This window comes from Rosa chinensis, chromosome 5 (assembly GCF_002994745.2).
Source record: "Rosa chinensis cultivar Old Blush chromosome 5, RchiOBHm-V2, whole genome shotgun sequence".
In the NCBI taxonomy this organism is placed as follows: domain Eukaryota; kingdom Viridiplantae; phylum Streptophyta; class Magnoliopsida; order Rosales; family Rosaceae; genus Rosa; species Rosa chinensis.
In genome coordinates this window covers 70680307-70734350 of record NC_037092.1, presented here as the reverse complement: position 1 = coordinate 70734350, position 54044 = coordinate 70680307, and the positions used below count along the sequence as shown (strand labels likewise).

The 54044-nt window shown below is 37.9% G+C and overlaps 2 protein-coding genes and 1 long non-coding RNA gene across 3 annotated transcripts; 1 reads left to right on the top strand and 2 right to left on the bottom strand.

Annotated features, from left to right (window-relative positions):
- Window positions 1-13291: 13291 nt before the first annotated feature.
- Window positions 13292-16201, bottom strand: LOC112163961. Its single transcript, XM_024300215.2, has 6 exons — window positions 16007-16201; window positions 15708-15914; window positions 15541-15630; window positions 15341-15448; window positions 14990-15247; window positions 13292-13889 (listed from the first exon to the last, which is right to left on the bottom strand). The coding sequence occupies exons 1-6, from the start codon at window positions 16199-16201 to the stop codon at window positions 13623-13625; spliced, it is 1125 nt and encodes a 374-aa protein (XP_024155983.2). The 3' UTR covers window positions 13292-13622.
- A 2346-nt stretch (window positions 16202-18547) lies between these two features.
- On the bottom strand, window positions 18548-20414 carry LOC112163960. Its single transcript, XM_040505952.1, has 3 exons — window positions 20386-20414; window positions 18710-20266; window positions 18548-18578 (listed from the first exon to the last, which is right to left on the bottom strand). Exons 1-3 carry the CDS (start codon window positions 20412-20414, stop codon window positions 18548-18550), a joined length of 1617 nt encoding a protein of 538 aa, XP_040361886.1.
- Window positions 20415-50253: 29839 nt separating this feature from the next.
- LOC112202871 lies at window positions 50254-52431 on the top strand. The gene is made up of 3 exons (XR_002937595.2): window positions 50254-50631; window positions 51253-51323; window positions 52259-52431. It is a non-coding gene; the product is annotated as an uncharacterized LOC112202871 (long non-coding RNA).
- The last annotated feature ends 1613 nt before the right edge of the window (window positions 52432-54044 follow it).

The window sequence follows — 54044 nt, the reverse complement described above, 5'->3', positions numbered from 1 at the left end:
GTATGTAATCATATCTAAAACACTAGAAATAAGTTAATCCTTAAGTCAATTGTTATATAATTAATCCATTTTTATTTCTTTGTAGGAAATAAGCGGAATATCAAAAATCGGAGGAAAATAGAACGAATTGGAACAAAGTAAAATTTTTGACCAAAAGACAAAAGTCAACTACAAGTCTACATCGTCGAAAATGGATCACAGATGAGACAAGAAAGGAAATTGAAGATGATTTAATTAAACTAATTACATATTAGTTTAATTGAAAAAGGTGGCAGCTTAATAATTATATAGGCCAGAGTGGTTTGATTACAAAGGGTTTTGGCTTAATGCAAATGGAGTTGTACGTCTGTATTGGTTTAATTAAGCTAATTAAACAGCCACATTTTTCCTTTGTCTTCTTTCTATCCCCAGGTACCACCCACGTGCTCCTTATCCCTACATTCCCTGCATCCATCACCATTAATTTTGATCCCCTCTTTCCACCAACGGACGAGATGCATTCCCAATCCCTCTCTCTTCGACATAGGCCCCCATGACTCTATATATATAGAATCAATCATCCCTAGAGGGTAGAACACGAACAGCAGCTGCACTACACCAAAACAGGCGGCAGGCTTTGGGTTGCTCTCATTCTCTTCTCCCATCCTCTTCTCCTCCATTTTCCATATTTTCTTTAGTTTTATTTTAGAGATTTGAAGGATTTACTCACCCAAAACTTCAAGAATTCATCAAAGGCTTCTACCTCTACAAGATTCAAGACTTGGGGGTAATTGTGGGAGTTGTAATTCAAGACTAGTCATGCTAGCTTTTTAGCTATTTGTGATTATTCTTGTTTTCTCCTACACTTCTATACTCTTTTCCCTTTGAATTTTGTATCTTTGATGTTCATAATTATGGGTTGTGAGTAATTTCCTTGTTGGGGGTTAGGGTTGTGTCCCTAATCCAAATTTTGTGTAAAAGATGTTTAATTTAATGTAATGATGGAATTTTCATATGTTGGATGCTTATATCTATTTTTGTTAGGTTAATATGCATATCTAGGAGCCTAGTCAACTCTAGGGTGTGTATTTTGAGCATATCTAGGATGAAGTTAGAGGCTTGACCCCTGAAGGAATTGTGTCCTAAAACAATCATTTTGATGTAATTATTATTGTAATTATTATTAATCAAAAAGGGCAAGTTTATTGTTCATTGCTTATATTTGATATTTGATTGAACAAGGTCCAAGGAATATGAGTTAAAGAGAAAGTAATCTAAAGAGTTAGATGTGTGAGACCTTTACTCTTTCACACTCTTATCCTAAAAGGTTCCTAGTCATAGAATTATCACTTGGACATTGATAATCCGGAAAGACTAGCACATACTATGTATGCTCAATATGGAGGATGATATGTCTCTTGTCATTTGTGTGGAGACACTAATACAAGTATGTGGGTGCTCTTAATTTAAAGAGTACACTGAACGCGATCATTAGAGTTCTTGTATGGAGTCTTACTTACATGTCAAACTTGAACTCTAAATTGCAATAATACAAATTAGTCCTTTGACCTGAGACACCATAGTTGTCTTATGAGTGAATTGATTATTTCTTGATGATGCAATAATACTGTGTCCCTTAATGGATATAATAGATGCATTCATTGGTATAATCAATTCGGTCATGGAGACATGTGAGTGTACAATAAGGAATCTCTATCCTTAAGTAAATAAGGTGTATGTTCAAAGATGTGATTCAATAAGTCTTTGGCCAAAGCATTGAATGAGATTAAAAAGGAGTTTCTAATCATATTCTAAGAATCACATAAGAATGAAAATCACATTAGGGGATTGACATATCAATTCCATACCCCGATGATGTGATTTAGAACATAGTGTTAGAGAAGGACCGTATTGTATTGTAATTCCAATTGAATAGGTTCTTTGTCATTCTACATTAACTAGGGTAGTCATGATATGTTGCAAGACGTCACTCATGACTTGTGAAGTCCCCGAGGATTAATAAACATTTATAATCCTAATAACAAGGGAGAATCAAAAATGGAGTTTTTGATTCGTAAACAAAATAGAATGGTTTCTATAAACTTCACTGCCTTGTTAATTAGAACCTAAGAGATCGCACACCATATAAGTGGATCATTGAGATTGTATATGAAGAAGATTAAACAAGAGTTGGTTATGACCAAATAATTAATTAGATTTATTATTTGGACATAATTAGGATTTTCGGGTAAAACCGAACCTATTGGGCCTAAACGATTGTCGGGTTTTTGGTGTGGACTTGGGCTTCACTAAATGAGATTTAAATGAAAGCCCAAGGCACATTTTTAGTGCCCAATAACATGTATGGACCAGCCAACATATTGGCTTTATGAAAGCCAATATTTTTCTTTTAGTAATTGGAGTTATTTCCTATTATATAAAAGTGAAAGCATGGATATAATAATAAGTGTGTCTCCACACTATTATTTTCAGATTAGAGAGAGAGAGAGAGAAAGAGTTCTCCCTTGGTCCATTACAAAAATTAAAGGAAAGAAGAACACTTGCATAATTTCTTCTTTTCTTTCATCTTTCTTCATCTCTTGATTCACTTGGTGAAGATCCTTAGAGGCCATATCTTTTTGTGGCTTTCCTTACTACATCAAGGAGAAGATTACAAGCACAAGAAGGAGTACAAGAAGGAGTTCTTAATTCAAGGTGCTTCAAGGTGGAGGAAACACACACAAGGAGAGATCAAGGATAGGAACTTTGGTGGTTCACTTGGATCGGATTGAGATCACGCTCCAAGGGTGAGTAGAACAAAAACTACTTCTTTGTTCTTCCTTACTATGCATGCTATGTTTATATACATATCACAATAAGCCAAGATCATGGGTTAAAGGAATGGTTTTTATGTTTAGTTAGTAGTTTAATGGTTAAACTAATTCCGCACTAATTAAAAAGTTTTTGAAATTTCATCCATTCCTTCAACCCCCTCATTCCTAAGCTAGAAACCTTCAATTTTGTATTCGAGGGGTTATAAGCATGGTGATTTTCACCCGTTGCTTGATTCCGCGGGTGGGTCACTTAGTAGTCTAATTCCACGATCTCTACACCTCTTGATGTGAGTTAGTGACTCTTGAACCGACTCTAATTCATGCCAAGTGAGTTCCTACGGCCCTTGAACAGGAGTAGGAATACCATGAAAGGGAATTTCGGTCCTTGAGCCTTGAACCGCCTTGGATACAACTACCGCCAAAGTAGGAATTTGCATCTACATTAGATTAGCTTCCGACACATAGAATTTGGGTGAAGCAGCCTCCCTAACACCCGACATTCTCATTTTTATTGTTTACATTTCATTTTTATTTTTATTTCTTTACATTTCATTATATTTTGTTAATCTAAAATCCTCTCTCAAAATATTGAACTCTTCCACTCATTTGTGCATATCCACCACTAGGCTCTTAGTTTTGATTAGGCTTTGGTGAGAACCAAAGCCTAGCAATCACCAAAGCCGAGCATTACTAGGGCTTGGTGCCTTAGATTAACATTTTTATTTATTTTCTTTTTCTTTTCTTTGTTTGCTAAGTGTCTTTATTTCCGATTACCCAAGGATTGTGGGTTAGCCACTAATCTCCGTGATACGATAAACTTTGGGCATAATATTTCCCTATCTTGACAATGATATGTACGCTTGCGTAAATGTGTATCCAAGTCAATGGCGCCGTTGCCGGGAATTAGGGTTTAATAGCCTTAATCCCTTGGTGAATCTGTTATTTAGGTCACATTAGCATTTTTTTTTCTTTATTTCAAAACAAAAAAAAATGTTAGTTTAATTAATTTAGTTTTATTGTTTTGTGTGCTTAGTTTTTATTTTCTCTTTAATTTTTGGTTACTAATCTTATTTTTGGGAACTCATAGGTGCTTATTTCTTATCATATTGAGTTATGGATCAATGGAGCTATGGATGGGAAGACCCAAGGGGATATGAGCAAGAAAGTTGCTATGGTGGAAGTCATCAAGTGTGGAATTCTCATGCGATCGGTTCTATGTCTTCTTGCAATGAAACTTGTGCTTTGTGTAATTCTCTGTGGCATTCATCTTTTGAGTGCTCTTCGAGATTTGAATGCCCAAATTTTATGGAAGAGTGTGAGTACAAGATGGACATGTATCAAAAGACATTTGTACTCGACGCATATCCACAAGATGAAGCTTATGAGCCCAGGAAGGAATTCGTTGAAGGACTACTTGCTCAATTGAAAGCCTCCCAAGATCTTTTACAAGCCTCTCAAGTTAGGATTTCACAAGAGACCATGGTGTCCGAAGGATATCCTCATAAGCAAGCGTATGAGTCTAGGAAGTCTTCTCTTAAAGAATTGCTAGCTCAATTGCAAGCGTCCCAAGCTCGATTGCAAGCTTCTCAAGAAATACTTATACATACCAATGACCAACTTGAGACTAGTCTTGCACAAGAGCCACCCTTCACCATTTATGAGCATGAATCTTTTTTTGACCAAGTGGAGCCTATTTCAAGAGAAGAAGTGTATATCGAGCATCTTGAGCAAGAATCCTTTATGCAAGTTGAAAATCATGATAGTAATGTTGATGTACAAGAAATTGAGCTTGGTTATGAAAGTTTCAATGCAAGTGAGGTGAGAGACTACACTTCAGAGGAATGGGTGCAATATTGGAAATCTAAGCTTCCAAATGGAGGAGAGATATTTGAAGATGATTCTGAAGAAGAGGATGTCTTGTCTAGTGAGGAGGATGAGGAGCTTGAAGTTATACACCATAATCCCTTATTCATCGAGAATGATGCCGAGCTTCAAGTCATATACCATAATCCTTTATTCATTGAGGTCAATGTTCCCAAGGAGGAAAAGAGTCCTTCAATACTTTGTGATGGTCAAGAAATTGAAGAGCCAAGGACTTTCTCTCCTCCCACATCCATGGAGATTCATCATGTGCTTCCCAAGGTGGATTGTAGAATATTGAGCACTTATGTTATTCATGAGAAGGTGGAGATTAAGGTACTTTTACCACTCAATCCACCATTAAGTGGCCAATGTTTCTACAATGAGGTGATGGATTGGAAAAGAAATGGAATACTTGCACTCACCCTTTCTCATCACTCTCAAGAGCTTTTACTACCTATTTTTCCTACGAGCATCATTTCTACACCACTTTTGAAGGAGAAGGCAAGGTTGGCTCCTACAAGAATAATTGAGAAGAAGGGGAAGATTAAGAAGCTACACTTTTGGCCACCAATTGGAATATTCATAGTTAGCTCTTGGTCTTGCCTCTATGATATGTCAAGGTGTCCTTTAGCCCCAAACAATAGGGTGGTCGCACTTGAGAAGTATCCACCTTGACAAAAATTACAATTTATGGACCGGCAATCAAGTCCTTAAACAAAGAGCTCGCTAGGGAGGCAACCCTAGCACATCATCAGTAGTATTTATTTCCTGGCTTATTTTTGTTGTGAATAAAGCTTTTGAGTCATTTTTGGGAGGATTGGAGGTGGTCGGAGTTGGAAGTGTGAAGAAAGAATGAATTTGGTAGTGAGCAGTTTCTGTCCAGAAAGTTTAGTGACTTTGGATGACTATAGCTTTTAGTATGCATGATATTTTGAGATGAAATTTTTTGGGGCTATTATCCTATATGTCTATTATCCTATGCCAAAATTTTAGCCACTTTTAGTCATTGGAGACCCTGTTATTTAATGGTCAATGCATGAGGGTCAGAACTGAAACAGCTACTGTAGAGTGACTTTGGAAAACTACATCCTCTACATATCAAGTTATTTGGAGCTCAAATTTTTCAGAGATGTATCTTCACATGTCCTCTATATTCTGGTACAACAGTTTTTCATTTGAGTCTCTCTAGCTTCAGATATGGTATTCCAATCATCATATGGCAGGTCCCAACAGCATAATCATCATCGACATCGTTGAGGGGGTACATCGCTTTGACCCTAGGGGGAATCACTATCAAAGTAAACTAACTCTGAAATGGAGCAGACCTAGGCGGGGCTAATCTCCACCAAGAGGTGTAGTAATTGGCAGAATCAACCAGAGGCCAGGGTACCAACTAAGCGAACCCAAATTGTCGAGCAAAGTGGTTAGGGGCATAGAGCTCGTAGCTTACGCGGTCGGTGGTAAGACGAATATCCAAGCAGGAGATGGCACGACAAAAGGCCAGGAGGGCTCTTTCACTATGATCCCGTCCACTGGGCAGAAAGCCATCATCATGGGGAGGAGGGAATCGCCTAGAAATGACTATTTTTGGGTCCGACATCGCTTCCAGCAAGTACAAGTAAATAAAACACTCGGAGTAGGGTGGAGCTCGATACGTTATGTTGCGGCAAAGCCAATTCCCCAAAAGGGAATCGACTGGAGGATCCTTTGGAATATCACCGCGACGGAAGTGAGGGAAATAAATCTGCAGCTAAAAGGCGAGGATCCAGAAAGGGCCACTAATGTCTGTATCGATCGAAGGGGCACATTGCAGCTTCATATAGGGAGCGATATAATTCACCCAATACAGGTTGCCCAAGGCCAACGTAAATACCATTGTAGAGAGCAGTGGCCAGAGAATTCCAGGGCCCAGTAGGTTTGTTGGAAGAAGTGCAAAAGATAAATTTGCAAAACCAGAATTCCAGGAATGCGATACCTCTTGTGTGGTCACGCTTGGTGCAGTAATAGTCGCGCCAGGATGGGTAGGATTTGCTGCGATGCCCCCGACCAGCCATATCCATTCCCAAAGGAAATTGAATGCCATCAAACTGACCATGCACATAGAGGTCAAAGTCAATGGGCAACCCCGTGATGGTAAGAACATCCAGCAGAGTTATGCTCATCTGCCCGAACCGAAAATCAATGTATTGCTGGAGGTGTTCCAGAAGCAAAGAGCGGCGGCTATCGGTGCAGGGCTGGTATTATAGGAAAGACATAAGCACAGATCGATGGTTTGGGTGATACCCACCGCATCCCAACGGGCCAAATCTCTCTCTCAGACCTCCTGATACCAAACATTTTCCTCGGGAGTGATGGTAGGCCAGAGGCCCACTTTCCTCCTTAGCCCCTAACTGCTAAAATCAACTGGCACCTGCCGAAGAGCTGCTATGGAATGGCTAATAGGAAGCCCATAATAGGCCATAGCATCATCTAGCAAACGATCACAAGGTGTGGGACCCAGACTCACTTGATTATCACCTCCACCAAAGCCCATCAGTCAACTTATCTCCTTTCCGGTCTGACTTCTGCATCGAACACCCATGTTAGTCCGCCAGGTGAATGCAACTTTCTCAGTAATTTCATCTGCCTGATCGATAATGAATGGTTTCTTGGGTGCCATTTCTAGGTTTGTTCGGAAATGGAAGACGAAGTTTGGAGGAAAAAGAGAACTTGAAATAGTTTGCTTCTGGGTTTCTCCGGAAAAGCAAGATAAAAGAAAAGCCTCCAAGAGAATCTGGCCAAGAGAGATGCGATCTTGCTACTAGACTTGTTAGCCAAATAGTCACCCTCAAGTATAAGGGGTACAAGTAATAGTATAGGGATTTAAGAAAGGTTGTCGAACCCACGAGGATTGGATTCCTTTAACTAGCTAGGGTGTTAACCTAAGGAGAGCTACAATATGCAAATATAAAATCACAAACCTAAATTCACAAGAAATCTAGACTCATGGTGAGTATGTGCATTCTGGTGGTAGTGAGATTGTATGTTGGATAGAGTGGTGAACCAAATTAAAATAAATGCTCAAATATAAACTAAACTAGTAAAATAATGGATGAAGTTAGGGGTTGGATTGTCTACCACTAACCTCCCTTGCAAGTATAGAAATTCAAATACAAGTGATGATATTCTAATTTTCCAATTATCCTCTTTACATCCGGATAAGACTACAAAGGCTTAAACTCCTTTAATGGTATCAATTCCAATTTGATAAGTCTAGAATTAACTACCTAAGAACAAATCCTATTATCGGTTAAGTCTCAATTCATTGTTCCTAGATGCATAAAGTTTTGAGTATAGATAATCATGCAAGCAAACCAATCCTAGATGGTACGTCTAAAAGATGCACAACTTAAATCTTGCACTCAAATATCATCGCTGGTAATATAGTGATCAACCAAAGGTCATTACCAGCTGAAGATTGTTCCTAAACTGCTAACCAAACGTCACAAACTACTCTTAACCATGCTACTGAACAGTTAACGAATAAATTAATTAACTAACCTATACTCGATGGCATTTTCTGTAAATTTTACAGAACACTAAAGACACATTGAATAATATGTATACAAAATTTTAGAACAATCGGAGTTAATTTGATATATTAAATAATTCACATAAAACTGAACACAGAAAGATAATGAAGCAGAAACAGATTTTATAACTTTAAAACTATTGATAGAAACGAAGCTAAGGACTCATTCTCCACCACCAAACACACTCAATCATATCAAAGCTCAGTTATGGAGTCCTATTCTCAATTGAATTTACCCGAAGTTAACTCACAAGCTCGAATTAACCCATTACCCTTTCTTAGTTCCTCGTTAAGTGAATACAAACTCACCACTTAATCTATTTCCGATTATGCAACCTAGACACAAGCTTGCTAAGTTTAACATATCAAAATCATTAAGCAATAAAAGGGTTTGGATAAATCTAGGGTCACAAGTATGTTGGTAGTCTTGGTAAACCTAAGGTTTGAGTCACATGTAATTCAAGAAAACATTTTGCTACTCAATTGGAATCAACACACGACATATACGAATCTAGTGTTACTACTAGCATTAGAACCCTAACCTATTCATTTAGTTGCGCACCTAAACAAACAAGTAAAGATTCATCTTGTAGACACGGTGAAACAAATACTCAATTGATAATATAGAAAACCAAAAACTGAATTGTCATCAATATGAATTGAACATGTTTGGGGCTTTAAAATTGCCCCTAGCTACAAAAGTATTTAGCTAGACATAGTCATGAATTAACTGAATGCATACATCAAGAGAATCGAAAAGAAAAATAGAGATGAAAGAAGGAGGTGAGATCACGGCTAGATGATGGCAGAAGATGTTGTTCTCTCCTCTCTCTTGTGCGGCAGCACGTACGTCCCAGCAGACGTCCCTTCTTTTTTGCTTAGGTCAAGAGATTTTCACTTCTTTTCCTTTTAGGATTCAAGTAGCTTCTCCTCTAAGATTCCTAATAATTTTCACCCATAAAAATATGTCATATATCTCTAATAAACAGAAATATTCAGTTAATACTCGTCAGTGGGCTTCTAAAAGGAATTTGGGCCTCAAATCGTGGATCTCCGTGAAAGTGTCAGATTCTCAGACTGCCCGACCTTGCTGTACTAAATTGGCCATAAATTGTTGTAGAAAAATGATATTAATGAACCGTTAAAAGTTCTGGAAACTAGACATCCAAGGCTTTCCAAGCATATAAAGTTCACTGTCTATTTCATTTTGAGCTGATCTTAGTTTCATGTCGAAGTTGACTGATCTACACAGGCAGATTTACTGATTTAGCTTCCTTTCTTCTACTTTGCTCCATAACACCTACAAAAAATAAAAATAAAGTAAATGACTTAAATAGATGGAGAACTAGCTAAGAAAACATGAAGAATTTAGTATAAAATCATGTACATTTATGAGCTTATCAAATTCCCCCACACTTATCTTTTGCTAGTCCTCGTGCAAAACAAAAGAAACGAACTAGAAAAAGGACATGGACCTAATGTCTTCCAAATATCTCAGAGAACTTATAATGCCCAGAAGTATGATCAACAAAATTCAAACAGTCACATATCAGAATTCACAACTTCACCTAAGAGCTAATTTATTTTGATAACCATCATGCTCAAAGTATAATGCAAGGACAATCAAACCAATGCAACAAACGAGAACCAACTTCCTCATGGTTCAAACAAGTGCCCACTTAATTTCTCACAAAGATGCTCTCAATTCTTTTCACTCATGATTTTCTGACTCAATGCACACAATCCTAAGTATTGCTACGTGAGCGAGATGATAATATATATGACAACAAAAAGCTCACGTAGATAACATGACAAAGAAGGCTCTTTCTGAATATATTATTTTTCACTTAGATTTCACGAACGATACTAGCACAAGACCAAATGAACCCAAGCCATAGGCTCATCCACATGCACAAATCTCCACAGACTAACTGTCGTCCCCAGTGATCAAATAGGTCTTCAATTCAGGGTTGTAATGGGGCCAATGGTTAAGGTTAAATAGGTCTCATCAAAAAGGCCGCGGATCAACTGGGCCGATGGAGGCCCGCCGGCCATGAGGGCTAAAAGCCAGGCCCGGCCTGTTAAAAAGCCCGCAAAAGCCCGCCTTGGTGGGTAGTGGGCCGGCCGGCAAAAAGCCCGCAAAAACCCGGCCCTGCCCGTAAAAGCCCGCTAGGCCCTGCCCTTAAAAGCCCGTAAAATATTATATATGTGTGTGTGTGTGTTTATAAATATATATATATATATATATATATAGACACATATAGATATATATATATATATATATTTGTGTGTGTGTTTATATATATGTGTTTGTGTTATATATATATATATGTGTGTGTGTGTGTGTGTGTGTGTGTTTATATATATATGTAGATATGTGTGTGTGTTTATAAATATATATATATAGACACATATAGATATGTATATATATATTTGTGTGTGTGTGTTTATATATATGTGTTTGTGTTATATATATATATATATATATATATATATATATATCTGTGTGTGTGTGTGTTTATAAATATATATATACACACACACACATATAGATATATATTTGTGTGTGTGTTTATATATATATGTGTGTGTGTGTGTGTGTGTGTGTGTGTGTGTGTGTGTGTGTGTCAGTGTGTGTTTATAAACATATATATGGAAGGTTGTAGAATCAGTGAGAAAAAATGGCTAGTTGGGCCTTTTGTTACTATCTTCTTCTCCTTGAGCTTGCTATTCTTTTTTGCAATATGTGAAGCTTCCAAATGTATATATATATAGAAAAGATATATATGCATTACCGCATAATAAATATATATATATATAGATATGTGTGTGTGTTTATATATATATGTGTGTGTGTGTGTGTGTGGAAGTCCTTATACTTCTATATAAAATATGTGCTAATATGCATATATATATATATATATATATATATATATTCTACATATCGGTTGACCAATCCGATCGGATTCGAAAATATGGTGAAATTGGCTAAATTTTTTACCACACTCATAATTTATTGTAATAAACTCATCCAACGGTCGGTTTTTCCATTTTCTTTGAATTGATAGGGGTTTCTCTTTGGAGTGTATGATATATAAATATAGGTTTATAAGAGTAACTACGTTTGACCTAGTTGATCGAATTCGAAACTAGAACCAAATTGGCTGGATTTTCTACAACCATCATAAAACATTACAATCTCTCCATTGAGCGGTTGGTTTCTCCAAATTCATTTTCTACTTCATGGTTGCTTTAGAATGAACCTAAACAATTTAAATGCAATGTATAAGTCATACAACTTTAGAAATAAAATTGGTATAGACCAATGTGTTTGTAATTAAAATTAATTTTTTTTATCTTATGTCCACGCACATTCATTGATGGAATATATACAAACGTGATGTGAAAAAATAAGCACGTTTCGCGGTTGTCATGGCATCGGTCAACCAATAAAACATATAAGTGACTACGGTTGACCAATCCGATCGGATTTGAAAATATGGTGAAATTGGCTAAATTTTTTTACCACACTCATAATATATTATAATAAACTCATCAAACGGTCGATTTTACCATTTTCGTTGAATTGATAAGGGTTGCTCTTTGGAGTGTATGATATATAAATATAGGTTTATAAGAGTAACTACGTTTGACCTAGTTGATCGAATTCGAAACGAGAACCACATTGGCTGGATTTTCTACATTCACCATAAAACATTACAATCTCTCCATCAAGCGGTTGGTTTCTCCGAATTCATTTTTCACTTCATGGTTGCTTTAGAATGAACCTAAACAATTTAAATGCAATGTATAAGTCATATAACTTTAGGAATAAAATTGGTATAGTCCAATATGTTTGTAATTAAAATTAATTTTTTTTATCTTATGTCCACGCACATCCATTGATGGAATATATACAAACGTGATGTGAAAAAATAAGCACGTTTCGCGGTTGTCACGGCATCGGTCAACCAATAAAACACATAAGTGACTACGGTTGACCAATCCGATTGGATTCAAAAATATGGTGAAATTGGCTAAATTTTTTTACCACACTCATAATTTATTGTACTAAACTCATCAAACGGTCGGTTTTTCCATTTTCGTTGAATTGATAGGGGTTGCTCTTTGGAGTGTATGATATATAAATATAGGTTTATAAGAGTAACTACGTTTGACCTAGTTGATCGAATTCGAAACGATAACCAAATTGACTGGATTTTCTACAACCACCATAAAACATTACAATCTCTCCATCAAGCGGTTGGTTTCTCCGAATTCATTTTCCACTTCATGGTTGCTTTAGAATGAACCTAAACAATTTAAATGCAATGTATAAGTCATATAACTTTAATAATAAAATTGGTATAGTCCAATGTGTTTGTAATTAAAATTAATTTTTTTTTATCTTATGTCCACGCACATCCATCGATGGAATATATACAAACGTGATGTGAAAAAATAAGCACGTTTCGCGGTTGCCACGCCAACGGTCAACCAATAAAACATATAAGTGACTACGGTTAACCAATCTGATCGGATTCGAAAATATGGTGAAATTGGATAAATTTTTTACCACACTCATAATTTATTGTAATAAACTTATCCAACGGTCGGTTTCTCATTTTCTTTGAATTGCTCAGTACACCACAAACAATCATCTATAGCGGCCAAAAAACGCTATAGTATCCTGTCATAGCGTTATAGAAAACGCTATGACAGCCCTCGCTATGGTAGGTCTGTTGCTTTAGATAGCTTTTCTGGGAAACGCTATCTATAAGTTTGTAAGCATAGCGTTTACAAAATGCTATTGATTAGTTTTTCATAGCATTTCCGAATTGCTATAAAAGTATTTTCCATAGCGTTTTTAAAATGCTATTAGTTTATTATTCATAGCATTTCCAAATTGCTATAAAAGTATTTTCCATAGCGTTTTTAAAATGCTATTAGTTTTCCATAACATTTATAGCGTTTTGTCAATTGTCTCTGTACACTTATTATAGCATTTCAATGATATCATCTAAACGTTTGTGTCGAACTGAAATTTGACAGCCATAAACAAAATAATTCATTTAATAGTTCAAAATGATACATAATTAATTTGTAGCATACAAGAAATTCAAAAACTAGTCCAACCAACAAGTTGTGTCTAGGTCCATTATGGACTACTTACTAAAATTTAACAAACTGCAAAAACATAATAACTAATTTATTACATTGCTATTGAATTGAGGGAGGTCATCATCTTCACCAATATTGAACTGCTACAAAACAGAAGACAAAAATCATGATTAGAGAAGTTGAAAAGTGTGCTAATCGATCACAAGTAGCAGCATGATTAATTAGATATGGCATGACCAAAACTGACCAGATTTTCAAAGCATAACAACTTTGTCAGATGGCCAAGCTATTGTAGTACCAATAGCATCTTCAATACAATGTAGCTCAGATGTTGGCCGCCAAAGAGATACAGTAGGGACCCTTGGGATATCAACCCAAACTCTCGTAGCATTAGGACCTAAAGGAACAAAATGAACAAGCTCGCCTGGATCACTTGAAGACCAATGTCCTTCTGCAACTATTTTTCCCGAACCACTAAAATCTAACAAGTTGCACTTTTTCTTGGAGTTTTTGTTCACACTCTAGCAACAAGACAAATATAATGATAATCAGATTATAAAAGGAACTAATACACTCACATATCAAAATAATGGTAGTACAATTAGCAAAAGAGTTAAAATTTACCGAAGGAGATGATAGGTTTCCAACTTCCTCAATGTTTGGACTATTTTCCAAAACAACTTTGTTAGCTGGCCATGCTACTTTAGTGCCAATAACATCTTCAATATATGTCATGTTAGGCGTAGGTCTCCATAAAAATGATTCAGGACATGTTGGGATATCAACCCAAACTATCATGGCATTAGGTCCGAGAGGAATATCATTAACAAGCATCTTTGGATCATTAGAGAACCAACGACCTTCAGCAACTATTTCCTCTTTTCCACTCCAATTGAACAACTTGCACTTGATAGAATTCATGTTTTTACTCTAACAATCAATGAAAACAAGAGCAAATGACTACGTAGATATGCAATATAAGAAATAGGAACAATGAAAATAAATGAACAAGCTGTAAGAGGAAAAGTATTTTACCGAAGGCATAGATATATTATCTTCATTCTCAGATTGCTGACTGATTTGCAAGACCACTTTATCAGCTGGCCACGCTATTGTCTTACCTTGAGCTTGTTCCATACAACTCATATTAGGTGAAGGCCTCCAAAGAAAAGCTTCTGGTTTGTTTGGAATATCTACCCTCACTTTCATTGCATTAGGTCCAAGAGGAGTATGATTGACAAGCTCATTCGGATCACTGGAACACCAACGTCCTTCGGCTACAATCTCATCCATTCCACACCAATCTAAAAGCTTGCACTTGTCTAGAGATTTGGGGCTCATACTCTACAATGTATCAAAATACATAATCATATTGATACAATTTTAACTTGAAAATAACATATTTAATTTAAAGATGTAATACTTAACCAAAACAAAAAGCAATAGAATGTAATAGTTACCACTGGAGAAGTCTTGTCAACTTGAGACCCATTTTGCTCATTTTTATCTTCCTCATTTTGCATTGTCTAACAATACCCAAAAAAAAAAAATTAATTGTAGTAAAGTTATTTATTAGTGTACCATAGTTTTACTTTTAAAGATACATTTACATGTGTCTTACCTCATGATGTCCAATTAATTTATGGACTAAGCTCTCCAAATGCTTGATTCTACTTCGCATATCAGTGTGTTGCTCTCCTAGCTGGAGCACATGCTTGTCCCTAGACTGTAAGAAGGCTAATTTGCTTATAGTAACTCCTCCTCCCATTCCACTTAATCGTCCAGGTTTATCTTGTCCTAATACTTGGGAAAGAGCATCTTCTCTCACATTAGTTGTTGAGGATGAGGGTGAATTACTTTCAACTTCTCTTAACTTCTCCTGAATGAAGCAACAAATATATAATTATATATGTTCTATTTTACAAAGGGTCAGCAATATATATTCACCCATATACCAAAGGAATGCCCTTACAATAGTTTCACCAACTGCTGTATTCACAGGTGTACCATCTTTTTTTGTGCGAGATTTGATCCAAACTTTAACCCTTGACACTGAAGATGGGTTGGCACTATCTCTTTTCTACAATCATATATAGAAAAAGAAAAACTGATGAAATAATCATATTTTCAATAAATTTGCCTTAAAAAGCATTAATATATGATATGTATTACCATATCAGCTGCTAATCGAACCATTCCCTTGCGACTGCATGTGTGTGGTACTTGTTTACGCCTCAATGCCTTGTACTTGTCACTTATAGCCTGAAGTCATTTTTTCTTTATCATAATACTACCCCTTAATATAATCTTGTACTTAATTAGCTCAGAAAATAGCATACCTTAAATGTTGGACTTGTTTTTGTCTTGACAAACTTCTTCCAAATTGCTAAAGTTGGTATGTTGTTTGGTTTGAGCCGAAGTCTTTCTTGTTTATTCTTTGCTGCTTGTATTTGATGAACTAATCTAGATTTTGAGGCCCTCCAAAGGCATCCCATCGACTTAAATATGACATCTTTTTGCCATTCTTCATCCAAGATGTATCTTGCCTACAATTTATATCAAAGTATTAAAGTATTGGAAACCTAATTTATGAAGACTAACATGTGCTGGAAAGCTTAAAACTACAATAGATTCATACCTGAACTTCTTCCCATAATGGTACTTTAAGGTCATCACCAAGGTTCCTCCAATCTTCAAGTATTACAGGTACATGCTCTCGTACAAGAGGGCCCAAAAAAGATGACAAGCTTACTGACCCCTCTCCATATGGTTCACCCAAGCTGTTAAATTGAACTTGAATCCGACTCTCAGGGTCCATAGCAACTTTCTTCATTTTGGTTGGACCTCTTTTCTTTTTCAATCATCTTGGATCTTCAACTGTATCTTGTACAGATGCATTTTCTTGGACCGCATCTTGTTCAGAACTATCATTACTTGGAATTGGTCCATCTTGGGTAGCTTCTTTACTAACTTGTGTATGTACTTCTTGGAGACCTGCCATGTGATTCACATCCCTTGCATCAAAGTCTTGTGATATTCCACCAGTTTCCTTAGTATGCTTCCTCTTACTGCGACCTGCCTTTGTAATATCTCTCACCATTATCGTTTATCTGTTTCAGAAAAAAGAATAGTAAGCATCTATATAATTCATTATTAACCTAGTTTCATATATAAAACTAAATATGCCTATATCACAGTTACATATGAATAATTCTCATACAAAACACAATAATATTTGCAGCCAAAACACAAAATAATAGAAACACCTTTAAAGCATGACCAAAAACCAAACTCCTCACTAACAAGTTCATATACTACACAAGTAGGCCCTCACAATCCTCCCTGACATAACTAACTGTCTCAGTAGAATCATCATTGTCCATTTCAATATCCTGTGGCAATGAAGATACGTCTACATTCTCATCATTTGTCTCCAACTCATGGAAACCTCTTGGTGGTGCCTTCATTACAACATACTAATTAGAGGAATCATCTTCTCTTGAATAGAAAACCTGTTTTGCTTGAGATGCTAGGATATATGGATCTCTTGCAAATGATATTTGACTTTGCTGTAGGTTTACAAGTGTAAATCCATCTTCTTCCTTGACACCATTTCCTTTATTCTCCCAATGACACTTAAAGACTGGAACATAAAATAGATGATAGTCTAGTAATATGATATCCGTCAATATCCCGTAGTAAGTAACCACATCAGCCACTTGTGCAGTATCTTTTGCACTTGCTCTACACATGGTTATTGCATCATAAGTCACTCCACTATTTTGAGTTTCTCTATCAACATCCTTCGTGCGAAACCGCTGTCCATTGATAATGTATCCTTTAACTGATAGTGCACTCTTTCTAGGACCATATGCCAACCATCTTAATGTGTTTGAGTGATTCTTCGAGTCAATAGGAATCTGTCACACATTTAAGAGTTAATTGGTGTACCTTAGCTAAGTAATAATTAGAAGAACAAGAAATTTGAGATGGTGGATTGCAAGTAACCTTGTTTTTTGTCCATTCTGCAAATCTCTCGGTATGCCGGTTCCAAAGTAAGGTTTCATTATTTGCAAGTCGTTTGTCTTTTGCTTGCAACTCCTCCAAATGCATACTAATAGAACACATAACTATATTAATATGAAATAAATAAATAAAACTAATATATATAAAAATAAACTAAATAAGTATATAAACAATAATGTACTTACTCTAAAAATGGATCCATTATGGCTGTGTTCAGTAGCACAGAACGATGTGCTATCTCTATCTCTTTGTCAGTCAATGTAATCGATGTAGCCTTAGAAATTGGACGACCTTCAAGAATGACAACATTGACAAAATCTTCATTCCGAACTTCTTTTTCCTCCACTTGTATGGATTTTTTCAGAAACTGACTACAAAAAGCGATGCACTCTTCTGCTAGGTAGGACTGTGCAATACACCCCTCAGGTCTTGCAGGATTTCGTACATAATCTTTTAGTGTTTTCATGTACCTGAGTAAAAGAATTTAAATTAGTACATAAACTAATTCTAATTGCATCATGAACTTTAGCATGAAAAGAAAACTAGACATAATTCTAACCTCTCAAAAGGATACATCCAACGAAAATGAACCGGTCCACACAAGCGTGCCTCTCTTGCTAGATGAACCGGTAAATGTACCATGATATCAAAAAAAGATGGCAGAAAAAACCGTTCAAGCTGACACAAAGTTTCAATAACCTTATTCTCAAGAATCAGCAACTTTTCTCTATCAATAGCACGCTGACATAATCTATTGAAAAAAGTACATAACCGAAGTATTGCATTTCTAGGCCCTTTCGGAAGCAATCCTCTTATAGCAACAGGCAACAATTGTTGCATTAGAACATGATAATCATGAGATTTGAGGCCCATAACCTTAGAATCCTCCAATGATATGCAGTTCCCAATATTTGAGCAATAACCATCAGGCCCTTTAAAATCATATAACCTCTTGCAAAATCTTTTTTTTCAGACCTTGAAAATGTATGTGGTGCTGGTGGAAGGTACAATCTGCTTCCATGCTGTTGTGGATGCAAGTCTTTCCTAATTCCCATGTCTTCTAAATCTTTACGAGCACTAATCCCATCTTTTGATTTCCCACTATGCAACATCGTGCCTATTATGCTTTCACAAATGTTTTTCTCTATGTGCATTACGTCCAAATTATGACATAATAGAAGTTCCTATAACAAAAATCCAGAAAATAGTAAGCAATTATAATGTAAAAAATAAAAATAAAATAAAAATAAAATAAAAAAACAGAACACTAACCTCCCAATATGGTAAACAAAAAAAGATTGATCTTTTCTTCCACCTAGAAAGCTCATTCTGATCATCAACATCACTGGTGTCATCTTCATTATTATTCCTTTTCCTTTTTTTGTTCCCACCTTTTCCAAAGTCATTTGGAAAATCTTTAAGAGCAAGAGAAATGTTTCGTCCTGTTAAAATTCTAGTCTTACTACCATGTTCCACACTATTATCAAACCAAGATTTCTTTCTTCGATATGGATGTGAGGGTGTAAGAAACTTCCTGTGACCCATGTATGCAAATTTCTTGCTGAAGCGTAACCATCTGTGATGTGTATTTTTGCCACATATAGGACATGCTTTTTTGCCTTTTGTACAACATCCAGCAAGATTTCCATAGGCTGGAAAGTCATTTATGGTCCACATCAACATTGCCTTCAAATTGAAAGTTGATTTACTGAATTCATCATAAGCCTCCACCCCATTCTGCCATAACAATTGCAAATCTTCTACAAGTGGTTGTAGATAAATATCAATGTCATTTCCGGGTTGCTTTGGACCAGGAATCAACAATGTTAACATAATGTTCTCTTTCTTCATGCATAACATAGGGGGCAAATTATACGTGACGAGCATTACTGGCCAACAACTATACTTGGAGCTTAAGATGGAGAAAGGGTTAAAACCATCAGTAGCAAGTCCAAGTCTGAGATTGCGTGGATCAGCTGCAAATGAAGGCCATTTATCATTAACCATGTCCCAAGCTAAAGAATCTACAGGGTGACGCATTTTTCCATCAGTGCTTTTGTTGCTGAAATGCCACCTTAAATCTTCTGCCATTTGTGCAGACCTGAACATCCTTCTAAATCTCGGAATGATAGGAAAATATCTCAGAACCTTAACTGGAACACCTTTTCTGATCTCCTTAGTACGCTTATTTTTCTTCCATCTTGAAGCACCATATTTTGGACAATTGTCCAAGTCCTTATACTCTTTTCTGAAAAGACAACAATCATTCTCGCAAGCGTGAATCTTTTCAAATCCCATGTCAAATATCTTGAGGAACTTTTTAATCGAGTACAACGACTTCAACAGAATATTTTCCTTCGGTAACAGGCCATGAATAGTCTCTAAAAGCTCATTGAAATGGGTATCAGACAATCCACTCTTGCTTTTGAGTCGATATAAAGCTACAATGGCTGACAACTTTGTGTAATTAGGACAACCTGGGTATAAAGGAGTTTCTGCATCTTCTAGGTTCTTCATGAATTGATCATCTTGCCTCTGTACAGTAGCTTCATCCATAGAGTTTGTAGGCTGGACAGAATCTTCATCCATAAAGTAAGCAGCTCTATATAAGTTATATGCCTCATCCTTGGTGGCTTCATGATCAACACTTTCAGCATTTACTATCTGATCTCCATGTTTTGTCCAATGTGATCTTTTCTTGTACTTGGAATCCATCCCCTTTATAACCAAATGTTCAAAAATAGTAGTACTATCTTGATGGCTTACATTACGGCAATCTTTGCAAGGGCAAAGAATCATTGCAGGATATCCCAAATTCTTTTCAGCAGTCTTCACAAAATGTAATGCTCTTTGCTCATACTCTGAACTAGATCTATGATTAAAAATAAAGAGAACAGGAAAAAAAAAAAAAAACATTCTAAGTCTAATTAAATTTCTATGTTGTTACTTTGCAAGTATTGGTGACCAAAAAAATTAAGTTATGATTCTTACCTGGGAAGCCACACCCACTCTTTATCCATCATCATTAGATTCAAGCAATGTCTAAAATTGAAACAAACAAACTAATTCTAATCGATCAATAAAGTACATAATTTACTTCATAACAGATATTAATGAATAAAATACATAATAAACTTCATATATGCCAGCACAAAAGAAACAAAAATAAGCTGCCACAATACATGCATTAGGAATTTGAATGCAGAAAAACACAATAACAATCACAATGGCAATGACAAAAACCAATTAAGTTAAAGAAACAAAAATGCTCTCTGATTTCAATGAGAGCAATATAATTTAGATATAAACTCTCTCTATGTTAAATCATGCCATTTCTTCCAATTTCATGACATATGAACTCAAACTGCTCAACCGATTTACTCATCCACAAGCTGCCAAACCAGGTCCTCTAGTAACCACTTAACTAGTTCAAGAGACATGAGTTTAGTATAGTTAAGGTATTAAAATCAGTCACCAGCTAACTGATTGGGAAAATTGAACCTATTCTCATGTGCTCAACTGATATGGAACTAACATCAATTTTCAACACCCAAAACAACACCACCCCAAAATTTTCACTTTCTTTTTCACTCTTCCTTTCATCATAATTCTCAACAACCAAATACTTAGACTCTTACCATATAAATTAACACAAACTACCATAAATTATATTACTCTAACCATCAATTTATCATTCTTAACCTGAACAAATGCAGATTAGTGAAGGGAAATAGTAGCCCAACAAACAACAGCACATGCCCAAGGCTAATTGAATCTTAAGCTGAAACAAGCCAAATTGAATCTTTCAGACACAATCGAGTAAAGAAAATAGATTGAAGAACCAAATAAAAATACAAACTTGCAATTACCCAAAAAAAAAAAATCAATGGTCTGTCGGAGAAAGGTGACAAGCAACAAGAGATTGAAATATATTGGTTTGTCGGCAATGTAAGCAAGAAGTAAGAATAGTACTGAAAAACAATGTCTTCCCTGGTTTGCAGAAAATGGAATCGAGTATATGTTTAAACCGTTACCTTCAAAGTGAAATTTAATCCTTTGCAAAGCTTTCCTGGTTTGAGAAAACAGAAAAACAAAAAATTAAACCAATACCCAGATATCATTCCAAAATTAAACTCAAAAGAAACTTTCAAATTGAAGAGATCGAAATCGAAGAAACGAAGAGAGAACAAGAGAGAGAAGAGAGAAGATTGATGAGTTCCTTTCATTGTTTCATACCTTATGAAGAAACGAAGAGAGAAGAAGAGAGAGAGAGAGAGAGAGCGGTTGGGATGAAGAGAGACAGCGGCCACCGAGAGAGAAGAGAGAAAGAGCGGTTTCTTGTTCTGTGCTTGGAGTTAGCATATTCAACACAAACGTAGGGATCTTGCCGCGAAATCCATTCTGTATCTTTCAACTTATTACACCCAATAACTTCAAAACCCAAATCAGAAAACTCAAAATTAGAGAAAAATAAACCAAACCCAGAAAAGATGAAAGACGACCCAGAAGAGAAAACGCACCACCGAGAGAGAACAGAGAGAGAGAGCGGCGACCAAGAGAGAACCTCAGAGAACAGAGAGAGAGAGAGCGGCGACCAAGAGAGAACAGCGAGAGAGAGCGGCGACCAAGAGAGAACCTCAGAGAACAGAGAGAGGTTTTTGGGGTTTTAATTATTGCTTTTCATATAAAGTGTCACTTACCTAAAATTAAGCCCGCTTATGTTTTTCATTACCCGCTTACTACTCCCGCTCAAATTTTTAATAGCGTTTAAAAATTTACAAATGCTATCAAAAAATAAGCTACATACAATCTATAGCACTTGCTTAAAAAAAGCTATTATCAAGTGCTATAAATAAGCAATTTTGTTGTAGTGGCTATATGTAGCTCTTTGGAGTGTATGATGTATGAATATAGATTTATAAAAAATTAGTGTCTTTAAAAATTTATTTATCAATAAATTAGTATCTATATATAAATATAGATTTTTTTGGTACAATATAGTTATATAGATCTGTTATTTTTGGTTGTATTTGATCATTATCCATTGAATTTCCAAAGCTTGATTAAAAAAAAAAAAATACTAGTGTCTTTAAATATTTATATGGACGGGCTTGGATCCTTTGATTTTTAATAAAGCCCGGCCCGGCCTGGCCCGCAATTATTTAAAAATATAGCAAGGCCCACCCCGGCCCGACCCGTTGACGACCCCTAGGTTAAAAGAAAGAACGGTATAGGAAATAACAAAGATCCAAAGGAAATTAGCAGAGCGCTAGAAGAAAATAAGAGATAAGAAAATCTTGAAACTCCTCAAAGTAATCCATCTTTTGAACACATGAAGCAAGTAATTTTTTTATTCAAGGCCAGATGTCATCTTTTTGGGCCTCTGCTTCATTCTAAACCTCACAATAACAATATAAATGAATCGAATCCAAGGAAGTATTTTGCTTTTCAATTCTTTTGACTTTTTTTCTTTTCAGCTATTCAACATATATATTTTTTTCTTTGCGATAGCCATATACCTCTATTTTTTTTTCTTCCTTGGACCGATGTTACAATGATTCCCCCACACTTGCTTACAAAAGTACCTTGAACATAAGTATCTCTAAAAATATTTGCTCCACTAATTCCTTAGGATATGGTAAGGATAAATCTATACTAAGCTCAGGGTTAAGGAATTTGTGATGAAAGAAAAGGCTTAATGTAGGCTCAAGGGGGTTAACTAGGGGATTGCACATCTTGTGTGCTTAAAAGGGACACAGGTTAATTTGGCTGTGGTGGTAAATCCTAGTGCCTTTATCCCTTCAGAGGTTCAAGCATCAGATTGGCAAAAAGTCTCGACAGGCATGCAAACGAGTTCTAGCGTTCTCTAGTTACATTAAAAGTTGTGGTCAATATGCATAGTCAAGATGAAACGACATGTGAAATCAACAATCCTTCGTCAAGAAAATAGGATGATCTAATGTAAAGTAACTCAAAAAAGAAAAACATATATACAGGATCAAACACTCACAAGGGTTAAAATTAAGTTTAACTTGTCCTAGCATGCATCAATCAATTCTCAAGTATCACAGTAGCCTAACCATCAATGCACATAAGTGAAGCACAATAATCATAAAAATCCATTAACAATTACTTGAAATCAAGAATCTAACACAAGCTTGCAATCGTTTTGTGACCATAATAAATTTCTGAAAAGTTCAGACTCATCATAGTGTTTGGAAGAACCCTAAAGACTCAACAGAAAATAAACCTAAGAACTAGACTCTTTTTTTTTTTTTAATTATTGAAAATAACAAAAAGTTTCAAATTCCTTCCCCCCACACTTAAACTAAACATTGTCCTCAATGTTTGATCTAGATATAATCATGCAATGATATAGTTAAGTATAGACGGGAGGAGAAAACACAACAAGAACAAATATAGTTAAGAAGAGTAGTGAATGCTCCCTCTTGTAGACCTCCCAATGCTAATGATCTTTGGATATCAACCTCAAGGCTATAAGCCTGAAAATTCTAGTATAAGCTACAAGCCAAATGCGCTCCAAAGATACTCCAATAATGCTCAAAGTCAATAGGAAACATCACTTTTCAAAAACTGATTTCAGCTAAAACCTTACAGCAGCCCTATTTATGAGGTTCATAGCTCATCCAGGAAGAACCGGAATCCAAAGGTTCCACTTTGAGAAGAAAGTTAATATTCAAGGTTTTCCATACATATGTGGCACGCATTCCAACTCCAAGGGATGTAGAAACTAGAGACCTGCAAAGTTAGCGAAAAACATGACAGCAAACTGGCAAAATGGTAACAGAATGACCTTCGTCCATTCAAACCTGAATACTGGAAGCTATAGGGGTCATATTCAGAAACCCTTTGGTAGGAATGAAGTAGACATCCGGGGCTTCAAATCCATATAAGGTTTGTCTCGTTTGGACCCAGGGAAATATCCCCTGTTTTGCACTTTATGTGGCCCTGATGCCCAGTTTTATGCTTTTCTGTCCCGACCCTCCTGTACTCTACTGAAAACTGCAGATGCTGTGAAACTTGAAATTTGGATCTGCCAAAGCCATTAGAGCAGATGCACCCATGCACTCATTGGGTGACTAATTGGGCAATTATTAGCAAATGGGCAATGCACCAATGAAAAATTGCCTGACTAATTGCTGGGGCCCACGTGGGGACCAGCTGCCTAGGCAATTAGATGACCAATTCTTGCCCAACAGTTTGCCCAACTGATTGGGGCGGGCTCCACATCTTGCACAAATGTCATCGCTTGTAGGCACAAATTTAGGAAATGGTTCTTTATTCACAGTCGTTGTTTCTCAATCCGATGGCTGTAATTAAATACCAATGGTAATCTTTCTTTTTTCACCTAAAAATTAATTCAAAAGTTAAAAAAAAAATCTCAAATGTATTTCAAAAAATTCTGTAAGTACTCATTCTACTTCGTAATGGTCATAGAATTTTTTTTCCTGATGATAACTATATGTATTTTTTTATATTGTGAACGATATCTGTTCTTGATATAAAATTTAATTTGTTAAAAAAGATTTATTCATTAAATTTTTATATTAATATTGTATGATTAATCTCATTATTAATTATTCAATTAATCAAATTATAAGTTTAACATTATTGAGAATTAATAAATTATTCACATTTGAAGTATGAATAGTGGATTGGTCAGTTACATAGTTACATGGTCAGTGACATGGTTAGTTACTTGGTCAGTTACATGGTCAGTTACGTGACCAGTTACAGTGACTTGGTTAGTGACATGGTTAGTTACATGGTCAGTTACGTGACCAGTTACAGTTACTTGGTCAGTGACATGGTCAGTGACATAGTCAGTTACGTGACCAATTACAGTTACTTGGTCAGTGACATGGTCAGTTACGTGACCAGTTACATGACTACTTGATGTGTTTCAAAAATTCTAGGTGAATGATGAGCAGAATATAATTTATAACCTTTAGATTTATCTTTAAAATTACAAAGAAAACCAAACATATTAATAAAGCACACAAACATAGAATACATTATTTAAAATTACAAACCACCATTTATTCAAATCTAATTAATAAATTGTGGTGGTTCATACTCAGTTACCATCCATGTTCCAGTTGTGCATCACCAAATCATCTTGTAGGCATTTGTGGAGGTAGGCCGACTCTACCATTTTATCATAACAATAACTTTTTTTTTTTAGGGAACGATATTTATACAACAAAGACAATTTTATTTTTTTTCAAAACTTATGCATTAATTTTTTATTAAATTAACATTGTATGATTATTCTAATTGTTAATTGTTTAGTTAATTAAATTATAAGTTTAATGAATTATTCAAATTTGAAGTGTGAATAGTGGATTGGCAGGCAAAATGCCTTTCATTGGTGCATTGTATAAGCTGAAGGCAATTGCCAATTTGAGATGAATAGTGGATTGGTAGTACCAATTTGGTTAGCAAATCAGCAATTGCCCTTGGTTCATGGGTGCATTTGCTCTTAGAAAATAGACACCTGGGGCTTTTGATCCATATATAGTACGTCTGTTGGTTCCAAATGAGCTGTGAACGACAGCTGTTCGAAGTGGACTGAAATCTAGGCGTCAGAAAAACTGGTTTGATAAAAAGTGACTCCTCTAAATCTTTCTCAACTATGTGACCTGAACACACACACACAAAAAAACATAAAATCGAACAAAACAAGAAGCAAAGAAAGAGAAGGGAAGAATAAAGAAAACATCCCTTAGAAAAATACCGCAATCTTCCTCTTTCATTCATTGGGTTGCCTCTCAAGAAGCGCTTGGTTTAACGTCCTTAGCCTAACGGTACCAAGAATCAATCTTCTTGTGACACTGATTTGTGAAGGGTACTAACTCCACATTTTGCATCACAAAAGGCTCATAATTGATCTTGCGTCGATGTCCATTTACCTTGAACACTTTGCCAGTTTTTTCACTACAAATCTCAACCGCACCATGAGAGAAAACATTAGTAATAACAAAATGACCAACCCAACGAGAGCGCAGCTTACCCGAAAACAATTTAAGGCGAGAATGGAAGAGAAGAACTTTTTGTCCTACAACAAAAGTTTTCCTTGTGATCATTTTGTCATGAAACGCCTTTGTTTTCTCCTTGTATATTCTTGAACTCTCATAGGCATCGTTGCGTATTTCCTCAAGCTCATTCAATTGCAGCTTTCTTTGCTCACCAGCAGTTTCCAAGTTTGTATTGCATCGCTTCACCGCCCAATATGCCCTATGCTCCAGCTCAACCGGAAGGTGACACGGTTTTCCATAGACATTCTGAATGGTGACATCCCAATTGGTGTCTTGTAAGCTGTTCTATATGCCCATAATGCATCATCAAGTCTCAAGCTCCAATCCTTCCTACTAGGATTCACGGTCTTTTCCAAAATTTGCTTCACCTCGCCGTTAGAAACTTCTGCCTGGCCACTTGTTTGAGGATGTTAACGCGTTGAAACCTTATGTGTGATGTTGTATTTCCTCAACAATGCCTCGAATGATCTATTGCAAAAGTGACTCCCTCCATCGCTGATGATAGCTCTTGGTGTTCCAAATCTAGCAAAGATGTTAGATTTAACAAAATCTACAACAACCTTAGAATCATTAGTCCGAGTGGATTTAGCTTCCACCCATTTGGAAACGTAATCAACAGCTAAGAGAATGTAAAGGTTACCATACGAGGACAGAAAAGGTCCCATGAAATCAATGCCCCAAACATCGAAAGGTTCAACAACAAGAATAGGAGTTTACGGCATTTGATTTCTAGCACCTAAATTATCTATTCGTTGACAACGATCGCATGACTTGCAAAACTCAAATGCATCCTTGAACAAGGTAGGCCAATAAAATCCACTCTCAAGTACCTTGAGAGCTGTCCTTTTTGCTCCAAAATGACCACCACATGTATAGGAATGACAAAAAGTAAGAATAGAGAGAAATTCAGAGTTAGGTACGCACCTTCTTATCAACTGATCCGCACAATGTTTCCATAAGTACGGATCATCCCACACATAATACTTGGCAGTCTTAGCAAGCTTGTCCTTTTGAGCCTTTGTCAAATCATCCGGAAACTTCTTGGTTACTTTGTAGTTGACGATATCTGCATACCAAGGCTCCAAAACTTCTAAATGAAAAAGCTGCTCATCCGGAAAGCTTTCATGCAAAGGCAATAGATCATCCTCTGCGTTTGAACTATTTACAAGTCGGCTTAGGTGATCTGCTACCACATTCTCATTTCCCTTCTTGTCCTTGATTTCCAAATCAAACTCTTGTGAGAGAAGCATCCACCTAATAATCCTCGGCTTTGCATCCTTCTTTGTAAGAAGATACTTCAAAGTTGCATGGTCAGAAAACACAATCACTTTAGCACCAATTAAATATGAACGAAATTTCTTTAAAGCGAAAATAACAGCTAAAAGCTCCTTCTCTGTAGTTGAATAATTCAACTGAGCATCATTCAGAGTCTGAGATGCGTTGTAGATAACGTGTGGAAGCTTGTTCACACGTTGGCCCAAAATAGCCCCCATAGCATAATCAGAGGCATCACACATTAGCTCAAAAGGCAAATTCCAATCTGGAGGAGTGATGATAGGTGCTGTGGTTAACAACTCCTTAAGTTTCTCGAAAGCTTTCTTGCATTCCTCATCAAACTCAAATGCCACATCCTTTTGTAACAACCTGCATAAGGGTCTTGATATTTTTGAGAAATCCTTGATGAATTGCCTATAGAAACCTACATGTCCAAGAAAAGAATGAACCTCTTGCACACTTGCGGGAGAGGGTAAGGAACGTACAAGTTCTATTTTTGATTTATCAACTTCTATGCCCCTAGCAGAAATAACGTGCCCTAAAACAATACCTTGATCAACCATGAAATGGCATTTTTCCCAATTTAAAACAAGGTTAGTTTCAATGCAACGATTAAGCACACGAGATAGATTGTCTAAGCATTTATCGAAAGAATTACCATAAACACTAAAATCATCCATGAATACTTCTATGATGTTTTCGACAAAATCTGAAAATATACTTACCATACATCTCTGAAACGTTGCAGGAGCGTTACAGAGTCCAAAAGGCATCCTCCGGTACGCAAAAGTCCCAAATGGACAAGTGAATGTCGTCTTTTCTTGATCCTCCGGAGCAATAACAATCTGATTGTAACCTGAATAACCATCAAGAAAGTAATAATGAGAATGACCAGCTAACCTTTCGAGCATCTGATCAATAAAGGGTAGCGGGAAGTGATCCTTGCGAGTTGTTGTGTTTAATTTTCGATAGTCAATGCACACCCGCCACCTAGTTTGCACACATGTAGGCACTAGCTCGTTGTCTTCATTCTTCACAACCGTGATACCAGATCATTTAGGAACTACCTGTATTGGGCTCACCCACTTGCTATCTGAGATGGGGTAGATCATACCCACATCTAGCAACTTTAATACCTCCTTCTTCACCACCTCCATCATGACAGGATTCAAAAGACGTTGAGCTTCTCTTGTTGGTCTTGAGCCTTCCTCAAGAAGTATCCATGCAAGTCGTCGGACTAATGCCTTTTATATCTGCTATGCTCCATCCAATAGCAGTCTTGTACTCCTTGAGCGCATGAATCAACTTCTCCTCCTCCAACTCCGTGAGGTTTGAGGCAATGATCACTGGTAATGTTTCTTCCTCTCCCAAAAATACATATTTCAAGTGATTCGGTAATGGTTTAAGCTCGAACCTGGGGGCCTGAATCACAGAAGGCAACAACTTTTTAGTAGACAAAGGAAGGGAAATAAAATCATTAGAATTACCTCTAGACAGTGGTAGTGACTCAAGTGCAGCCACTGTTTCCTCAATATCCTCCCTTAAATCGATGTCCCTTTTTGGGTTCTTGAATGTTTCAAATTGCAAACTTTGAGAGATGGTGGTTTCCAATGCATCCTCACTTATGACTTCAAAGAATTTCTGAGCTAAATCATCAAGAATGTCAATAGAAAAACAAGAATGCAATTCACTAGGATACCTCATAGCTTCAAAGACGTTGAAGCTTATTATATCACCATCGAACTCCATTGTCAAAGTCCCCTCATAGACATCAATCTTAGTTCTTGCAGTTCTCATGAAGGGTCGGCCAAGAAGGATAGGTGTAGATGTAGATGATGGCTCCTCCTCCATCTCCAACACATAAAAGTCTGCTGGAAAGATTAATTCATTTACCTGCACCAAAATATCTTCCAACAAACCTTTGGGATATGCATTAGAACGGTCAGCCAATTGAATAACAACACCATCTTTTTTTAGTTCACCTAGACCTAGAGTTGTATAAACTGAATAAGGCATGACATTTATAGATGCACCTAAGCCTAACATAGCACACTCAAACCTGGTGTTACCCATTGTGATGGGAATAGTGAAGCTACCGGGGTCCTTACACTTGGGTGGAAGTTTTCGTTGAAGCACTGCTGAAACATTCTCACTCACCTTTACCGTTTCATTCCCCTTTAATCTCCGCAGTGCAAAGTTCTTTTAGAAATTTTGCATATTTTGGGACTTGTTTTATTGCATCTAAGAGCGGTATGTTCACTTGGACTTTTCGGAATGTTTCCAAGATCTCCTTTTCAAGTTCCTCTTTCTTTGATTTAGCAAACCTACGCGGAAAAGGAAGACATGAAGTAATCATACTTGGAACTACATTACTAACCTTAGAATCTCTCAAACCCGTGGGTTTAAGGGCAGCCTTTGATGCATTTATGTGATTAGGGGGATGCCCTAAAGTGTCCAAGCACTCATGGTTGTCCTCCTTTGCTACAATAGCTTCTCCTTGCTCCTCTTCATTATTCATGGCTCTCTGAACTCTCTTTTGCACTCTTGGCTGCTCCAAAGCTTCTTTTCCACTTCTTAAGGTCACAAGACTAGCATTTTCAAACCCCCCTTTTGGATTGATCACAGTCTGACTAGGGAGCTTTCCTTGTTGGTGTTGTTGTCCAATCATGTTTGCTAGTTGACTCACTTGACGCTCAAGATTCTCAATAGACCTATCTATTTTCTGTTGAAAAGACTGTTGAGAGTTAGCTAAAGAAGCAATTAAATCCTCAAAAGACTTACTTGGAGCTTGTTGTTGAGGAGGAGGTTGATAAGATGTTTGCGATCTAGCTTGATAGAATCTAGGTGGGCGGTTGTAATTGCTTCCTTGAGGTTGCAAAACATTGTCATTGTTGCTCCACTTAAAATTCGGATGATCACGCCACCCCGCATTATAGGTATTAGAGAATGGATCATATTTCGGCCTTTGTTGCCCTTGAAATCCAACCGCATTAGCTTGCTCAAAACCACTTTGCTCCATCAATGATGGACATGTATCAGAAATATGTCCCACCATTGAGCACACACCGCATACTTGCTTTGTCGCTATCACAACCTGTTTTACAAGATTAGTCAAGTTAGCAAATTGTAATTCAATATTAGAATTAGTACTTACCTCTTTGACGCTCTTAAGTGACAACCCATCTCTCCCTCCAAATTGCCCAGTATTTCCAGCTATGTTCTTTAACAATGCTTTAGCAGTAGCTTGAGTCTTGTCCATGAATGCTCCCCCACTTGATGCATCAAGCATCACACGATCTGTGCGACATAATCCTTCATAGAAATATTGTATGAGAAGGTGCTCCGATATTTGATGATTAGGACATGAAGCAACCAAGCACATGAATCTCTCATAATATTCTCCAAAGGACTCTCCATGCATTTGTCGAATTGCACATATATCCTTCCTTATGCTTGCAGCCTTTGTGGCTGGAAAATATTGCTCAAGGAATGCTTGTTTCACTTGATTCCATGTGGTGAGTGAACCGGAAGGCAAATTGTAAAGCCACTCCTTAGCCTTGCGCTCCAATGTGAATGGGAAGGCCCTTAACATGACATAGTCTTCATGGACAGTTGCTGGCTTTATTCCTGAACATACCATATGTAGCTCCTTAAGATGCAAGTTGGCATCCTCTGTTGAGAAGCCATGGAACTTAGGCAAATAGTGAATCATGCCAGACTTAAGCTCAAATCCTCCATCCCCATTCGGATTTGGATAGGTGATCCACAATGGTTGTTGTTCTACATTAGGAGTTGCCAACTCCCTCAAAGTACGGTTGGCCATGTCTTCTTGCCTCTCTTCTTCCTCTTCCCCAAAACTCAAGTGTGGTGGGGATGGTGGTGGCAAGGATGCTTTTGCTCGCGTCTCCTTGACTGTTCTTCAAAGCTCTCTAAGTGTACGTTCTATCTCAGGATCATACTCAGCAAGATCAAAGCTCTTATTCCTTCGAGTGTGCATGCACAATAGAGAGGTATCTACAAAAATAAAAGCAACTAAGTTAGTAAACCAATAAAACAGAAAAATAAGACAAACAAAATAGATTAGCTATTTAGGGAAAAACAATCCCCGGCGACACGGCGCCAAAAATTAGTACATCTAAAAGATGCACAACTTAAACCTTGCACTCAAATATCATCTCTGAAGATTGTTCCTAAACTGCTAACCAAACGTCACAATCTACTCTAAATCATGCTACTGAACAGTTAACAAAAATAAATTAATTAACTAACCTAGACTTGATGGAAATCTCTGTAAATTTTACAAAACACTAAAGACACATTGAATAACACGCATACAACATTTCAGAACAATCGGAGTTAATTTGCTATATTAAATAATTCACGTAAACTGAACACAGAAAGATAATGAAGCAGAAACAGATTTTATAACTTTAAAACTATTGATAGAAACGAAGCTAAGGACTCATTCTCCACCACCAAACACACTCAATCATACCAAAGCTCAGTTATGGAGTCCTAATTCTCAATTGAATTTAGCCGAAGTTAACTCACAAGCTCAAATTAACCCATTACCCTTTCTTAGTTCCTCGTTAAGTGAATACAAGCTCACCACTTAATCTATTTCCGATTATGCAACCTAGACACAAGCTCGCTAAGTTTAACATATCAAAATCATTAAGCAATAAAAGGGTTTGGATAAATCTAGGGTCACAAGTACGTTGGTAGTCTTACTAAACCTAGGGTTTGAGTCACATGTAATTCAAGAAAACATTTTGCTACTCAATTGGAATCAACACAAGACATATACGAATCTAGTGTTACTCCTAGCATTAGAACCCTAACCTATTCATGTAGTTGCGCACCTAAACAAACAAGTAAAGATTCATCTTGTAGACACGGTGAAACAAATACTCAATTGATAATATAGAAAACCAAAAACTGAATTGTCATCAATATGAATTGAACATGTTTGGGGCTTTGAAATTGCCCCTAGCTACAAAAGTATTTAGCTAGACATAGTCATGAATTAGCTGAATGCATACATCAAGAGAATCGAAAAGAAAAATAGAGATGAAAGAAGGAGGTGAGATCACGGCTAGATGATGGCAGAAGATGTTGTTCTCTCCTCTCTCTTGTGCGGCAGAACGTACGTCCCAGTAGACGTCCCTTCTTTTTTGCTTAGGTCAAGAGATTTTCACTTCTTTTCCTTTTAGGATTCAAGTAGCTTCTCCTCTAAGATTCCTAATAATTTTCACCCATAAAAATATGTCATATATCTCTAATAAACAGAAATATTCAGTTAATACTCGTCAGTGGGCTTCTAAAAGGAATTTGGGCCTCAAATCGTGGATCTCCGTCAAAGTGTCAGATTCTCAGACTGCCCGACCTTGCTGTACTAAATTGGCCATAAATTCTTATAGAAAAATGATATTAATGAACCGTTAAAAGTTATGGAAACTAGACATCCAAGGATTTCCTAGCATATAAAGTTCACTGTATAGTTCGTTCTGAGCTGCTCTTAGTTTCATGTCGAAGTTGACTGATCTGCACAGGCAGATTTACTGATTTAGCTTCATTTCTTCTACTTGCTCCATAACACCTACAAAACATAAAAATAAAGTAAATGACTTAAATAGATGGAGAACTAGCTAAGAAAACATGAAGAATTCACTATAAAATCATGTACATTTATTAGCTTATCACTAGATCTAGGTGATTTTAACTCACAACCTTCACATGCACATAGAAGATGCTATCATGCTATTAATGTTCAAGGTTAACTACTCCCTAAACATTTTTTCATGAGATGACAAACACAACACATTCAAAATAATTAAGTTTGAATGAATGCATTCACTTCTTGAATTAGCATATGAAGATGAAAATCATAAATAACATCAAATGCAAATTAAAACATCAATTCATACAAGTTTGGCTAGGGCTTTCAACCCTAGCCCCAACAAAGTACTACTCACTCATAATTACATATACTAAATTCATAATCAAATTAAACATCAAAATATAATCTAGAGTAAAAGGGATAGAGTTAGCTTAGTGGTGTGTTGGATGGTGCCCAAGTTCACGTCTTGGTGGTGATGGTGGTGGTGGTGATTCTCTCTCCTTCTTGCTCTTGAATATTTGATGATAAAAGATAGTGAATCTTGTATTATGTATTATGTGAATAGGTGGAGTAGATGGAGAAAATGATGATAGAAAAGAGAGTGGAGAAATGATGTAGTAGTGGTGGTGTTAATGGAGGTAGAGGATAAGAAATGGTGGTGGTGATGGAGGAGATAGAGTAGTATGGATAGTATGAGTTTGGATTTTTAGGAGGTGGAGATGGAGGTTTTGTGAAGGAGATGAAGAGAGAAAGAAGATGTAATGGATGAAAGAATTTGTGTATGTTGAGAGTGAGAAGAGAAGGTATTTATATAGGGAAGAAAAAGAAGAGTGAAATGATGAGTGAAATAAAAATAATAAAAGTGGTTTGTAAAATATGGAAAAGATGAAGTAATGATGAAATGAAAGCAAGGCATGAAGGTGCAGAAGTATGGAAGTGATGATGATCTATTAAAGAGATTGGAGTATAAAAATAAATGCAAGGAAAAAGAGAAAAACATCTAGCTTTCTTCATGTGGGTAGGAAACATGAACATGTGGTGTTGAGCTGGTTTTAGGTCAGTTTCTGTCCCTTTATTCGTTTAATTATTTGTCCACAAACAGTTCATCATGGGCCTCCAATTTCTTCATAACAATGTTCCTCTATGAGTGTAGATCATCCTATTAAAATTTCAAAGCTTTTGGAGTAGTGGATGGGCCGAAAACGCTACTGGACTCCTTACAGGTCCAGTTTTCCAGTTTTGCTTATGCAGAAAATTGGACTGATTGTTTGAAGGCCTTCCACTTCTATCTGGCTCTTGAACCCTTCATAAGAAATATTTCTTAGGATGTCTAGAATGGATCTGGAGAGTTTCAGCTCATTTGAAGTTCATTTGGTCAGGCGGCTGCTCCTTCTTCCTTGTCTAGCTCACTTTCTCCTAGCCGGAGTAAGAAAATGTTCTAAGGTTGACTTTTTAGAGCATTTCCATTCTTCTCGGTCACGCCCCGAATTCTGAATAAGTAATTTATATTCGAAACGTGAAACTCAAATACCCTGTTCATATGCTCAGAATTTTTTTCTAAAAAATAACCACACCTTACACCTCTTAATATTTCATAAACCAAATCCTCAAGTTACTTATTACAGCACACTCTCACCAAATCAAATTGTAAAGCTCAAATGAGCATAACACTCCTCACAAAAACAAATGCTGTAAATCCAATACTAATACTCTAAACCGCACGATCACTGCCCTGATTCTCCTGACCTGTAGGATTACCCGCTACACACCAAACCCGGGAAGCTTTTGACAGCTCGTATGAGTAAACAAGAATGAACTGTTAATTATTAAATTACAATTCTTATAACTCAAGTAAACAACCACACACTCACAAGTAACACCAAAATTTACAGAAACATAAAAGAAAGAATACTCTCGATACTCTCTTTTAAAACTCAACATTTGGCAGACAGACTAGAACTCTGACTGATTACAACCAACAAATATTGCAACATTAATATGTGAAGTAACATTAAAGCAATGCATGCTTAATTCTCTTTTCACTAACACCTTCACATATTAATAATATATCACAGACAGATATTTGATCAAAATAATATAAGTACATTTTAGGGTTTAACTGGTAATAAATCATAAATCCACGTGCTAGGGTCCAACGTACTACACCCAAAGCACGGGTGAGCCAGATTAACTGGTAGCAAATCATAAATCCACGTACTAGGGTCCAATGTACTATACCCAAAGTACGGGTAAGCCGCAGCATACTGAGGACTCTACCAAAGTATGTATACCCAAGGTCGGCTACTTCCTTCCTATGAGTATAATAGTGCACTATCTGAAGGGACTATGGCCCACAGCTTAACTTCTCATAACACCAAAACACCTTTACCAGTAATTCACTTAAGCACGGAGTTGTAATAATCACCCGGCTTCATAACTGTACTTTTCAGACATAATCAAATCCACAAAATACAATCTTTTTGAATTATAGATCATATATGTATATGTACACCCACATAAAGAGACATACACTTAGGAATATCCTCATTTGAAAACATATGTAACATAATTGTATAACACAAATAAGTAAATTCATTTTATACTTAAATTCATTTTCTTACCTGTGAGCCACAGCGCCATGAACCGTAGTCGATCGAGTTCATATTATTTCAAGACAAATCTTTATTTTTTTTTAAAATAATTTCCACACATTCACAATTGGACATAAATCTTTGAATTTCTGTTCGTAAATGAACCATGTGCGATTTACTCACAACAATACCAATTATCATAAATATTCATGGCAAATAATTGTTTCAACCAAGTATATAAATGAAATCATTGAAAATCCACATATCTCAATGTCACACCATTCCGTATAAAATCACTTAAATACACACACACACACACACACACACACGTAATCATCCGCTCGGGGATGAGCACTAATACCAACTATAGTTCAAGCATAAAAATCGTTAAATTCATTTGTATAGTTAAAATCATCTTACTTACCTATGGACCGTAGTTTGATCAAGTCCATATGATTTAAAACAAATATTTATTCCACAAATATTTTCACACAATTACGACAAAAATAAAGTAATTAAATGTATTCGGTTTGTAATATGAACCACGTGAGGTGTACTCACCTCTAATCCAGCTGCGTCTTCTTAATAGCTCAAACAACAATTTTACGAATCGTCCGCCAAATCAATCCATCGATCACCTAATCCAATAATGATCTTAACTTAGCCAACAACTCATAAACGTACTTAAACGATGATCCAACGGTCGGATCGAAATTAAATGATGATCCAAGGGTCAGATCCTCATGGATTGCCCTTAGGATCATCCTCCAAAATTATCACGAAGATCGAACGGTCAGAACTTCCTGAATTGCCCTTACTAACATCTCCATAATTTTATATGAAAATCCGACGGTCGGATTCTCACGAATCGCCTTCTGAATCACTGTTTCACAATTACACAGAGATCCAACGGTCTGATCTTTGCCCGTGACCACACAAAGTCATCGGGACAGTCATACGATCAACATATCAAAACTACAAGTCCATCGGACTGTCTGATCTTCACAGATCACAAATCGAACGATCGAAATCAATTGAAACGTAAAAATTCATAACTTAATCATACGATATCCAAAAATTGTGTATAATATATCGAAAAGATCATATTGAATTATAGAATCTAAAAATGCAAAGAAAAAATTCTTGTGACTCTCGGAGGTGGCCGGAAAGGGCAGCAGGATTTAGGGGCAAAGCCACCGCCGACCAACGCCAATGGCGTCGGGGCCAGGCTGCTCTTCTTCATCTCATCAAGCTTAACAACTTTCCTAACTAGCATGAAGTCTAAAAACGAAAGGAAGTGGTCGGAAATTACCTTGAACAGTTGGATTTGGCAGGAAAATTTCCAGAAACAGGCGAGAATTTGTAGAAACCAGCGAGAATCTGCAGAAACCGGCGAGCTCGAGTTTGATGTAAAAACGTCCACCACTCGCTTCGATCCTTTCTGTAGACTTGTTCAGAAACTCGAGGTGAGTTTATCAGGCCAAAAATCATAAAGAATGGTGGTCTGTAACTCGAGATATCCCTATCGAAAGGTTATTTTCCTATCTAGAAGGGTTGAGGTCCGACAAACGTGAAATCATTCACACCTGGTGCGATCCTCCTTGGAGCATGATCAGGAGGTTGAGGCGAGTTCAACAAGCCAAGAAACTTAAAGAATGGTGGCCGAAAACTCGAGATGAGTAAAATCGAACTCAAACCGGTTCGGACTTGTAGCAGCAGTTACCGGCCGTGACGTGGCTCAAGGTTGCCATTGGCAGCTGCACAAGGAAGAGGCGAACACGATGGAAGAAGTTTGGTGAGGATTGGTGGTTTGTGGAGCAAGAATAAGGCCGGCAAAGAAAACCCAGTTTCAGGGCTCGGGAGAGAGGGGAGAGAGAGAGAAAAGTCGGCAGCTTTCCAAAATGGGAAAATGGGATATTTTTGGAAAATTTCCAAAAGGGAAATTTTTAAGAACAGTACATGAACTTAAGGCCACTCCAAATTTTGGTGCCCAACGTTTATAAAACCCAAAATAAGTACATGAACTTTTAATCCCGACCCAGTTTTCATACATGCCGTCACTAACACCGTTAACACCTATGCCTTATTAATATGCCACGTGGCATAGATGTTAACGGTGTTAGTGACGGCATGTATGAAAACTGGGTCGGGATTAAAAGTTCATGTACTTATTTTGGGTTATATAAATGTTGGGCACCAAAATTCGGAGTGGCCTTAAGTTCATGCACTGTTCTTAAAATTCTCTCTTTCCAAAAATAGTAGCTTTATACTAAAATGGAAACTTCTTCCAAACTTCATAACTAATTCATACGAACTCCGAATATTGCTTTCCGCATATGCACAAGATCGTATCGACGAGCTCTACAACTTTCATGAAGGAAGTTTTCCAAAATTTTGAACGTATAAAAAGTCAACTTTCACGACTCCCTAAAAAAACGTTCGTTTTCGAAAATAAAATCGTTCAAACTACTTCCACAACTTATCCAAGCTTCGTACTCGCTCCCACTACCGTGAAATCATTTCTAAAAATCCATGGAATTTAATTTGGAATTTTCGGGATATTACATTCTCCATCATTTCCTAGCATGATAGGAAAAACATAATAAATATATATAAATAAACACAAAGGTTAAGCAAAAATACAAAATTAGGGAAATAATGAAATTGGATTAGTCAACATTAAATTTGGACTTTAGAACAAGTAATTTCCATTTTTTGGGGGACAAATATGTATATGAATTATGATCCAACAGGACGCTACCACGATCATGAAAGTGATCAAAATTATGCTCAAAATGGTTAGCTCAATTATCATGCATGTAGCTTTTATGACTCTGGACGTTGTCATGCATATCACCAATTAAGCCATGGCCAACTTAATTATCAATTAAGTTGTGGCCTTGGAAAGCCAATCTGTGGCTTTATTAGCCAATTCACTGCATACCAGACATCAGATACATGGGGGGCAATAAAGTTGGCAAAGAAAGCGTCATTTCATGACAAAGGCAATTCAGATTGTGGCATTCAAGCTTTATGGCCTATTTAGAGGCCTATATGGAATCAATCAAGTAATTTCAGTCAAGCCAATACAAGTGGCTTTGGAGCAACGACATTATAAGAGCAGTGCTGATTCAAGACCTCTTTAGTCAAGATGAAGACCTTTGACTTCCAGGTCTGGGGGACAATGTTTGAACCTGAAATGAGTATTTTGACCTGACAAGGCGTGTCTTGGAGAAATTGAGCCAATGTCAGTGGCTCAAGCTATATATTGTCGACAAGTTCGAAATATATTATTTAGAGACTAAATAAAGCCTACCTGCAAAATTATGGAAGATTATGCAAGCTGCAAGAAAAGGCACGCCCGTGCGAATATTCATACTCCATTCAATTAAGGAATATGGCATGTACGGGGGAAGCATTCAACTACATTTCAGGGTGGCCAATAAGGAAAACCTATCATGATTCCATTAAGTGCTTAATTGGAAAACCTACCATAATTCCATTAAACCTGCCATAATTCCATTAGTACTCCATCATGATTTGTTTAAGGCCAACCACTTTGGCTAGGCAGCTTATATATAGAGGCTACGACGAAGTAAACAGACAATTCATCAATACATCTCTATGATTATCCAAGTCTCTCTGGAGCAACCCCTCTCCTTCTCTTACTGGTGACCACACTCCAAGTCCTAGTCTCCAATGGAGCCGACTATCAATGCCACCAAACCCTCTGTCAACGTACTTCGGTCCTCGTCTCCTCGGGAGCCGATTGTAGTACCGCGACCACAGAGGTTACGGAACCAGCTAAGCAAGGGTAACGTCCTCGCAAACCAGCCAAGCTAAAGTCACGCTTTAGCAAGTTCTCCCCACTTCCCAGTGATTTTCGCTCTGCTAAACCTACAATGTTGAGTATCGATTCGGTGACCCAACACAAATCCTTACCCATAAGGCAAGAAATCCTTTCCCGAAAGGCAAAAAAAGAACCCTATGACGAGGTTGGTGCTCTCCTCATCCACAGCGTTTGAGAAGAAGTCAGGTCAAGAGATTCTCCGACGACTGCACCCGAACGGTGCTGGCATGCTTGCGCACGCTCAAAAGAGACTGTTTGTAAGCAGATTGGTTTTGGAGCCAAACAGTGGACAAAGAGGAAGATGACAATGATGTGGAGCCTGACGGGATGGAGGTGAATCCAGAAATTCAAGCTCTTGCTTATGAGAATGTGATGGTCTATTTCCCTTAACCAGCCAAGGCTGAAGTGGAAGGTGAAGAGGAGAGAATCAATAATGCAAACTTGAACCCTCCTTCTCCTGGATGGACCTATGTTCGTCGCAGGAATAGGGCTACCTCCAAATTCACAGCTGCCACAAGTGACAATCAGGATGGGAACGTGGTTGGAGCAGGTACCAGCAAGAAGGACAAAGGGCAGGCCTTTTTAGATGCTAAGAAAGACTCTTTGGTTAAACCAGGTATTTCTTTTAAGAATGTTGCTGAATGACAGAAGACTATCATCATCAGTGACAAGGAAGAAGAGAGCTCTAATAATGGTTCCAAGAAAGATGTATCCACTAGACATGAGGAGGCGGTGAGCTCTCTTTTTAACAATGATAATTCCTTACATTCCTTTTCTAACTTTCATGAAATAGCTAAATTATATGACTATGATGCTATTGTGGTTAACCACTGTCTTGAGGAAATCTATTCCCCTAAGGATGTAGTGGAACCACTTCACTTGCAATTTGAAAATTTTAGTGATGCAAGAGGGTCGGATTATATTGGCAACAGTGATAATCAGAATGAGTTTGATATCAAGATTGTTGAGGGCAAGAGGGCTTTAGTTTTTAGGATTGATAACTCTGACATGAGCACAGGATCCAAGAAGCGTACTAGGGACATGGCTGAGGACTAGAGCATGGCTGAGGCCAATGCGGAGGAGGGCAGCACCTCTTATCCCAAAATTTAGAAACCATGCAGCTTATGAGTTAGAATAGTAGGGGGAGTGCCTGTGAGGGTTTTGTGGCACAAACCCAATTTTGTGTTTCCTGTTTTTATATAGATTTACTGTGTATCTTGGATACTAGGGTATCTGCTACTATTTTAAATTAGACTAGGAAACTTCCTTTTAATGACTCTTTTGTGATTCCTACTGATGGATAATGCGGTGGTTTGATTCTTCTTGGGAATAATAGAATTGCTAAGGTTGATATCATTAAACTTGACAACAGGTTTATCCATTGCATGATTACTGATTTAAGTTCTAACATATCTAGTTACATAACAGTAGAAAATAAGAATTCAATATGTTTGGAATGCTTCAATAATATCTACCCTCAAAGAATAGGGTTTATAAAGTGATACAAGAGTAATCCTAAAAGAAAACGATCTCCTACAATTATATAGAGAGACGAAATCTATATGGACAAGGAAAGTAAATATTTACAGAATATTCTACACTCCCCCTCAAGTTGGTGCATAGATGTCGATCATGCCTAACTTGTCAATTGAGTTGTCAAACACTTTCCTTGACACTCCTTTCGTAAGAACATCTGCTAGTTGATCTGCTGTATACACAAAAGGAAAACAAATAACCTTTCTGTCAAGATTTTCCTTAATGAAATGTCGATCTACTTCCACATGCTTAGTCCGATCATGCTGAACCGGGTTGTGAGCAATCTCAATAGCAGACGTATTATCACAATGCAGGTCCAAAGGTTTCTTGAGTTTAAAACCCAAATCTTTCAACACATTACGAATCCACAACATCTCACAGACACCATGTGCCATACCTCGAAACTCAACTTCAGCACTTGACCTAGCAACAACCTTCTGTTTCTTGCTGCGCCAAGTCACCAGATTTCCTCCAACAAATGTAAAATATCCAGATGTGGATCGTCTGTCTGTCTTATCACCAGCCCAGTCTGCATCCGTGTACCCTACAACATCCAACTCACCTTTTATTTCAAATAACAAACCTCTTCCAGGTGCCATCTTAAGATATCTCAAAATACGATATACTGTTTCCATATGCTCTTCACTTGGACAATGCATAAACTGACTAACCACACTCACAGCATAAACAATATCAGGACTAGTATGTGAAAGATAAATAAGCCTCCCTACTAGAAATTGGTACCTCCCTTTATCAGTTGGAACTTGATCCGGAAAGATAGCAAGGTTGTGGTTCATCTCGATCGGTGTCTCAATAGGATTACAGTCAAGCATCCCGGTTTCAGCTAACAAGTCAAGCACGTACTTACGTTGGGACAACGAAATCCCTTTTTTAGACCTTGCAACCTCTATTCCAAGAAAATACTTTAATTGCCCAAGATCCTTCATCTCGAACTCTTTAGAAAGATATTTTTGTAGAGCTTCCATCTCTTTGAAGTCATCCCCTGTGACAATCATATCATCAACATATACAATCAGTGCGGTAATCTTACCCTGACGACGTTTCATGAACAAAGTGTGATCTGAGTTGCTTTGTTTATACCCAAACGTCCTCATAGATTTCGAGAATTTTCCAAACCAAGATCTTGGAGATTGCTTCAATCCATAAAGAGACTTTTTCTACTTACAAACCTTGCCAGTATCATAAGGAAAATTTTTAACTCCTGGCGGTATGTCCATATACACTTCTTCCTCCAAGTTACCATTGAGGAATGCATTCTTCACATCAAACTGATGTAGAGGCCAATCTTTAGTTGTTGCAAGTGAAATCAAGATTTGAACAGTATTGATCTTTGCTACAGGGGCAAATGTCTCCTCATAATCAATTCCATAGCGCTGAGTGTAACCTTTGGCGACTAATCTGGCCTTGTACCTGTCAATGCTCCCATCAGCTTTAAGTTTTACTGTAAACACCCATCGGCATCCAACAGTTTTCTTTCCAGCAGGCATCGTCACAACATCCCAAGTCAAGTTTTTCTGCAAAGCCTCTAGTTCTTCATTCATCGCTTGAGTCCACTTAGGATCTGCCAAAGCTTCCTGTACACTACTAGGAATAGATACAGTGGATAATTGATCGACAACAAGTGCATGTGACCCAGACAACCTATGGTTAGACATATAATTAGCTATAGGATACTTAGCTTTGGTTTTGATGTCTGGTTTATATTGTTTCTTAGGAATACCCTTAGTAGCCCTCTGTGATCTCCTAGACTCAATATTACCTACCCTAGATAATTCGTTTGAAATTAAAGGTACCTGAGAAGGAACACTTGCAGCAGATTCTTCAGTTGATGATGCAGAGAGGGGGAATAACTCTGGTAAACGAGGGTTCTGAGTCTTCTGTTCAGAATGCATTAATGCATCATTGTTACCCTCAAATTGTGTGTCAATCTCTTGGCGCATAACTTCTCTGTTTGACAAATCAAGACCACTTTGGAGCTGTATAGTGACATGTTGCTGTCTTGCATCTGACAAATCATGATGTTGACTTGGAGCATCGGCATTAACTAGTTTGTCACGTTGTTGGCTGAATCCAGATGACCAGCTGGAGCCAAGCCGTTGGCTTGGAGAGCTTGGAAAGCCAAAAAGCTGCCCATCTGAGGGCCCCACAGGTCCACTGACTTTTCTACCTTCCATCAGATCACCTACTTGACTTGAGGGCCCCACGATCAGGCCACCATCTCCATCCGAGTATCCCAAGCCTACGGGTCTAGCGCCCATTTTCTTTTCTTTTCCTGCCTCTCCCACTTCCTTTTCGTTTCTTTCCTCAACATCAATATCGTTGTCACGTGGTTGGCTGAATCCAGATGACCGGATGGAGCCAAGCCGTTGGCTTGGAGAGCTTGGAGAGCCAAAAAGCTGCCCATCTGAGGGCCCCACAGGTCCACTGACTTTTCTACCTTCCATCAGATCACCTACTTGACTTGAGGGTCCCACGGTCAGGCCACCATCTCCATCCGAGTCACCTCCTTCACTTGAGGACCCCACGGTCAGGCCACCATCTCCATCCGAGTATCCCACGCCTATGGTCCAGCGCCCACTTTCTTTTCGTTTCCTGCCTCTCCCACTTCCTTTTCGTTTCTTGCCTCAACATCAATGTCGTTGTCAACTAATATTTGCCCAACTCCAAATTTGGACTCCAAGGCCTCTAAATCTTCAAATTCTTCAAATGCAAATAAATCCCTAGAATTTCCTTCAGAGTTTCTCTCCCCCTGAAGGGAAGATGTGGAAACTCCCCTGAATAATAAGGCTCAAATTCGCAAAACGCCACATCAAGAGAAACATACATTGTGCGAGTAAGGGGATCATAACAACAATAACCCTTTTGAAATTATGCATAACCAACAAACATACACTTACAGGCATGAGGATCAAGCTTGCTACGTTGAGGCTTGGGAATGTGGACATAGGCTACACACCCAAACACGCGAGGTTCAAGATTTGGTAGCGAAGGAAGTGACAGAAGTTTCTGAAGTTGCTGCTGAGGATTTTGAAATTCAATTACCCGAGAAGGAGTACGATTAATGAGGTAGGCGGCGAACGTCATAGCTTCTCCCCAATATTCACGAGGTACATGCATGCCAAACAAAGAAGCACGGACAACTTCAAGTAACTGTCGATTCTTTCTTTCTGCCAATCCATTCTGTTGAGGAGTACATGAGTTTGAAGTCTGATGTCGAATTCCATGAGATTGCATAAACTCCTGCATAGGGCCATTGACATATTCACCACCATTGTCAGACTAGAAAATACGAATAGACTGTTCGTATTGCGTGGACACCATTTTATGAAAATCTTGGAACATGGAACATACATCACTCTTGTTCTTTAACAGAGATACCCAAGTCATACGAGTACAATCATCAATAAAAGTCACATAGTACCGAGCTCCAGAAAGAGAAGGGATCTTGGCAGGACCCCAGACATCTGAATGAATCTTCATAAAGGGAATGGGACTTTTATTAAGACTAGGTGAATACGAAATTCTATGACTTTTAGCCAATTCACATACATCACAACGAAAATCAGAATCACTAACAACCAAAAACAAATGAGGTTGTAGTTTCTTAAGATAACTAAAAGATAGATGACTCAAACGACGATGCCATAGCCACGTACACTGTTTCCTTAGCATTCTCTACTCCATTGACCTGATTCACTTGTCCTAACAACTGTTGTTCTCCACTCTCTGTCAGATCCAAGTAGTAGAGTTTCCCCCTTCTAACACCATAACCAAGAATCCGCTGAGTCAGAATGTCCTGAAACACACAGAAAGAGGGATAAAATGTCACAATACATGCTAGTGATAGAATAATTTGGCCAACAGATAGGAGATTATATGCCAATGAGGGAACAACCAACACAGAATCAAGGGTCAATGTATTAGACAGGACAACAGAGCCTTCTGCTGTAACCGGAGTTGGAGTACCGTCAGCAGTAAAAACAATATTTTGAGAGGAGGGTTGTAGCTTTTCTAAGAGACTCGGGTCATTAGTCATATGGTCAGATGCACCTATATCAATTATCCAAGAACTATTCATAAATTCCTTACCCTTCATACCTGACTGTGCTACATTGGCGGAGGCACTAGATGGCTGCGTTTTCTCTGTAGTAGCCACAACAGCTTTTCCAAAATTCTTCCGCGGTTTCTTGGTGAAATCTCACCAATCAGGGTAGCCAATCTCTTCATAACACCGTTGCTTGCTATGACCCAAATCTCCATAAACTGGACACTTTGTATCTACATATGGATTTGTTTTACCTGGAGGGCGATGTTGTGAAGGAATTGAGAAGCCTGAGGAGAGTCCCTGTTTACGTTGGACAGCCATGGCAGAGGATTCAGAGGCGTGTCCTATTGCCTGCCTCTCAGAATGCACCTTCCGAACATATGCATAACTTTGTTCCAAATCAAATTTCGGGTCTTTTCGCAGAATCTCACCACGGACTTGATCATACTCTGAATCGAGTCCACTAAGGAATATATGAACTCGCATTCGTGCCATGGCAGTGGTCTCTTGAACAACTGCAACCACTGTGTTATTTTGAGAAGCCATACGCTGATCAATTTCCTGAAACATTCCCACCAATTTATTGTAGTAGGTAGGAAGAGTCTGGCCATTCTGTTTTGCTCCAAAGCACTTCTTATTTAATTCAAAAATCCTTGTTTCATCAGAATCATCATAAAAAGTCTTCTCAACGGCTTCCCACACATCTTTGGTTGTTGGAAGTCGGATATACCGATTCATGAGTGATGGCTCCATGGAATCAATTAGCCAACTCTTCACTTTTTCATTCTCCGTGGTCCAAACTTCAAATTCAGCAGAATCTACATGCGGTGCAACTCTAGCTTCAGTGAGGTAACCGACCTTTCCTCGTGCTCCAATTCTCATCTTCATAAGAGGTGCCCATATGGTATAATTGGATTCATTCAAGGCAACGCCAGTTGGAAACACTGAGTTGTCTTGAGCAGTAGTATGATAATGGTTGATAATAGGAGGCATGTTGTGGAGTGCAAGGGTGGCAGCGTCGTCCTCCATTTAGTAAAAATAGTGACCATGTTCGTGAGAAATAAGAGAACAGGAACTATAGCAGTGTAGCCGGCTTGGCGGCTTGGGGAGCAAAGCTGTCGGCTTTGAGAGACAAAACTGGTCAGCTGCAGCAGTATTTGATTTCTGCTGCAAGTTTTGTCGGTTGTCAGCTACCCACGTGCAAGGTTTGGACAAGTTTGTACAGCTTCCCACACCTTGATCAATTGAAGGAGGTTCCCACACCTTGATCAATTTATGAGTTTGTACAGCTACTGTGCTACGGCCTTCAAGGTTGACTTCGTATCGTGGTGAGATTCAATTTTGATCAAATAGTTCGTAGAGTTCTTCGTAATTTGGGTTTCGGTTTTCAGAGGAATACAGTGCAGGTATTTAGCCTGCTCTGATACCAAGTAGAAAATAAGAATTCAATATGTTTGGAATGCTTCAATAATATTTACGCTCAAAGAATAGGGTTTATAAAGTGATACAAGAGTAATCCTAAAAGGAAACGATCTCTTACAATTATACAGATAGACGAAATCTATATGGACAAGGAAAGTAAATATTTACAGAATATTCTACAATAACTGTCTTATGGGATGAAATTTCCCCAGAAAGAAAAACAGGAGGCCTTATGGGATGAAATTTCCCAACTACAACTGTCTTAAATGGATAGCTGGGCAATCATGGGAGACTTCAATAACATTACCAACCTTGATGAAAAACTTAGTAGCAACTGGTCTTCCTTTTACTTGGACCAACAAACCTGAGGATGACACCTTGATGTTTGAAAGGTTGGATCGAGTTTGTGTTAACAAAAATTTTCTAAACAACTATCCTGATATTAAGGTTCTAAAAAACGCTAGGCGCTAGTCGGGCGGTGATCCAGGGACTAGCGCCTAAGGGCCTAGGCGGGAGCCTAGACGGGGACTAGGCCGTTTTTATTTTTTAATTTTTTTAATTATTTTTATGATATATAATTATATAAATAAATATATTTAAAGTCTAACAATTAATTATAAGTTTAAAATTAGTCAAAATATAGTATAAGATTAAGAATTTAGCAATCACACGTTTGTTATCCTTTCATTGATATTGAGTTTGTTATATCATCAGTGCACTCTTTTGATAGGTGTGTTATATCAGTACACGTTAGTGCAATTTAGCTAAACGTGTATGATTGCTACATGTCTGCCAAACTGCAAGTACACACAAACATATGCATCTATAATATTAGCACACTCTCCAGAAAAGTCCTTTGCTGGGTTCCAATTTCTCTCCGTCTCCTCTCTTCCTTCGCCCGACTGCATTCTCCCGCTTTCTCCTACACCGTACCCAAGCGGCCTCACTGAAATCGAACCAAGAGCAAGGCAGCAAGAGCAATTTGTACATTATTCGAACCAAGAGCAAGGCAGCAACTTACCCGAGCTTGAAGATTTCTGAATCAAACCAAGACTCCAAGGGCAAGACCAGTGAAAACCCAGAAATCCATGACAGAGTGAGGGAAAGATCGATTTTAGCGTCAACTGAAAACCCAGAACAGATCGATTGAAAACATTAAACCCAGACATTCAACTTACCAATTCAAACATTTCAACCCAGAAATTGAACCCAGAAATTCATGAGATAGAGAGTCAGTCAGTCAGAGATAGAGGTCGTGCGGCCTTGCAGGAGAGAGGGAGAGAGGCCGTGCCGGGGAGAGAGAGAAGAGAGACGGCGGCAGTGAGTTTAGGTTTCGACTTGGATTGTTTGAGACTTTGAGTTTGATTTTCGCTGTTTTATTAATCGCACAGCGCCTAATCGTACAACGCCCAGCTCCCAGGACGACTCGCCTAGGCCGCCTAGGCTCCGCCTAGCCCGACTAGGCGGCCGATTTTCAGCCCGGTGCCCAGCTCGATCGATTAGGCTAAAATCCGAACGGTATGGAGGCGCCCAACGCCTAGGCGGCCGCCCAGACCGATTTTTAGAACCCTGCCTGATATTAAGCCAGAAAATCTACCAATTATAGGCTCTGATCATGCCCCAATTTGTTTATCTTTGCATGCAGAGAAAAGGAAAAGAATAAGGACCTTTAAATTTGAAGCTATGTGGCTCTCTCACAGTGATTTCAAACCACTTGTGTGTAGAATTTGGAAACAAAACCTTAATACTGACTCCCTTCTGACATTTACTAGTATTGCAGAATAAGTTTTTAGCCAAACTCACAACTGGCATAAGTCGGTTTATAGAAACCTGTTTAGGAAGATTGAAGATCTGAATGACAGAAGTAATGAAATCCAACAGCAACTAATGCTTAATCCTATGTCCACTTTATCAAAAGAAAGAGACTCCCAAATTAGGGGGGGAACTTATGCAAGCAAACGTGGACGAGGAAATCTTCTGGGCGCAAAAAGCCAAAGCGAATTGGCTCAACTTGGGAGACAAGAACACAAAATTTTTTCAGGCACAAGCCAATATGAGAAAAAAAAAAATCAAACCACATTTCCAAATTCAAAGACCATGCTGGAAACTGGACTACCTCAGTCAGGACATTGCTGACTTACTAGTCCATGATTTTAAAAAAAGATTTCACTCAGACTCTTGGCCTAGTGAAAACTCCATAAACAATTTTCTATCAATTTTAACTCCTTGCATTGATGATACTAATAATAATACCTTTTTGAAACAAGTGACAGATGAAATCTTGGAAGCAGTCAAAGCAATTCACTCAAAGCTCTGGGACTAGATGGCCTACATGCTTCATTCTATCAAAATGGCTAGGAGGAGGTTAAAGGTACTGTTATTCCTATGATAAAGAGACTCTTCATTGATACTAGCTCCATTAATATGATCAAACATACTACCATAGCTCTAATTCCAAAAGTTGATAATCCACAAAAAGTTAATGACTTTAGACCAATAAGTTTATGCAATGTCTCTTATACGATTTTGACCAAAATTCTGGTCAAAATGTTGAGATCCTTGCTTAAAAAATGTATATCCTCGAATCAGGGAGATTTTGTACCAAGAAGAGCTATTCATTATAACATCCTTATTGCTCATGAACTTTTCTCAGATTTGCTAAAAAAGAATGGAAGGGTAGGTGCTTTAGCCCTTAAGTTGGACCTCGAGAAGGCCTATCATTATCTTAACTGGTTCTATATCTCTCAGTGCCTTCTGAAGTATGGTTTCCATGAAAGATGGATCAACCTAATAATGCAGTGTATATCTTTTGTTTCCTTCTCTATTTTAGTTAATGGAGCTCCTTCTGGTTGGTTTAAGCCATCAAGAGGGATTAGACAAGGTTACCCCATATCCCCATATATATTTATTTTAGCTATGCAGCCTTTAATCAGACATCTTAATGCCCTTGCTGTTAACCATAAGTCTTAGGTTGGGTTGCTTTCTTCTCCTCTTGGTTTTAGAAACTCTAACATCATGTTTGCAGATGATTGCTTAATATTTGCTAAAGCCACGAAAAAAGTGCTCGATCCGTCACTCAAATTTTGAATCTCTTTGTAATACCCCGAAAATTCAAATTATTTTCCGAGGACATTTTAGTAATGATTTCGTGGTCATGGGAGAAAGTATGAAGCTTTGAGGAGTTGTGAAATTAGTTCGATCGATTTTATTTTGAAAACGTATGTTATTTAGGGGCACGCGAAAATCGACTTTTTATACGTACAGAATTTGGGAAAACTTCCTTCATGAAAGTTGTAGAGCTCGTCGATATGATCGTGTGCATATGCGGAACACAAAAATCGGAGCTCGTATGAATTAGTTATGATTTTTTGAAAAACTTCCAATTTAGAATAAATATTCCCATTTTCGGAAATTTCCGAAAATCAGAAAAATAGAAAAAAGGAGGCTGCAGCTCTCCTTCTCCGGAAATCGCCCGATTTTTTTCTCCAATGGATTTCTCCCTCATCCGGCGAGCTTTTGAGGTGAAACAAAGCCCAGAACAGTTCGCCACTTCCCCACGAACAGCCTGGTGCCCTCTTTTCCTCCCCTCACGGCGGCTACGCGGCGGTGGAGCTTGAAACCGATTTTAGCTCAATTTTGAGTCAACGCCGATATCTCGAGTTCTAGACGATCAATCTTCGAGATTCTTGGACAGATGAACTCGGATTGAAGTTATGAAACAGTTTAATGAAGAAATCGAAGCTAGTGGTGGACGTTTTCACGTTGATCGGAGCTGTTGCCGGTTTCTGGAAAAAATCCGGCGAATCCGTGGCTTCTAGGTAATTTTTCGACCACTTCCGTTCATTTTCTGACTTTGTGCTAGTTAGGAAAGTGGTCAGCGACGGCTCTGCCTCAAACTCCGGCGGCCTTTTCCGGCCACCTCCAGGGGTCAAAAATGTGATTTCTTTACATTTTTAGATTCTACATTTCAATACGATCATTTTGATATATTATACGCATTTTTTGGATATCGTATGATTTAGTTATGAATTTTTACGGTTTCGATCGATTTCGATAATCCAATTAATGTTTTTTGAAGATCGGACCGTCCCATGGACTTGTAGTTTTGATATGTTGATCGTATGACTGTCCTGATGACTTTGTGTGGTCACGGGCGAAGATCCGACCGTTGGATCTTCGTATAATTGTGGATTAGTATTTCAGAGTGCATTTCGTGAGAATCCGATCGTCGGATTTTCATGAAATTTTGTGGAGACGTTTATAGGGAACATTCAGGAAGATCCAACCGTTGGATCTTCGTGATAATTTTGGAGGATGATCCTAAGGGCTATCCGTGAGGATCTGACCGTTGGATCATCATATAATTTTGATCTGACCGTTAGATCGTCGTTTAATTTTGTTTATGAGTTATGGGCTAAGTTATGATCATGTTTGACTAGGTGATTGACGGTCTTCCTTGGTGAGTGATTTTGGTGTGTATTGTGAAAGTGAAGACGCAGCGGGATTAGAGGTGAGTAAACCTCACGTGGTTCATATTACGAACCGAGTACATTTAATTACTTTATTTTGTTGTAATTGTGTGAAAATATTTATGGAATAAATATTTGTTTTTAATCATATGGACTTGATCAGCTACGGTCCATAGGTAAGTAAAATGATTTTAATTATACAAAATGAATTTCACGATTTTTATGCTTGAATTATAGTTGGTATTAGTGATTATCCCTGAGCGGATGATTACGTATATATATATTTACGTGGATATATATTTGGAATGGTGTGACATTGAGGTGTGTGTGGAATTACGATAACTTGGTTGTGATATGATATTGTATTGGAAATTGCCATGATTATTTATGATAATGTTAACCGATAAATGTGTGTGATAATCATGTTGACCTTCTGAGTTGATTAGAGGGTAGAAATGTAGTGCTCTGAGGACGGGAGAGTCCGAAGAACGCCGGTTAAATAATAACCGAGATGTAGTGCTCTGAGGACGGGAGAGTCCGAAGAATGCCAGTTAAATAATAACCGAAATGTAGTGCTCTGAGGACAGGGAGAGTCCGAAGAACGCTGGTTAAATAATAACCGAGATGTAGTGCTCTGAGGATAGGGAGAGTCCGAAGAACGCCGGTTAAATAATAACCGAGGTGACAGATAACGATGTTGTTAGAAATCTAACGTGTTATTGGTGTTGGGTCCAAACATATGGGATGGACTAAAGTGGGGATATTGTGGTTAGAGGATTGTGGAAATGTATTCGTTGTGGATTTTCCGTGTTTTGTTTGATGTTTCCTCACAGATGTTTTGATTGTTGGTTGTTTACTTGAGTTAAAATAAATATGAATTAAAATCAACATTTCCTTCTTGTTTACTCATACGGGCTGTCATGGCTTACCGGGTTTGGTGTTGTTGCAATCCCGGTACACTATTCAAATTGTGTAGCGGGTAGTCCTGCAGGTCAGGAGGATCATGGCGGAGATCGTGCGGATTAGAGTATTTGTTTTAGTTTTACAGCCTTGTAAATTGTGAGGTGAGTGATGCTCAATTTGAGCTTTACAAATTTACTTTGTACAAGTGAGTTGTATTAATTAAACTGAGGTTTTCGAGATTTGAAATTTGAGTGGCGTGTGTTGTAGTTGTTTATTCATGTTTCGGATTTTGAATTTTTTATTCAAAATTCGGGGCGTGACAGTTTGGTATCAGAGCGTAAGGTGCATATTCGGTGATGTGTCAATACCTTCCGAGTTGTGGCCCGTCTGCAGCGGATCCCCATCGTGTGCTCTTCGGTATTGGCTAAGTCATTGGGTATACGTGAGTGTTGGGAGTTGTTTAGGCCGCTAGGTCGTTTTAGGAACGTGAATACCTTCCCTGTAGTATTGACTTGGTTAATATGGACTTGTATTAGACTTATACTATGTTTTAAGTGTTATATGTGCATTAGCCAAGCATATTATACTTCTTAGGTGTTGGATATTTGAAAGGGGTAGTACGTTGAAACGTAAAGTTGTTTTGGAGGTTCGTATTAGAATAAGTTCAGTTGCCGCGAGTTGTAATCTTTAAGGAATGGAAACCTTCGGATTTAACTCTGATGAGTCAGTGAGATCTGTTTTATGGATGTGAGGTTCTTTTGGATGTTGAAGTGTTTGGTTGAAGGCATGATGTTGGCCTATGTACGTACCTTGTGTGGTTATGAGTATAAATTGATAGAAATTTTGCCTTCTTAAGTTGGACGTACAGATGTTTGGATGTGATGTACGTATCAAGGATTTGATATCTTGTTTTGTATCGAGATGTCTTAGTGGAGTTTAGTAATTGACTTGTGATATATGTTTAATGTCGCTTTGAGGTAGCTATGCTAATTTTGTTTGAGATTGAGTATTAGCTAGACCACTGTATGACTGAATTGATTGTTGGGTTTTGAATTGATTGTTTGTGATGCATTATTATGAATGAAGCATGCAGTATAGTGGACGAAGGTTTTGGAAGAGCAAGGAGTGGCCAAGGTTCGACCCTTGGTGTCGTTATTGGTTGTTTAAAGAAAAGACAACATGCATTCAATCTTATTGATTTAGTTTACAAAAAAAAAAAAAAAAGGAACTACACTATTCTAAGCTAAGTCAGCAGCTCCGGATGGGTTGAGGCTGAGCTCAAGAGAAACAGGAGAGCCACTGTTGTAACCGCCTGGGCCACCGGAATAGTAACCAAATGCGCTACCTTCCTCGGATGTAGTCTTCGGGTTACCAATGACGTCTTCACCGTGCTCAGGGAACAGAGGAAGAGTCTCGACCACCTGGTGATCTCCTCCTTGTTGTTCCATGGAAGATTGTCCTCATGTTGGGCCAAATGAGGTAGTACTGATATTAGCGTTGAAGGGTGAGGAGGAATATGGGTCAGCACCATAGCCGACGCATGACCCAAGGGTTAGATCGATTGATCCATCATCACCAGTAGAACCAGTGGAACCAAAGTTGAGATCAATGGACCTACCATCATCAGTAGAACTTGTGGATCCAAAATTGAGATCGAGAGATCCACCAACCCGAACGTTCCGAAATTCCTTCAACTTCTGCCTTTCACGAGCCTTGAGGTTCTGGAACCAAAAGAAGACGTTCTTGTCCTCATTCTGCCCATACGGTTTCAGATGAAGACAGATCTCTTGAATCTGCTCTAGAGTTGGGTACTTGTGACCCTTGTCATAGTAGAGCCACTGAAGGATTCTTAGTTGAGC

Coding starts and splice junctions, on each gene's coding strand:
- LOC112163961 (XM_024300215.2), bottom strand. CDS start 16,201: ATGAAGAAAGTTGCTATGGACCCTGAGAGTCGGATTCAAGTTCAATTT. Junction 15,449..15,540: donor TTCGATTAGCAGCTGATATG/GTAATACATATC, acceptor ATATGATTGTAG/AAAAGAGATAGTGCCAACCC. Junction 13,890..14,989: donor AATTAATTGGACATCATGAG/GTAAGACACATG, acceptor TCTTGTTGCTAG/AGTGTGAACAAAAACTCCAA.
- LOC112163960 (XM_040505952.1), bottom strand. CDS start 20,414: ATGGATAAAGAGTGGGTGTGGCTTCCCAG. Junction 20,267..20,385: donor GAGTGGGTGTGGCTTCCCAG/GTAAGAATCATA, acceptor TTTTAATCATAG/ATCTAGTTCAGAGTATGAGC. Junction 18,579..18,709: donor GATCAGAATGAGCTTTCTAG/GTGGAAGAAAAG, acceptor TTTTTGTTATAG/GAACTTCTATTATGTCATAA.